Source organism: Trifolium pratense, linkage group LG2 (genome assembly GCF_020283565.1).
Source record: "Trifolium pratense cultivar HEN17-A07 linkage group LG2, ARS_RC_1.1, whole genome shotgun sequence".
Lineage (NCBI taxonomy): Eukaryota > Viridiplantae > Streptophyta > Magnoliopsida > Fabales > Fabaceae > Trifolium > Trifolium pratense.
In genome coordinates, this window is record NC_060060.1 from 49,728,035 (window position 1) to 49,800,123 (window position 72,089).

A 72,089-nucleotide genomic window follows, 5' to 3' on the forward strand; every position below is an offset into this window, starting at 1 on the left:
TAGACAACAAACTATTGTTCTATCATATGAGGCAGAGAAGAATGATCTTTTAAGGCTGCAGAAGGCGTTCATAGGGGATGTCGTACATACAGGAATGACATATAACATTCAAAATGCCTTTCACGCGCAAGGATATTTTGGGGTTAAGGCTACACCTCTAGGATCCAATTTAATTTTGTTAGAAGGTCAGGAGGATGGGGAGATGGAAGCGTTGATGGAAGATGCAAAAGATTGGTTGGATCAATGGTTCAAGGAGATTCGACCATGGAATCCAAAGGATGTAGACGTTGCAAGACTAGTGTGGCTACGTATTTTCGGTGTTCCGGCTCACGCGTGGAATGATCTTTTCTTTGAGCAGGTTACGAAACCATGGGGAACTTTTTTGAATACAGACGACGTCACAAGCAAGAAATTAACAATGGATGTTGCTCGCATTTTGATCCGTACATCTTGTCAAAAACCGGTGGATGAATTCTTTGACGTTAAAGTTAACGGTGAGATTTTTCACATGCGACTCATTGAAGACTCAAATGGACCCATGAGACTGATGCTTCCTCAGCCCCAAGGCAAGGATGGGAGAGATTCTGTTAGAGTCCTAACCGAAGACGAGGAGGATGAGACGGAGGAGGAGGAGGAGGAGGAGGAAGAAGAAGATGTGAGGAGAATGTTATCGGTGGCGGACGGATTGGAGAGAGAATCAGAGGGGGAAGGAGAAAATTTATTGGCGTTAAATTCTTCGGTTAATCCTAATAATACTACACTCATGGAGGTTGATCATGCCATTGTCACTAATTTTTTAAGGGAGACGGGAGAGGAGAATTCAAATCACTCAATTAATTTAGATACTAATCTAAATTCATGCAGAGTCATTTCTGAAAATTTGAATTCTAAAAGGGGTTATGTGGTTTTGGAGGGAGGCGAGGAGTTGGTGGACAGTTTGATTGTGAAGGATGGAAAATTGATGGGCCGGGAGGAAGGTGTAGGTGAGCCTACGTTTTCTGTCCTTCCAAAACAAAATGTCATGCGGGTTACTGGTAGAAGAGGTTCTACATCTGTGGATTTGGGTCAACTCCATAGTTCCAACAATCAGTTGGGCTGTGTTAGTGGCGATGCAGGAGATTTAAGGGGAGGTGTTTATAGCGATGGTCCAAGAGAGGTGTATAATAAATTAAATAGTGGCCCTTCGATGCCCAAAATTCCACAGAAAAAAAAAGAGAATGCAACATCAGAAAGGGAAGTTTGTTAATTCAACTGTTCTTCCTTCAGCTGCTTTAAGAAAACAACAACAACTAGCACGCAGCTTACATTCACGGAACTCCCAATCTTTTTCTTCTAAATCAGCCGCGAACAAGTCTGATTCATCAGAGACTAAACATCGTGCAGAACAGGTGTGTGAGGGGGTTACTCGATCGTTACCGAATGGTAAAGATGCCCGGAAAATTTCGTCGCATTCGGTTTCTTCGGCAGGTGAAATTTTGTGTTGCAGTTCCATTAATTCGTCTGATATTCGTAACTGCAACAAAAAATTCTTAAAGAATTATGATAAGAAAGTGGTGTCTAAAGTTTGGCGTGGAGCTTTAGAATTGGGAGTCGAAGTGACATCGAATATTCGGCAGGACAATCAGGAGGCAGGGGCTATGGGAGAGATGGAAGAGGTATGTCTTCAAGAAATACAGGATAATGAAAAAAGAGATTCGGAAGAAAGAATCAGAAGGGAGCAACAACAACATTTACATAAATGAAAATCGTCTCTTTGAATATGAGAGGGTGGGGAGGGAGTGCAAAAAGGAGAAGGTTGAGTTTGTTTCTACAAAAAGGAGCTTTTGATGTTTGTTTGCTTCAAGAGACAAAGAAAACTTCAATAGATGATTTTCTCATTCATAATTTATGGGGGCATCAGGATGTTGGATGGGTGGCAAAAGATCCAGTGGGTCTCTCAGGTGGATTGTTAGTAATTTGGAACTCTGTCACTTTCAATTTACTTAACAACTTTTCTGGCGAAGGTTTTTTGGGCATTAGTGTTGAGAAAGAAGGTGAGGTGATGCATATTGTTAATGTTTATTCTCCTTGTAGTGCTTCAGGTAAGAAAAAGCTTTGGGAAGATTTGTTGGCACTCAAGCAACAAAACAGTGTAGGGGAGTGGTGTGTGGGAGGAGATTTTAATGCAATTCTACACTCTTCGGAAAGAAAAGGAAGTAGTGCTGTCAATAGACGAGGTGAAAAATTGTTATTTAATCGCTTCGTAGAAGAGATGGAGGTAGTAGATGTCCCGGTGTTAGGCAAAAAATTTTCTTGGTTTAGCGCCGATGGAAAATCTATGAGTCGGATAGATAGATTTTTATTGTCCGGCGGTTTCATTGTCAAGCATGGTATCTCTGGACAGTGGATAGGGGATCGCGATATATCTGACCATTGTCCAGTTTGGCTGATTGTTTCTCCCGTTAATTGGGGTCCTAAGCCTTTCAGAGTGATCAATGGTTGGTTGGAGCATCCGGATTTTTTGTCGTTTGTGGAGACTTCTTGGAAGAGTTTCGCGGTACATGGTAAGAAGGCTTATGTGTTGAAAGAGAAATTTAAGTTATTGAAGGACTGCTTGAAAAAGTGGAATAAGGAAGTATTTGGTTTTCTTGACCTCAACATTGAGAAGACGGTGAAAGATTTAAACGATATCGAAAACATGATGGATGGAGATGTTAGGGATGTAGAGTTAACAAGAAGAGAAGGGTTAAATAAAGATTTTTGGAAACAACTTCATCTAAAAGAGAGTCTTTTAAAACAAAAATCTAGATTACGGTGGGTAAGAGAGGGTGACTCAAATTCTAGATTTTTTCATGAATCTATCAAAAGTAGACGAAGGAAGAACCAATTGGTGGCCTTAAAAGATGGTGATCAATGGGTTGAGGGAGTGGATGAGGTGAAGGGTTGTGTAAAGAATTTTTATGCGGATTATTTTCAAGAGAAATGGCTAAACCGACCGAATCTTAATGGTTTACAGTTTCAAACTCTTTCCGATGAAGACAATCTTCTTCTAATGGCACCTTTTTCAAGCGAAGAAGTTAAAGAGGCGATTTGGAGTAGTGACGGTAACAAATGTCCAGGACCAGACGGTTTCAATTTCACTTTCTTGAAGGCTTGTTGGGATATTATTAAAGGTGATATTATAGACTTTCTTCATGAATTTTATAATAGTGCAATACTTCCTAAAGCCATTACTGCATCTTTTCTGTCTCTCATTCCCAAGAAGGATCATACGCAAACTTTATCGGATTATCGACCTATTTGTTTGGTTTCTAGTTTGTACAAGATTTTGTCAAAGGTCGTAGCGGCAAGATTGAAGAAAGTTTTGGGAAAGGTAATCTCGACCGTCCAATCGGCTTTTCTGCCCAATAGGCAGATATTAGATGGTGTGTTGGTTGTGAATGAATTGATAGATTTGGCAAAAAGAAAGAGCCTATGATACGGTGAACTGGCATTTTTTGGATTATATGATGGTTAGAATGGGTTTTGCAGAAGGTTGGAGGCGATGGATACGTGCTTGCGTTTGTCAGAGTTCTATGTCTGTACTGGTCAATGGCAGTCCTACGGAGGAGTTCAGTGTTGGTAAAGGATTGAGGCAGGGTGACCCAATGTCACCGTTCCTCTTCTTGATTGTTGCTGAAGGTCTTTCGGGACTTATGAATAAAGCGGTTGGAAGCGGCTCTTTTCATGGTTACAAGGTAAACAATAATTTAATGTTTCATACTCTGCAATTCGCGGATGATACCATTATAGTAGGCGAAGGCAATTGGGACAACCTTTGGACTATTAAAACTGTGTTGAGAAGCTTCGAATTAGTTTCTGGATTAAAGGTAAATTTTTTCAAAAGTAAGCTTTATGGTATTAATTTGGATGATAGTTTTTTGCGCGCATCTTCATCTTTTTTGCATTGTGGTGTGGATTCTATCCCTTTTCGCTTTCTTGGCATACCGGTAGGTGCTAATCCGAGAAGAAAGGCTACTTGGCTACCTATTATTGATTCCATGAAAAAGAGACTTGGTGTTTGGAATAGTCGTCTTTTATCTATTGGAGGGAGAGTCACTCTCATAAATTCAGTTCTTTCTAGTTTACCTCTCTATTTCTTCTCTTTTTTTAAAGCACCGGTTTGTGTGTTGAAGGAAATGGTGAGCATTCAAAGGAATTTTTTATGGGGTGGAGGAATGGATAGATCAAAAATATGTTGGGTTAGTTGGGATAATATTTGCCAACCAAAGGATAAAGGAGGGTTAGGCATAAAAAATTTGGAGTCATTTAATGATTCACTCTTATGTAAATGGAAGTGGCGGTGTCTGAATGATTTGTCTGCTTCTTGGTTCAATCTTTTGCATTTTCGTTATGGTTCTTTTGCCGCTAATTTCTTATATGGGGAAGGGAGGGAGAGTCTCAAACATGCTTCAATTTGGTGGCGGGATATGTGGAAAACAGGAGGAGCGGAGGAAGGGGGTTGGTTTGTTAATAATATTAGTAGCATTCTCGGCGACGGTAACAATATAGCTTTTTGGAAGGAAAAATGGTTAGGAATGGAACCGTTAAGTGAACTGTATCCATCTTTGTTCCAAAAATCAACTCATAAAGATGCTTGCATTTCAAATATGGGGATATGGAATAACAACATGTGGTCTTGGAAACTTAATTGGATGGAAGCACTTAATGATGCAGATATTGAATCCCTCAATGAATTGCATCAATTGCTTGAACAAGTTCGGCCTAACAGAGCTTCTAGCGACAGGCGAAGATGGTCATCAAATTCTGATGGTTCTTTTTCGGTTCGATCAACGTACATGGTTTTGCAGGACAAACGTGTAGGTACTACTCTTGATACAAATACAGTGGCAGCATTGAAAAGATTATGGAAGAACAATGTTCCATCAAAAGTTAGCGTTTTCGGTTGGCGGTTGTTACTTGAAAAATTACCAACCCGGGAGGCTTTATTTTGCAAAGGTATTATCACGAATAATCATGAGAGAAGTTGCGTATTTTGCTTCAAAGAGGTAGAGGACATACAACACATCTTTTTCACTTGCTGCATTACTTCACAAATTTGGCAGAAAATATTTGTTTGGTTGGGCACTAATGTGATCTCTTTTGAGGACATCACAAGCCATTTCACTTTGTTTGGTGAATTAGCAAAAGGCAACCATAGCAAGCGAATTCGTCATATAATTTGGCTGGCGACGACATGGAGTATTTGGCGCACGCGTAATAACATTATTTTTAGAGGAGACTGTGTCAACATATCATCTTTAGTGGAGCAAATTGTTTATTTTTCTTGGTTTTGGTTTATAGGCCGAACAGAGAACAATGTTAATTTAGTTTTTTCTGAATGGCGTAATAATCCTTTAGATTGTTTTCAACGCATCTAAAGTGATCTATTCTGAATTGTAAGGGTTGAGTACCCCTTGTACTCCTTATAATTCATTTTTTTGCTTATCAAAAAAAAAAAAAACACACACACACACACATATATATATATATATATATATATATATATATATATATATATATATATATATACTTAAAAAGATAAAGATATATAGTGGCTGACTTAAATCCTTTACCAAAAAAAATTATATTTGGGGGCCTAAAGCTAAGGCTTGGGCCGCTTTACCCTTGGGTCGGCCCGTATCTACAAATAAATAAAAAAGTTGTTTAGAAATGATATTTTTCATTGATTTATATCGTAGTTTTTTTTTATATTTTAATGTAATAGATCTCTTATAATATTTTATAAATTTGAAAAGATGCATTATATTTTATTTTAATAGTGTAATCGTAGCTTTCTTTATATTAGTTGCAATTGTATAGTAAAATGTGGCCTTGCTTTTTATTTTTGATGTAACCCTTATTTATTTCAATAGAGTTGGAGGCAAGCATATATAAATACTTTTATTTACCGCGTGATCTCGTTTTTTGAAAATTACATATCGAATAGCGTAACTGTTTATTTCCTTCTATGCAATTCAAGGTATCAAGTAGCTTTTCTACTTACTTCCCTCTCGTTATTTTGAAGTTTCTTCTCACATATTGACTTGGTGGAATTTTATCCAGACTTTATTATTCCCAATTTTTTTAGTCTATTGTTTTTTTACATTTTTTTTGGTTGGTCATTTTTTTTAGTATGACAGTTTTTTCAACACCCTCCACCTGTTCGATAGTACAAAGATTAAGAAATACTATTCTTCTTTTTTTAGTTTGCATGATATTATAAGAATTTAACATTCAACATGTCATCTTATTCTTAAGACTATCTCACTATGTACTCACTCATAACTATAATATCTTATCTCCTAAATATTATTATGCTTAGAGAGTGTATTGGATTGAGATTTCAAAAGACTATTTTGGCAAAAGAAAATCTTGAAGATTTTAAAAGACTTTGTGAGATTATATTGATTTTGTAAGATTTAAAAGACTTTTTTGAACGACGTTTTACATTCAAGATTCTTAACACAAGACTCTGTGAGATTTTATAACATAGACTTTTGAGATTTCAAAGAACTTTATGGAATTTTAACATTTAAACGACTCAATAAATTCAATACAAATTTCTTCCAAAAATATAATAATCAATCAATCATTCCTTAAAAAACATTAAGGAATTAATATAAACAAATAAAATCAATGAATCAATTTTTTTTTAAAATAATCATAAAAAAGAAAAGAGAACTAAAAACTTTATCAGAAAACACTAATCATAAAAAAAAAGTTGCAGAATTATATATATATTTCTTGGTTACAAAATTATGTTAAAGATCAATTTTATAAGGCAGCAGAAAATCGTTTTCAATAAAAAAAAATAATCAGAAAATCGTTTTGATCAATTGAGTTTCAAAGGAATAGAAATATTATGTACGTCCCTTCCATGACAACCTTCAGGTGGAGAAAAAGAATGGTTGAGTTGCATATGTTAGGAAATTGTGGTGGTGGAGAAAAAGAATGTGGAGTGGGAGAGAACTATCAAGAAACACACAGGAAAAAAAGTCTGGAGTGAGTTTGAAATTTTTTTGATGTTTTACGTGAGATTGTTGAAAGAAAAATGTATGTGTATTTTCAACTAAAAAGTCTCACACAATCCATTAAAATCCATTCAAAGAAAGAATCCATTCAAATCTATATATTTTTGAATACCACAAGACATTTTATAAATCATGAGAAATCTTAATTGAATACCAACAGATTTCGTTGGATTGAAAAAAAAATATTGATTGTCTTAATTGAATACCACGAGATTTGTTTACATTTTATAAAAGTCTTGATTGAATACCTCAAGACATTTTTATTATAAAAAAATCTTTTAAAATCCATTCAAATCTCAATTCAATACACCCCCCTAATTTAAATAATAAAATAGATAAATATAATATAACATTTTATATTACTTATTAAGATTTCTTTGCCTTTTATTTGTCAGGATTATTTAGCTAGTGGTTTCGTTTATCATTTTCACCATATGCTTAATTCTTTTTCTTTTCTATTTTGGTTTAATTTTATTTTTCTTAGTGAGGTTTATGCCACTATCCTCTCTTTAATTTGTTTGCATCTTTAATTTTATGTGTCTTTTTAAGCAATGAAATATCAAAATTAGTAGTTAAAATGTTGGTGTAATAAAAAAGTATAAATTGTAAAGTAGTGACTAAATTGCTACGCCACTTTTCCTTCATCAATCAAACAAAATTTAAGGTAGATAGTGAGATACTTTTAATATTTGTCTTAGAAACTAAATGAAATCTTACAATTTTTCTTAGTGACTTAAATGAGTTTATTCTAAAAGTAATAAAAAATTAAAATACAACTTAGCTCAATTGCAAACATGAAAACCTTCGTACCAGCCCAATCCACTAATTTGAATCCTAACCAAGATGATTAAGCATATGAAAACACCTCTAACCAAGTAGAGATTAAATTCTTCCAAATTTGCTTCATACGACCAACTTGTATTACATTTCCAAATCTTCTCTATTAAAACCAAGTACCACTAAAAAAAAGTTAAGAAATTGCAGTTATATATATTTTTCATTGTCGCAATGTTATTCTTGAATATACATTTCATTGCTATATTCGAAAGAAAAAAAAAACCTATCCCAAAAACAATGAGGAAAATACATTTGAAAATAGAATTACATTTTTCCTTGAAACAATAAGATAGTGTAGTTGATTTACTCAAGAGTAGACATGACTTGATGAAATTACTATAAAGAAGGTTCGAAAACACAAAAAAGAAAAAAATAAGATTACAAAATATGAGACCATGAGCAAGTAGTGATGTGTGAGTATCAATATTTATAAAGACCATTGTGGTAAAACATACAGTTTTTTTTATATATAATTATTGAAAGGAACTCCAACAATCATGAGGGTTAATTGTATAACATAATAATAATAATTTTGCAGTTATAGTTGCATCATATGAATACCTAAGGGTCAATCATAATTGTTTTTTATCCCTTGTAATTAATCGTTTGATTATTGATTTAACCTCTTGCAATGTGTAATAATATATTAATATGATTTATCTTGGTATTTTTAGAAAATTAGATTATATATCATATTTAATAAAAATACTAAAAATTATATATATATATACATATAATTTATATGTACATATTTTAGTGACATATGGATATATTTTTTTTTGTTTTTACGTATGAATGTTTTATTGATCCATATATACGAATTAAGTTTTTTATTTGGGCAAGTATATGGATATTTAGGTTACTCTTAATTATTTAGTCATTTACGTTTTCTATTAATCCATATTTATCATTTTATATATGCCAAAATATAGTCTTTTGGAATTATGGGGGTTTCTTTTTCTATTCATGTATTAATCATTAGACATGAAATTTAATTTGTGGAGGATAAATTTTATTTTAGATATTTTTAATAAGGTGAACACTCCGGTACACATCTTATGTGGACGTGTACCGGTACACTGTTAAGATGTATAATTTTAATTGGTCCACGTGTAATAATAATTTAACATGTCATTTCAAGACTTCTTTAAATAGAAATTTTCTAAATTACTCTTTTAATTTACAAAAAATTTAAAATGGAAATTAAAGAAATTTCCTAAATTGTCTTTTCACAAAATAAAAAGATATGTTTTGTAAAAAAAATAAAATAAAAAGAGATGGGATGTTTTGTTTTAGATGAGATGAGATTTTTAATTTACAAAAATTTCAAAATGGTTTTTTTTTTACAAAAGGTTTTTTTTTTGTGAAATTGACAAAAAGGTTTTAATATGTGTGTTTTTTTTGCTTTTCATCAATTTCTATTATTTTTTATATTTATAGAACCACTCGTTTTGAAGCATTTCTTTCAATTTCACGTAAAGTTCATATTTTTATTTCATATATGCAATTTCGAGGTTTTTCAATTTCCGGCGGTTGGATTTTTTTTGTTTTAGGTTGTGAGTATCATTCTTCTCTTTCTTCATCAAAAAATTCTTACTAAATACCCCTCTGATCCTATATATAAGAAAAAGTTTATTTTTAAATTCAATGTAAAGTTGATGTATCTAGACTATAATGTTATCTAGATACATCAATTTTACAATGAATCTAAAAAATAAACTTTTTCTTATATATAGGATCGGATGGAGTAGCATTTTCCTTTAGGGTATGTTTGGTTCGAAGTAGATGGAGGGAAGGGGGGGTAAGGAAATATTTGTAATAAAGGGTAATTTCGGTAGAAACTCTCAAATATCTCAAATGTTATATATTTTTTAAAAAACTCTCTCAAATATTAAAAAGTAGTGTTTAAATTAGAAAACTTAATAAAGAAATAAAATATGCATTAAATGCTTGTCACCTCAGCAGTGTACCGGTACACGTCCACATAATACGTGTACCGAAGAATTCACCTTTTAGTAATTAAGAGAAGTTGGTAAATTTTCATTAAAAATATGGAGTTTTTTTAGAGGTGCCACATCATCATAATGAAGGTCTGGGAGCAATTCAACATTCCTTTTACCAGTAAAAGATTTGCTACAATATGTAACATGTGAACTACGTTTACTACCTAACGAAAGAGTATTTTGATCAATTTATAAGACATGTGAAAAATAATGTGGACGCAAACTAAAATTCTCAATAAAGGAATATATTATATATGGCTCGTTCTTTATTAGCCAAGTCACTATTAAGATCTTCATAAATTGCAATCATGTTGTAAGTATCTTAACAAATCTAATCCACTGTTCCCAAAATCTAATTATGTTATCATATTTCTTCTGTCTTTAATATAAGAGACACTTTACTTTTTTAGATTCATTATACATTTAATGTATCTAGTCCATAATATCGACTAGATACATTAGATGCTCAATGAATCTTATATTAAGGACTGGAGGGAGTACAAAATAAAATTTATCCAACCTATTAAACATTTGTTCGGTTTTTGTATTGGTTTGAACAAATACTTAACTTTTACGTATATCAAACGGACGCAGACCAAGACACAACAAAGAATATTGAACTTTTTATTAGGGATGACAAGTTGACTACAAAAATACCCACAATGAATAGGGTCAAAATCCGCACTTTAGTACGGACACGAATATGAATAATTACCCACAATAACAAATGAGTATGGGTGCGGGTACAAGTACATTAGTATCCACCCCGCCCTACACCCACATAATATATACTTATTTATTTTATAGTATTATTATTATTATTATTATTATTATTATTATATATATATATATATGAGTCAGGATCCGTTGACACCAACTAGTTTGACACCAAATGTTACACCTCTCAATAACGTTTTAACCGATATAAATTTTATAAAATTCACCGTTGGATTGAAAGTTTACATCATATAGATCATTTGTGTAAAATTTCAAATAAATCCAAAATCATTTGATATGTTATTGAGATACATCAAAATTAACGGTTTTTGTATTTTTTTAAATGCCGTTAATCTTTATGTGTCTCAATAGCATATCAAATGATTTTGGATTTGTCTGAAATTTTACACAAATGATCTATATGTTGTAAACTTTCAATCCAACGGTGGATTTTATAAAATTTATATCGGTTAAAACGTTATTGAGAGGTGTAACATTTGGTGTCAAACTAGTTGGTGTCAACGGATCCTGACTCTATATATATATATATATATATGTATCAATTTTAATAAATAAAACACTATTAGACTATTACATATTTTTAATAAAAATATTTATTTATAACATAATACACACAAAATGTGAATATGTCAACAAAAATATAAATTTTAATACGAGGTTATTAATAATTTTTTTTATAGTTTTCATGAGTCAGCATTAAAATCTTTGATTTTTATTTTATTTTATTAAGATGATATAATATTTTATAAATGATCGACCGATTTTCAGCAAAAGTGCGGATAACAGGTACGCGTACGGATATGGGTACGTAAGTACTCATAGAATATGAGTACTTAAGGACTCATATGATCTAGGTATGAATACAAAGATAATATAGTACCCTTCCCCTACCCATTGTCATCCCTTCTTCTTATACAGATAATATTTTTTACTGCGGGGAATCCATTTTTGACTAGATTTCATGCCGTCGAGAGATGATGCATTCATGCAGCCAGTTCATTATCTACCATTTGATCAAAATTAAATCATCCAGATTTAATACTATAAAATATATTAAAATATGTTGATCAGATCTGAGAGCTGTGATTCACCTGCAGTCACTTTTGACTATAGGGAATCCATATTTTTTGGCTATGACTTAGATTTCATGCGGTCAAGGACCGGTGCATTCATGCAGTCATTTCATTATCTACCGTTTGATCAAAATTAAATCATCCAAATTTAATACTATAAAATATATTAAAATATGATTATCAGATCTGAGAATTGTGATTCACCTAGATATAAATTCCCCACGTGCAGGTGAATCTCATCTCTCATATCATCAGTATAATTTCTGTCCTGAATGAAAAGGCAACATAATTTATTTTAATATTAATTATTTGGCTTAATTAGTTTTTTGGTCTGTAACACCCTAACCCATACTACCCTTAAAACGTAATTTTAAAAACTTTTCAACAAGTGTAAAGGCAGAGTGCCACGCGGTAATTAAAACACAAGCATACACACAGAGCATCATGTAATTTAACATGAAAAGCAACAGCGGATTCAAATCATACCAAGCATGCATATATATATACATATACATATACATAAGCCAAATTCATCCCTAAGGATGCCACTTATACAAGAACTAGCATATCAAAAGGTAACACCGATATACGATGAAATCCAAGCGTAACCCCGACTCGATGTTACATTACCAGAGCATTTACTATTTACAAACTCTAGTCAAAAGCTAGTACTAAGAGGAGTAATCTATTCTAAGTCTCCTCACCAAAAGGTACTTCAACGCCACGCTAAAACCGCAGTCTAAACGTCGGCACCGTCCTCAGCCTGAATATCTGAACCCCCAAAGGTCCAGCAAATAACACAAAGCAGAGAGTTAGAAAACATAATCGCATATCATACGAGTATAAGAAAGGCCTTACACTTTCGAACTACATCATACATATTCTAACTCACGCCAAATCATCGTACCAACAGTTATCAATTAATAAAGTTTAGCACAGTTCAACCAGATAATGTCACATACCATTTATCAAATATATGCGCATTTACCCTAATGTATCTAATGCCAATCATTCTATGTCATGTCATCCCTAGACACGACTAATGCATGTGGTACCAATTGCCTTTTACCCCTCATGGATAAGTTAAACAGTTTTACATCTTGCCGGATTGTTCGGAACTTACCAAACCTTCATATCCCTCATGGATAAGTTAAACAGTTTTATATCCTGCTGGATAGCAGCTCTAGATCTTAGGGATTCATCTAATCCGATCCTCGGCTTCCTTATGGACTCAAAAATCCATTTAAATCTATTGGAACCCAAGTTTCCAATTTCAACATATATATACATGAATGCATGTATGTTTGCACATATCATCAATATGATATTTCTAGCTCGAAGCTACTCATTATGAATGCGGGAACACAATCCTAACACATTCACTTAACATTGCAACTTAATGCCAAAACATCACATTGCTCACTTTAAGCTACAACTTATTGCATACACGTTTATCGATCATATAACGATTAACAATAAGCATTAACAGTATCAACATGTATCAACAATCATGTAAGGATACTCCTAAACCATGTTACAAGTGCCAAATCACACTTACAAACATTAACAAAAGTTGCAGGTTCAGTACTGTTCGCTAAGCGAATCCAAAGCGAACAGGTAGCGAACTCATTCGCTAAGCGAATCTCAATTCGCTGTAGCGAACCACATCAGAGGATTACAGGTGCATGGCGAACAGGTAGCGAACTCGTAGCGAACTTATTCGCTGCAGCGAACTCCTATTCGCTAAGCGAACAACACCAGAAAGAAAATCTGTTCTTGAGTTATCTAAGGCGGTTTAACCTCAAATCAACTCAAAAATTCATCTAAACATGTTATAAATTCATATAAACAGCCATTCCAAACATATATGGTATCAAGGAACATTAATCATCCCTTCCAAACATCCAAATACCTCTAACAATCAAAATCAAGCCAATTACTTGAGTTTTAAGTAACTTTCATAAACTTTCCAAAAATGATCCAAACACATACATATTCATCATGGAATCAAGCTAGTGATTAACACATACAAAGTGATGATGAAGAACATCATACTCACATACAAAAGCTTAATCAAAATCTAAAAGAAATTGAGTGGGAGAGTTCGGGAACGGAGACATAGACAATCTCCCCCCTCCTTGTCACTCAAGAATCATGAATTCTAATCTCTTACCTTAAGCAAAGATGATGATCCAAGCCTTCTCTTGCTCAAGCTTTCTCTCTTGATCCAAACCCTAGCTTAGCTCTTATGGTTTTGCTCTTGCTCTACTCACTCAAAACTCAAAGATATGAAGTTATGAAACTATTCATAAGTTGGACTTGCTACTTATACTCTTTCCCATGGTCATGAACCAAGCCCATTTGGCTTAGGCCCATTGCCTCTCACGCCCCTTAAGCCCAAAACCAAGGTTCTCGCGTCTAATAACTTACGTTCGGCTAAATAATTATTCGCCGCTCACTAAAATAATAAAAGCCAATTAATAAATAAAATACATTTAATAAAATATACGATTACGAAAAACGGGTCGTTACAATCCTACCCCCCTTAAAAGAATTTCGCCCTCGAAATTACCTAGAAACAGATCGGGATAAGAATCTCTCATCTTGCTTTCCAACTCCCACGTTGCATTCTCACCAGCCGGTCCTCCCCACACGACTTTCACGGATGCGATCTCTTTGTTTCTCAACCTCTTCACTTCTCTTCCTTCGATTCTCAAAGGCACAGTCTCGATGGTCAAGTCATCCCTCACTTGAACATCGTCCGATTCAATCACGTGTGTCGGATCAGACACATACTTGCGCAACTGTGATACATGAAAAACATCGTGCAAATTCGCCAATGATGGCGGTAATGCAATCCTATACGCAACTTTCCCAACTCGCTTCAAAATCTCAAACGGCCCAATAAACCTCGATGTCAACTTCCGCGACTTCAACGCACGTCCTACTCCAGTAGTCGATTTAACTCGTAGGAATACATGATCCCCCTCTTGGAATTCAATGTCCTTCCTCCTCTTATCATGATAACTCTTTTGTCGACTCTGAGACGCTTTCATCTTCTCACGAATCATCCGAATCTTCTCTGTTGTTTCTTGTACAATCTCTGGTCCAAGAATTGCACCTTCTCCAGTTTCATACCAACACAGAGGTGTCCTACACCTTCTCCCATACAAAGCCTCAAACGGTGCCATTCCGATACTAGAATGGTAACTGTTGTTGTATGTAAACTCTACCAACGGCAAACAAGAATCCCAATTCACGTTTTGCTCCAAAACACAAGCCCTCAACAAATCCTCTAAGGATTGTATCGTCCTCTCCGACTGACCATCTGTCTGAGGGTGATACGCTGAACTCAACCTCAACTTCGTTCCTAAAGCTTCTTGCAAGCTTTCCCAAAATCTAGAAGTAAATCTCGGATCTCTATCCGAAATAATACTTGTTGGAATACCATGTAGCCTCACAATCTGCTCCACATAAATCTCGGCCAACTTAGGCACCAAAGTACCTTTCCTGATAGCAATGAAGTGAGCACACTTCGTCAGACGATCTACCACTACCCAAATCACCTCGTGACCTTTCTTGGTCTTCGGTAAACCTCCCACAAAATCCATTGCAATGCTATCCCATTTCCATTCGGGTATAAACATTGGTTGCAACAAACCAAACGGCTTCTGATGCTCAATCTTCGATTTCTGACAAGTTAAGCATGAATAAACAAATTCAGAAATTTGCCTCTTCATTCCCGGCCACCAAAATAACTTCCTCAAATCCTGATACATCTTGGTTACTCCAGGATGAATACTCAAACCACTTCTGTGACCTTCTTCCATGATCATTCTCTTCAATTCGGGTACGTCTGGTACACAAACTCTTCCTTGAAATCTCATGACTCCACTCTCGTCAATCTTGATATTGGTCTCCTTACCTTCATTGATGAGTACCATCTTCTCCATCAATCTCTTATCCGATTTCTGACCTTCTTTAATATCTTCAAGAAAAGGATTCGTCAATCTTAACATTCCAAGCTTCACACTTGAAGAAGTAACCTCGCACACAAGACTCAAGTCTCGGAATTCTTCAATCAACTCTAACTCTCTCACCATCAATGATGACATATGCAAAGTTTTCCTACTTAATGCATCGGCCACCACATTGGCTTTTCCGGGGTGATAACTCAATTCAAAATCGTAGTCCTTTAAGAATTCGAGCCATCTTCGTTGCCTCATATTCAACTCCTTCTGGTCGAATAAGTACTTCAGACTCTTGTGATCACTGAAAACTTCAAACCTCGATCCATACAAGTAGTGTCTCCACACTTTCAACGTAAACACCACTGCGGCTAACTCTAAATCATGCGTTGGATAGTTCCTCTCGTGAACCTTCAGTTGCCTTGAAGCATAAGCTACCACATTACCCCCTTGCATAAGCACTCCACCAAGTCCTAACTTCGAAGCATCGCAATACACGATGAACGACTCTTTGGCATCAGGTAAAATCAACACGGGTGCAGTAGTCAATCTTCTCTTGAGCTCTTGGAAACTCTTCTCACAAATACCATCCCAAACAAACGCTTGATCTTTCCTCGTCAACTTGGTTAACGGTAAAGCCAACTTCGAAAAACCTTCGATAAATCTTCTATAATAACCGGCCAAACCAAGGAAACTTCTAATCTCTGAAACAGATTCCGGCGTTCCCCACTGTGACACAGCGTCAACCTTCGCAGGATCTACCGCGATTCCTCCACTTGAAATTATATGCCCTAGGAAACTCACCTCTTTCATCCAAAATTCACACTTCGACAACTTGGCATACAACTTCTTCTCCTTCAAGACTTGCAAAACAATCCTCAAGTGCTCTTCGTGCTCTTCCTCGGATTTTGAGTAAATCAAAATGTCGTCAATGAACACCACCACGAATCTATCCAAAAATGAATGGAAAATTCGGTTCATATACTCCATGAAAACTCCAGGTGCATTGGTCACACCAAACGGCATAACTGAATACTCGTAGTGCCCATACCTCGTCCTAAATGCAGTCTTAGGTATGTCTTCCGTCTTCACTCTAATCTGATGGTATCCAGATCTCAAATCTATCTTACTAAACACGCAAGCTCCAACTAGTTGATCCATCAAATCATCTATCCTCGGAAGTGGATATTTATTCTTAATCGTCACTTTGTTCAACTGACGATAGTCTATACATAATCTCATGCTTCCATCTTTCTTCTTCACAAGCAATACTGGCGCTCCCCATGGCGAAACACTCGGTCGAACAAACCTCTTCTCAAGCAGCTCTTCAAGTTGCTTCTTCAATTCATTCAACTCAGACGCTGACATTCGATACGGCGCCATCGATATCGGACTAGTTCCAGGTACTAGGTCGATAGAAAACTCTACCTCTCGCTTTGGAGGCACGTCAGATATATCATCCGGAAACACATCTGGGAATTCACAAACGATCGGTAACTCTTCTATCTTAACTCCTCCTTCGAGTTTCAATGATGCAAACATCATGAACATCTCGGCATGTTCTTTCAACGCTTCCGATACTTCCTTCCCGCTCATCAAATGCAAGTTCCCCTCCGGCTTCGGAAAAACAACGGCCTTCTCACGACAGTTGATATGAATTCGATTAAAGATTAACCAATTCATACCAAAAATCACATCCATACCACTAAGTGGAATACACACTAAATCCATTCCAAAGTGCCTATCAAAAATGGTTACGGGGCAGTTACGACATACTTGTCGAGTAATTACTGAACCATTAGCAGGAGTTTCTATTTCCATCCTACCCATCATATCCGTTAAAGGAATACTAAGACGCTTCGCACAATCCAAAGAAATAAAAGAATGTGTCGCTCCCGTATCTATAATCGCAATTAAAGGAGTGTCATAGATGAAACACGTACCTCTAATGAGATTGTCCTCAAGGCTAGCATCCTCTCCACTCAAAGCAAACACCTTGCCCATCGCCTTCTTGGGTTTCTTGCAGATTATACTCTTGTGGCCCTCCTCACCACAGTTAAAACAAAACACTCTTGTTCTACACGCTTCAGTTTTGTGGCCTAACTTCCCACAATTCAAACACTTGTCTAATTTCTTCTGGCAATCATACGACATATGACCCCTCTCTCCACATTTGTAACAATTCCCATTATTCGGTTTCCTACTTCCACTTGTATTCCCCTTACCGCGGTTATCATAAGGTTTCCCGCGCTCTTGTCCTTTCCCTTTTCGGTCATTCGCAGCCTTGTAGTAGTTCACCTTAGCTCTACCATCTTCATCACAAATCCTACTCTTGTTCACAAGGGTCGCAAAATCCCTTATCTGCGAAAATCCAATCATATGCTTAATGTCTGGACGTAGACCACTTTCAAACTTCACACACTTGTCGTTCTCCGCTTCCAAAGTGTTGTAATGCGGACTAAACGCACACAAAGTCTCAAACTTGACGGCATAATCAGCTACCGTCATATTTCCCTGTTTCAACTCCATGAATTCCACCACCTTCTTATTCTTCACATCCACAGGAAAATACTTAACCAAAAATTCTCTCTTAAACATTGCCCATGGTATAGCCATACCACCGGGTCCTAACCTCAACTTGGCATTCTTCCACCACACATTCGCTTCCTCACGCAACACATATGTTCCAAGGGTTGTCTTCCCTTCCTCGGAACAATCCATTGCTTCAAAAATTATCTCAAGTTCCTCCAGCCACTTGTGAGCTCCATCCGGGTTGTAACCTCCGGTAAATGTTGGCGGTTTCTGCTTCATGAACCTCTCCAACCTCATCTCTACCTCTCTTCCAGGTTGATGATCTCTAACCACGATGTTGGTGAGTGCGGCCAAAGCTTCCGCAATCTGAGCATTCGTTCTCGCAGCAGCCATGATTCCTGAACGAATCACAACTAGACGTTAGAAAGTACTAACAGTGTTCCCTACACATGCTCATACGGGGAAAAGAAAAGTCCTAATTGGTTCACACGAACCGACCTGCTCTGATACCACTATTGTAACACCCTAACCCATACTACCCTTAAAACGTAATTTTAAAAACTTTTCAACAAGTGTAAAGGCAGAGTGCCACGCGGTAATTAAAACACAAGCATACACACAGAGCATCATGTAATTTAACATGAAAAGCAACAGCGGATTCAAATCATACCAAGCATGCATATATATATACATATACATATACATAAGCCAAATTCATCCCTAAGGATGCCACTTATACAAGAACTAGCATATCAAAAGGTAACACCGATATACGATGAAATCCAAGCGTAACCCCGACTCGATGTTACATTACCAGAGCATTTACTATTTACAAACTCTAGTCAAAAGCTAGTACTAAGAGGAGTAATCTATTCTAAGTCTCCTCACCAAAAGGTACTTCAACGCCACGCTAAAACCGCAGTCTAAACGTCGGCACCGTCCTCAGCCTGAATATCTGAACCCCCAAAGGTCCAGCAAATAACACAAAGCAGAGAGTTAGAAAACATAATCGCATATCATACGAGTATAAGAAAGGCCTTACACTTTCGAACTACATCATACATATTCTAACTCACGCCAAATCATCGTACCAACAGTTATCAATTAATAAAGTTTAGCACAGTTCAACCAGATAATGTCACATACCATTTATCAAATATATGCGCATTTACCCTAATGTATCTAATGCCAATCATTCTATGTCATGTCATCCCTAGACACGACTAATGCATGTGGTACCAATTGCCTTTTACCCCTCATGGATAAGTTAAACAGTTTTACATCTTGCCGGATTGTTCGGAACTTACCAAACCTTCATATCCCTCATGGATAAGTTAAACAGTTTTATATCCTGCTGGATAGCAGCTCTAGATCTTAGGGATTCATCTAATCCGATCCTCGGCTTCCTTATGGACTCAAAAATCCATTTAAATCTATTGGAACCCAAGTTTCCAATTTCAACATATATATACATGAATGCATGTATGTTTGCACATATCATCAATATGATATTTCTAGCTCGAAGCTACTCATTATGAATGCGGGAACACAATCCTAACACATTCACTTAACATTGCAACTTAATGCCAAAACATCACATTGCTCACTTTAAGCTACAACTTATTGCATACACGTTTATCGATCATATAACGATTAACAATAAGCATTAACAGTATCAACATGTATCAACAATCATGTAAGGATACTCCTAAACCATGTTACAAGTGCCAAATCACACTTACAAACATTAACAAAAGTTGCAGGTTCAGTACTGTTCGCTAAGCGAATCCAAAGCGAACAGGTAGCGAACTCATTCGCTAAGCGAATCTCAATTCGCTGTAGCGAACCACATCAGAGGATTACAGGTGCATGGCGAACAGGTAGCGAACTCGTAGCGAACTTATTCGCTGCAGCGAACTCCTATTCGCTAAGCGAACAACACCAGAAAGAAAATCTGTTCTTGAGTTATCTAAGGCGGTTTAACCTCAAATCAACTCAAAAATTCATCTAAACATGTTATAAATTCATATAAACAGCCATTCCAAACATATATGGTATCAAGGAACATTAATCATCCCTTCCAAACATCCAAATACCTCTAACAATCAAAATCAAGCCAATTACTTGAGTTTTAAGTAACTTTCATAAACTTTCCAAAAATGATCCAAACACATACATATTCATCATGGAATCAAGCTAGTGATTAACACATACAAAGTGATGATGAAGAACATCATACTCACATACAAAAGCTTAATCAAAATCTAAAAGAAATTGAGTGGGAGAGTTCGGGAACGGAGACATAGACAATCTCCCCCCTCCTTGTCACTCAAGAATCATGAATTCTAATCTCTTACCTTAAGCAAAGATGATGATCCAAGCCTTCTCTTGCTCAAGCTTTCTCTCTTGATCCAAACCCTAGCTTAGCTCTTATGGTTTTGCTCTTGCTCTACTCACTCAAAACTCAAAGATATGAAGTTATGAAACTATTCATAAGTTGGACTTGCTACTTATACTCTTTCCCATGGTCATGAACCAAGCCCATTTGGCTTAGGCCCATTGCCTCTCACGCCCCTTAAGCCCAAAACCAAGGTTCTCGCGTCTAATAACTTACGTTCGGCTAAATAATTATTCGCCGCTCACTAAAATAATAAAAGCCAATTAATAAATAAAATACATTTAATAAAATATACGATTACGAAAAACGGGTCGTTACATGGTCCCTTAAAGACATTTTAGATTTCACAATGGTCCCTTAAAGAAAAAAAGTCCAGATTGGTCCCTTAAAGACACATCTGGTTATCAATTGGTCCTTTCCGTCGATTTTATACAAAAAACGTTAGTTTTAGTTGACTGGATTGTGGATGCCATTAAGTGTAAGTGGTCCACCAAAAACCTTATTAATTTTTAAAATTTTAACCATTGAAATTTTTTGTTATATTTGGAGTTAAAATTTAACGGAAAGGATCAATATGACAAACATATATGTCTTTAAGGGACCAATCCGGACGTTTTTTTCTTTAAGTGACCAATCCGAGCTTTTTTTTCTTTTAAGAGACCATTGTGAAACCTAAAATGTCTTTAAGGGACCAATAGACTAATTAAGCCTAATTATTTACTCCTTAAAGTGGACGTTTCTCTCTACACATTGAAACTTTGTTGAAAAAAATCAAACCAAAATTTGGTAAAGCAATAAAGCAATGAAACCGTTTGTGTTACGTTTATCACTCATAATTTTCATTCCTCTCACTCTCTCCATCTTGTTTTTGATTCTTATGCCAAAGGAAACTGCAATGTCAAAAACCTATGAAGTATTTGGAGTGACGATACACAAAAATCCATCAAAATCCAAACTCACTCAGCTTGGAGTTTCAACTTGGCCTAAGTAATTTCCTTGTTCTTAAGACTTTGCTTTTCAATTTTTATCATTTATGCTTTTGCTTGCTTTTTTACTGATCCTAGTTCTGTGTTTCTTTTAAAGTTTCAAGCTTTTTTGCATCACAAATTTTGGGTCCTTTTTATAAAAAATATAATAATTGGGATTTTTTTTTTTTTGACGAAATAATTTGGGACTTTATCATGTTTGTGTATGTGTTTTACACTCATTATTTATTGTGGGGGTGGTAATAGCATTTTTTTTCTTCTCTTAAACCCTTACTTTTAGGTTGTTTGGGAGGTTTATGTTGTAATTTAGATGGCTAGTACAGGTCTGTTTGGATTAGCTTATTTTTGAGCTTATGCAAACAGCTTATTCAATATAAATTAAGTTTGATACTATTTTATAAGTTGATACTAGTGAAAATTGTATTTTTATAAGCTATTTTATCGTACACTACCTTGACAAACTTATAATAATACATAAAAATTGCATGAGCTGTTTACATAAGCTCAAAAATAAGCTAATCCAACGGGCCCTAAGTTTTTTCTGTTCAAGCTTAAGGATCCTTGAAAAGGTAGTGTTTGGAGGCTAATTTCTCCACTCCAACATTAGCTCAGGAATATTAATCTGGAAAAACCATTTAACCATAAAAGTCTACCTGTTCATACCAACGTTTTGAAAACCGGACTTACCTGGCTGGTTCAAACGGTTTGGAAGTTGGTTTGATACTGGTTACATTGTAGTTGGTTGCCGAGTTTATTTTTTTATTTTTCCTTTTAATACTTTTTTTTATTTATCTATATGTCATCCGGTTCAACCATGGTTAAACCAATTGACCTGTGACTTTAGAGGTCTTATCGGTTCGATCTCTGGTCTGATTTTTAAAACATTGTCCATACACGTGCTTCCAGATAATTTGTGTTGTCCGGATGCGCACTTCTAGAAACATGGAGTTACATAGTAGCGAATGCGGGGAGAAAAGCTCCCTAGTGCTTATATTATGCCTGGTCCTTAGGTGGTAGTAAAGGGTGCGCTTGAGATCAGTGTGGTTCAATTTCCTACTTTTTGATGCTCAATGATGCATTGTAGAACTGAAACTAATTGAATCCTCTGAAATACACTTTAACGAAATGCAGAATTTCCCTTTGTTTTTCTACTTTTATCAACGACCCGAATTCCCTGCAGTCACGCAGTTATGCAACCAAGAAATCTTGACCAGGGGACGATGATAAGACTGTGTGTTTTCTGACTTTACCAAATCAACTTTAAAATATATCACGGACTGCGAACTGTTTGATCATCATCTAACGATTAAGATTCAGAATCGCGTGATTGCAAAGAATCCAAATCCTTTGTCACCGCTTACGAGTGAAGCCATGACAGTATGCTACCGAGTTAGGGAACTATTGTTCGGTAAACTATCATTGAATGCCATGTTTGATAGTGGATGTGCAGTCCATATCAGGGAATTCCAAAGTATCCTGAAGGACATTTGCATGTACCCTATTGCATCTAGTTTTGCAAACTGGTAGGGGCAAATCGAACCTAGACAAATATGCGCTTGCACATGCCAAATAACCATAAACCGGTTTGAACCTAAGTCACAATCCGTGTATATTTATTAAACTCTTAATTATGTTAGATTTGCATTTGTTTTTGTAGGTTTATACATTACCTTCCGAATGTTTCTTTTCTTTTTTGTGCTTCAATTCTACGCCATCTTTTCATATTTCATTCTATCTTAAATTACTTTGACATAAGAATCTGAACATTTAACAGGTGGGAAGGCGGTCCATTAAAAATTCCATGGTCCTTTAAAGAAGAAGAAACAATGTATCTACTTGAAGGAAAAGTTAAGGTTAGTGTTGAAGTTAAAGGTGCAGTTGGATCTTTTGAAATTGGAGGTGGTGATTTAGTTGTTTTCCCTAAAGGAATGAACATTACATGGGAAGTAACTGAACCTGTGAAGAAACATTATAGCTTGAAAAAAGAATGAGATTAAGCCTTTTTACTCTTGTGGCCTAATTATGCTATGTATGAATATTATTAAGTGATTATCACATACTATGGCTATATAGTTGCTATAGAGATGAACCTAACTATTCACTAATGTGGATTAGATTATATCTTTGATTTGGAAGTAATTTGTAATCAGTATGTTCATGGTGATTGTGTTTATATTATGCTAATAGAATCTGTTAAATTATCAGTTGGAGTTAGAGTTGCTATCTGTCAATATCATTAAATGCCAAAAAAAGCTTAAATATGTTGTTGTGTGTTTCCTTTGGATCCCAGGGAAAGGGTGCCCTGGTAATCCAGAGTTCAACACAGAGGTAAATAAATTCCGACAAAAAAGTGTTCCTCTCAAGTTGAAGAGAATTAAAATCACTATTTTTGTTAAATATAGATTAAAAGCCTATAAATCCTTTCTTCAAAAAAAGCATAACAGAAGTATTTGTTTGTCTATCAGCTTTCAATAAGAATAGGTTGAACATAAGTTATGGTAGAAAATAAAGGTGATAATTTGCTTATGACAATTTCAACTCTAAAAAAGCATTTGAAATTTGACAAACTAATTTTTTCTTATTATAATATCCTTAACAATATACATTTGTTACATTGTTCAAAGAAAGAGTATAACCATAATTGATGAACACAAGTTCAAAATAGGGAAGAAGGAATGAGTATAACCATTGACTTCAAATAAAAAAATGATTACATTCATAATTCCTCAAAAACAATTGAAAATCTGTATAATGTGCTGCCTAAATTAGCAATGCTACACTACACCTTTCTTTTTTATTTTCTTTTGCTTTTTCTTATTTCCTTCCTATTCAGTGAGAACTTAGACCAATAACTATTCTGTTATACAATGGATAATTACATCAAATTTTCTGTTAATGTCATTTTTACAAATAACAATGATAAATTATACACTAAATATGGTAACTATAATGTTACATGCTCATGGCTCTTGATGAAATATCTGAATCCCTTTCTTGTGACTCTGATTCAGCTACTTCAACACTCACCTACAAAAGATTAACCAAAAATGGTCAAAAATCAATATTACCAATTAATAGACAATAGTATATCCTGTCCAACAGTCCTAGTTCAACTGGCAACTGGCAAAAAAAGGCAAAATTGTTAGGCAGCGGACGCCATGATCGGGGTTCGAACCCTGGTTCTTCCACTTATGTGTGTGGGTTTATAATGACTTTGTCATTTCGTCTATCTACCAAAACAAAACAAAAAAGACAATAGTACACCCTCATATTAGCTCAAAACTATTGTAAATAAAGAAAATCGAAATGCTAGCAATACATGGATCCATGTTGCAACTCGTGCATCCATGTAGCAACTCAGATTGCCGGGGGATACTCGCGTATGAATGTGTGGTTGCCCATAAACAAGGGATTTTCAATGGCCTCAGAAAGGAATCGAATTGAACCCTCACCCATGTAAAACGTGAGAGTAAATCCTCGGATCCTTAACCGCTTGTCCTCATTGACGATAGGCTTTATAATAACCAATCCGAAAATATAAAACAAATGCATTAACCTTGAAGAAAGATTATACCTCTGAATCCTTTGCCTTAGCTAGGTACTGCTCCAAAGCACCATCTCCGCGAAGAATTTTCCCTCCACATCCAGGAGCCGTTAGTGATCCTACTGATTCTTCATCAACAACGACGGCATCAATGCGGTCACTTCCTGTCTTAATATCCGGAATCTGGCGCACACATAAGCATTGCACATATTAATATAAAACCACATAGATTGACGACAGTTTGTGAAAAATAGAGATAGATCAATACCTCAAACATGGCATCAGTTAAAATGTTTTCTATTAGGGCTCTTAAACCCCTGGCACCAGTATTTTTGGCCATTGCTTTCTTTGCTATCAGTCTCAGAGCTTTCTCTGTGAAGTGTAGCTTTACCTGAGGTGCACAAGTAAAATTTCAGACTAATTGAAAACATGTGAGAACATACACAAACAAGCGGATTTGCTTACATTATTCATGCTAACTAATTTCTTGTACTGTTTACCAAGAGCATGTTTTGGTTCTGTGAGGACCTGCAAGCCCAACAAATATTTTCATTGTTATATATTTACTCCAAATCAGAATCTAAAATAAGCAAATAGTAACTATTAGTCTTCCTCAGCAAGGACAAAATTAAGTATTCCACATTGATAGAGTTCTATAGATTTGAGAAAAAGAAAACGAGAATTCTAATATTCTTTCTGATGAAAAATGATTTCATTGTGTACAGTTGCAACTAACTAATGCAACCGTTTGTAACTAGCATTACAGCATAATAAGAAAGTGACCGAAAAGAATAATCTTCGGAGGCAGCAAGCAAGCAGAATTAATGCTTGGAACACTAGGTTGTTTAGAGAAATCTAAGAGATATGATAAGATCAAAGGCAGTATAAACAGTGAAGGAATACCTGCATAAGTTGCGCTTCGGTTAAGGCTGACAAGCTAACTAAGATGGGGAATCGTCCGATAAATTCTGGTATGAGGCCATATGCAATAAGATCAGAACTTTCCACCTGAAAATTATTAACGCAGCGTTTTATAAACATCCAGAGTTTCTAAGTTCTCAGCTATAACAATCCCCTACAAGGACACAAAACTGACACTGACACATGAACACAGATAATAAAATGAGATATTAGAGTAATTTAATGTAACCATGTGTGTCGGTTAACGGATACGCCTAGTGCTACATCTATGTTCTTTTTGTGTTAGAGGATTTGATAAAGCACACAGCACCTCAGTAGCTTGAGAATGCTACTTATTAGCTTCAATTGCTTAAACTATTAATATATTTTCCTATCTATTTTGATTTATAATGATTAAAACAAAAAAGTGTGAATAAAATTTCAGCTAATAAGAGACAGTTTCTCACCGATTCAAGTAAAGATGATGCTACTGCAGAATCTATTATTCTACTAGATCTCATGTTGGCACGAACTGGTGCTCCAAAACCAATAGAAGAATCTTGCCGTCTGGTTTATTTGATAGAAAAATGTAGTAAAGAAATATTCCATAGAAACCAATACGCATGTAAAACATCTGTGTAATCTATGAACAATATTTTTCATGATCACAGCATAAAGGATTACCTCTCTGAAATAGTTTTTTCAAGATCAATAAATGCTCCACCACATATAAAAAGAATATTCTTTGTGTCCATCTGCACATAATATTATAGAAATGAATAGAAGATTATTGAAAAAATTAACAACTTATGTTTTATTAGATACCTGCAGTCTCCTCATATTTCATTCTTTGTTCAATCGCGGGAAAAAATGTATAAAACGAAACGGAATGATGATATTATATTTGTTCCGAAACAAAATACCTGAACGTTATCGCCCCGTGGATGTTTCCTGGCTCCTTTCTCCGGAACATTTACTATCTAGACAAAAAGAAATGATTTCGAGTTTAAGATTCTGTAAGAATGGCATTTACCAAATTTAATGCATATCACTTCTAAAACATCCGGAGCATACAATCCGCTAATTTGTACAAGTGTGTGAAAACATACCACGAAACATTAATGCATTTTCTTAATCTCGTTGAAATTACCATTAATGCATCAACACTACTATTAAATACCATTGCTCATATAACGTAATAGAAGCTCAAGATGCAATTGCTATGGAACCTATGTGAACAAATTGCTTCTCGATTCTAGTTGTGGTACAAACGATTTATCTTCGCAATGTCATGATAATATGATATAAGGATGCTAATGGAAAAGAGTAAAGTAAACAACGAGTTCCCTTAACAGATTTCATTAAAAAGAGATTATAAACTAATTAGCAACAACAGACTGGAATCGCTCTACTTACAGTTCCTTCCAGCATTTTTAATAATGCCTGCTGTACACCCTCACCAGAAACATCCCGGCTAATATTTAAGCTCTCAGCCTGTAAAAATATATCATAACATTTAAAATCTATAGTGGCTGAAAAATTGTAAACTAATCCGATTAAAAAAGTTAAACAAAATACCTTCTTAGTTATCTTGTCAACTTCATCGATATAAATTATTCCTTGTTGAGCTGCTGCAACGTTGTAATCTGCCGCCTATACAGCAAAAATAACCATTGTATCAATGAGAAGGAAAGTTCAACTACAAACAATAAGGTAAAAGAACAAACTTCTAGGATACTGCACTATTGTCAAATAGCGGCTATAGTGGTGCTATATCATAGCAAAATTTGAACAAATAGCTATTGTTCTGCGATAGGCTATTAAGTACAAAGTGTTGTCAAATAGTGACACTTTTGTTATGCGATATGCTACTTATTGTTTGTACAACCGCATTTTTTTTCGATCAGCAATTAACAACACTGAGGTACTGAACGTTGAACATTGAAAGAATTGATAATTTATTCAAACACCATAACCATGCAGAACAATACACATACCGCAAGTAGTTTATGTAGTATAGATTCAACATCTTCTCCAACATAACCAGCCTGAAAATGAGAACATTTCCTCTTTTAGGTTAATACAACATAATTTCATCTCAAGACAAATAAGCCAGCTACAAAACCAAATCCGAAACAGGTACTACTATCCTATACCGAGTAAAAAATTGATTGCAATCAACACAACATACCAAATATGAATGTATCACTCAAATAAATAAAAATTTCGAACATTATTTTTTAGCTTGGTTTGTGAATTTCGACCATTATCTCATAAAAAATGCATACTTGCCTGTGTTAAGGTTGTTGCATCAGCAATGACAAATGGAACATTCACAAAACGAGCTAGTGTTTTTGCAAGTAATGTCTTCCCTATACGATGAAAGTTAGATTAGTATAGCCGCAATGTTGTACTTTCGGATACGGATATGAAAGGTACATGCAATGTGAATATTCAAATTAACTAGTTGTAATGAATGTTATACCCGATCCTGTTGGACCCATCAAAAGAACATTACTCTTTTCAAGCTCGACATTTTCGTCATCATCAAATATGTCTGAAATTCCTGATTCTTTACCCGACCTAGTATCGACATACACCAATTCAAACACGTAAGATAATGCAAAAGAACAAACAGTGAGTTTAACATTTGGTAACTTTTCCAAACATTTATCATCACATATGAAAGGGGTATACACAGAAACTGTTCACTAATCGAGCATCAATTGAAATTCAACCAACGGACGTGAATAAAGAAAAAGAAAGGGACGGTAAAAGATCTAACCCTTTCGGTAAAGAGGCATGGTATATTCTTTTGTAGTGGTTATAAACAGCTACAGAAAGCACCTTCAACAGAAACACAAACCATTAATGAGGTACAAACAAAGACAATAATTTAGAAAATGCATTTGCATTGATTTAAACTAAGACTTTGTTTTGAGAGCATAAAAGCAGTGAAAGAATCAAAACTATGAATATATTTGTGGCGGTAAAGAGCAATCACAAAACCAGTGGCGGTGAAACTCGTGTAAAAACACAATACTAAAAAGATATTTTAGGCGCGAAACAAAAAGTCTGTTTACTTTATGTTTCCTGTTTCCATTTTCACTTCAACTAATAAACATAAAAGAATATAAATCCAAAATTTCTCTCGCCGTTTCTTTTACGTGTTTTTGAAAACAGATTCAACATTTTCAAAAAAATTTAAAAAATGTCAACATTGTTTTCAGTGTTTCTAAAACTGCATTCTCCTTAACTAGCCTTCAATCTTTTCTATATGTTTTTAGAAAGTAAACAGACCCTAAATCATAAGTAGATGACACATGTCATATTGATCATTCTTTTATTAGGCTTAATTGCAGTTTTAGTCCTATTTTCACCAATTTACAGAATCTGTATCATCTTTGATAGTTTTGGTCCCTCCATCAATTTCGATGATGTTGATCTGTTCCCATCATCCGTTCATATACCGAGTCATGTAAAACATATCACATCGTCAATTTTTAGTTCAAAAATATGACGGGACTAAAACTGTCAGATTTTGAAATACGGGGACCAAATCCGCAAAATGTTGAAAATAGGGAGACTAAAATTGCAATTAAACCCTTTTATTAGTAGTAAATAGACTTGGAGAGAACATGATACCTTCTTGGCTCTACCTTGGCCAATAACAAACTTGTCAAGACCCTTACAGATCTCCTTTGGTGAGGGCAAATCCTTCCCTAAATTAGACCCTCCCCAAGTGTTCTTCTCACCATTGCCACCACCTTCTCTCGGTCCCATAGCCCGAATAACATTAATCCCAGGTGCAAAAGGAGGACCTGGAGGAGTATGCACAGCCAAACCATTCCCATTACCACCACCACGTACCGGTGGTGGCCATGTCTCCGGTGGCTCCCCATTATTACCACCACCATTTCCACCACCATTGTAAGATCTCACAGTTTCCCACAATGAAACTTCAAGCCAATTACTAGCACTACCTTTAAGACCAAATTCCTCACTTCCATGACCAGTCTTAATACTATTACTAGCACTACCATTATCTTTTCCACCACCATTTTTTACCCTTCTAGATAATTGAGATTTACTAGTACCATTATTATTATTACTTAATCTACTAATTTCCACAAATGTACCTTGTAATGGTGATGTGTTGTAAGGTCTAAAATAATATGCTGTTTTACAATTTGGACATAGATTGACTGCTTGATAACCACTCTCTCCTCCACCACCAACACCATTATGACCCGAATTCAAACCTCGCCCACCATCACCACCACCACCATCAGAATCACTAGTGCTTGGAATATGACTATTGGAGAAAAACAAGTTCATATCTTTAGAACAACGTGGACAATTAGCCTCAGCCCGAATTTTCCGGGTCGGGTTATGGATATTATCATCTGACCCACCACGGTCCCATTTATACCTTTCCTGGCATCCAACAACCGCCTCCCGGCGGCGATGTAAAGTTCCACCTCCAGCAACTATGATATGATTCAAATGAGTTGAAATTGGCTGAACCCGGTTTAAAAAACCAAATCCGGTTCGACGGTTACTTGATTCAACAACCATATGGGTCCCACGAAAAGATGCAATTTCCTTCATTTTTTTGCATCTTGAGATGAATCGAGACATGGGTAGTGAGAATTTCAATCAAAAAACTCAAAGAGATTATAAAAAACGTATCTTTAAGATTAACAAAGCAAAATTGGAAGATAACACAATTGAGAATTTAAGAGGGAATGATGATAAATGATGATAAAGATAGGAAATTTGGATCTATAAGCGTGATTTGAGAAATGGGTTTGCGGTAATTTATGATTGATACGTATCGTGTGTGAGGGAGAAAGTGAAGGAGAGAAAGAGAGGGAGAGATTGGATTGTGAAAGGGAGAGGGAGAGGATTGAGGAAAGAAGATAAAGTTGGAGAGTGTTTATCGGTGATGAAATGGAGTTAGAAAGCAGCCAAACACAAACGTAAAGAGAAAACAAAGACATACACTTGTCATGTTTTTTTATTCTCTTTCTTAAATCTATGATGTATTATGTCAAATGTGAAAGTGTGTGTGTTAGTGTTAGTTGGTGATATGGGTCATGCGTTATTGAGAAGTTAAAATGTGATGCACTTCTTTTTTGAAGTAGTTAATAAGTTTTTTTTTTGACATAATTGAAGTAGTTAATGTACTTAATAAGTTGATGCTCTTCTTTTTTGGATTTTTTTTTTAAAAAGAATTTTTTTTTTGACCTGTTATCTTATAAAGTGTATATTCAATTTATTAAAAATGTACTTTATCAACAAAAAAAATTATTAAAAATGTAAATATTGACTTTTATAATAAATATTTACTAATTTTATGATCCTTAAGGTTGAAGTATCTGTTTGATCGAAATGAGTCGAATATGAAGAAGAGGGAGTGATTAAGATTTTGAGGAGGTGATGATTTTGAAGTCAGTTGTCATCCAAGTGGATCGGATGTTGTACCGGATTCTTGAGTAAGAAGCTTTATGTGAGTCGTGCATATGGTAGTAGGTTGAATTGGTTGAACAAGTCGGAGTTCTAAGTCTAGTATGCGAGGTGATTTCTAGAAGAGGTTTGAGAAGCTTAGAGAAAGAGATGTGAAGATTAGTGAACCGTTGGTGTTAATTAATCGATGAAGGGAAGTAGGTTTTAAAGTAAATGAGAATGGAATTGAGAAATATCATAATAGGTTTGGTATGTTTGTTGAATCGTTGGAAGTGAGGATTGTATGAGTAGTCGAGTTTATTCGAAGATGGAAGTAGGATAACAATTCGAAAGATTTTGTGAGAGGCTTGCCGAAGAAAGGGTAATTGGATTTGGATAATGACAGGGCAATTTGTGTCGAAGTTGAATGAGAACGTAGAGTCTTGGAGGTTGAGATGAAGCTAAGTGAGTAGTAACGTCTTAGAATGATTTGAAATAAGAAAGTTAGCCGTTGGAGAACGTTCAGAGAATAAGTAATATGAGGTCATGTTGGAAGTGACTTGTGTTAGGTGGGAGTTTGCGAAAAAGGATTACCGCACATGTGAGTAGATGTTGTGTTTGAGCACATATAGTAAGGAGTTGAAAGTGATGCCTAAGGTAAGTGTCAGAGAGCATTTGGTAGTGCCCACAAGATAAGAGTGAGTAAGTATTTGCTAAGGAATTTGGATTTGTGGAATGGAAGAGTCGGTAGAGACTAGTTTTGTTAGATGCATCGTGGATGTTGATGTAGTATGATCGTGATCGGTGACAATGAAGTAAAGGATTTTAAATTGTTTCATCATGGATGATGGAACGGTAGTGATTTGGTGCATAACTTAAAATGTATTTTTGGACGAGAATTTTTAGAAATTTTCTAGAAATGTCATGTTGGGAGTAGACAAGGAGTCATTAGTAAGAATACTAAGACAAAGGTTGATTAGAATTTAATGGATGGGATTAGATCGTATGACGAGTATTTGGAGCTTTGTGGATTTAATTCAAGAGTTTGATTTTGGGATCGAATGTACTAAGGAGAAGTGGTGTTGGAAAACGTTTGCGTTAAGGAATGCAAATATTGGTTGAGAGATTACTTGGGAACAAAGTAGTCGTATTGAATTCGACTCAATGTGAGAAAAGGAATTTGACGGTTAGAGACGGTAGTTTTTAGCATGTGTCGAGGAAGTTTGAGAATGTTGGTCATCAAGTGATTGTTGGAATTGAATTATCGAGTGATATGTTGGAATAAGATTCGAATATGAATAAGTGGTGTACCACGGTTAAGTGATCCATGAGGGAATCAGAGACTTATAGGATTTGTGGAGTTATGGAGTATTCCACGGGAGTGTCTTTTCGGAGTGTGTTCGATTAGTTGTACTTGTTGTGGGTAGCATTATGTGTACCGTAGAATGTGAGTCTATGGATGTTTCGTGTGGAATGGACGTTTTAGCGGTTTGATAAGAATGGTTTATGCCGATATCATGATTGTTGACTATCTATCGACAAATTGAGGAACTGGCCGTCCTTGATCTCTTGTTGATAAATAGACAAAAATTGTGTTGAATGGGATAAATTAATTTTGTCAAACTTGGTAAGGTGCAGTGTTTGAACGTTTCATTGGAGGGTCGGATACAGGAGTTATCCGGAGTTGTTTTAGTAGCGTAATTTTCGAGGGCGAAAATCCTTTAAGTAGGGGAGAGTTGTAACGACCCAATTTTCATATTATTATTTTTATGTGTTAAAATATTTTATTTAACGTGGAATTTTAGTTAAGTTAATAACTAGATTTATTTATCGAGTACTTTAGTTATTAAGCGAGTAGAGAGAGAGTTAACGTGTTATTGGGCCAAGCCAATTGGGCTTGAGGCCCAATGGGCCTTGTGTGTGTGAGGGGGCGCCATATGGCCATGAAGGAAGGGAGAAACATTTCATTTCTCATGGTTCTTGTGTTCTTGAGAGGAGAAGAGAGAGCTTGAGGAGCTAGGGCAAAGGGAGAGCTAGGGATTCGAGAGCTTCGTCGTGTTTTCTTCGAATCCAGGTAAGAGAGTAGATTTCATATTCGTGGGTGACTCGAGGAAGGGGAAAATGTCGATTTCTCCTCACCCGAACTTCCTCCACCCCATTTTCGTTTTAGCTTGGAATGGATTTTCTTGATGGAAATCGTTCCTAAGGTTCTTGATATGTTTAACATGCTTGTAACATGGTTAATGAACGGAAATAATGGTTAAAACGAGTTTTCTAATGGATTAAACTCAAGAACTTTGTGTTCTTGAGAGTTTTGATGAAAAAGTGTTCAATCTTTACTTTTTCGATGTTTATGATGTAGATCTGAGAAATGGACTGTCCTTTTGTGTCTATCTATGTTTGTTATGCTTGAATACAAACTCTTTTGGGATTTATAACATGAAAAATGGGATTTTTGGGCGTTTTTGCGTAGAAAACGCATGCTTTTCCGCCTCAGGCGCAATAATTTCCGCCTGAAACGGAAGAGCAGTGAGCAGCCAACCTTTCAGATGTTTCTGCGCCTCAAACGTAAACTTTTGCGCCTCAGGCGAAAACTTCCGCCCCAAACGTAAATATTTCCGCCCCAGGCGGAAATACTGCAGATTTCACCAATTTTTGATCTGCTATCTTCCTTTGCATGTATTTTCAATCAGTGTCTTATTCTTACATGATTGTTGATGCTTGTTGATGATTGTTGATGCTTATAATGCTCATTGCTAATCGTTAATTGATTGTTAATCATGTATGAAGTATAAATGAAGTATATTAAGGTGTTAATCAACTTAATAAAGAAGGATATTAGAATTATGTTATTCTAATAAAGACGGATATTAAGGTATTGATTATCTTAATAAAGACGGACGTTGGATAGTGTTCCACGTTATTGTTGACGGGCTATATGCCAAAATTGTTGATGAATATATTCATGAGTTTTGAGTGCATGCATCATGAATATTTAGGGATATTGGCTTGTCCAATAAAGAAGGATATCGAACTATATTTGTTTGATAAAGACGGATATCGGAGGTGAAATACTCTGATAAAGACGATGGTACCACATGCATTAGAGGTGTCTAGAGGACATAACATGAATGTGAAGCATTAGATTGCATTAGGGATTATGTGAGCATTTTATAATAAATGATGTTTGACACATACTTGGTAAATGTTGATTGTTAATCCGTATGTGAGGAGCAGAGTCCGTCATGACTATAAAATGAACAACGCAGGGTCCGTCATGACCATAATCTGAACAATGTATTTGTCGATGTTTTGGTATTGTCCGAGACGACGTGAAACTATATGTTTGGTGTATTTTGTGGATGATTGATTAGGTGATAAATGAAGTATATGCATGATATATGAATATGCATGAATGATGGTGATGTATATGTATAATGTATGATTATGCATGTTTTTATGAAGAAGTGTTTAAGTACCATTTACTTACACTTGTATATTTTGAGTATGTTATCTAACTCTCTTTTATGTGTTATGTGCTGGACCGTTGGGGGTCCAGATTTACAGGTTTTGTGGTATTCGATGTCGAGTCGTCGGTGAAGCTCTGCTCTGATTGTGACACGAGAAAAGGGGTTTTATATGTATATAGAGTCTCCTTATCTAGGTTGTTTTGTATAGCTAATAAATACATTAGTTGATTTAACATTTGTATAAACAAGTATTTTTACTAATTAACTACATTAGTATTATTTTGGTAGAGGAGTGTAATACTCGAACCGACATTCAATAAATTAAATGTGATTTTCCGTTGCGTATTTTGAAAAAGATTTTTCTAAGGTAGAAATATATAAATAATGGGTTTGGGTGTTACAATTGGTATCAGAGCCCCGTTGTCTTCGGACTGTGTGGGTTATGTGTCGATCAGAGCAGGTCTGTGCAGTCAGACCAAGTGAGTATTGTGTGTCAGTCGCGTTTGTCTAACATTTTTGTTGTGTTTGTTTTGTGAAATCACTTATGTTGTTCATTTAGGAACTATGAGTGGTGTGAATTGGATTAATCGATCCATTCTTTTGTTGAGTAGTGGTGTGAGTGCTATACTTCTATGTTTATAATAGTTGTATATGCTTAGAGTTTAACCTTTGTGTAGTTTAAACTTGATTGATTGATGCTTATTTGCTAATTGTTGACGATCCGACATGATATAAAACTGCATGTGACGATCCGGCATGATATAAAACTGCATGTGGTAATGATTTGAAATAATTTTAAAAACTAATATTATTTCTTGAAGATTTTGGTGAAAATATAGAGTTATTTTCTTTTGGGTAAGTGGAAATTAATTTTCAAAATGGTGAGAAGAGTAGGATATTAATGTGTCCTGGTATGTGTTTGTTATATGTTTGTTTATAACATGTGCTAGATGATTACTAGGCATTTGAATTGCTATGCGTTTTATGAGTAAAAACATGAAGATCTCATAATTCTATGTTGTAATTGTGATGCATGATTCTATTTGTGCTTTCAAGTCTATAATGATGTTATATGCTTGATGTTTTGGATTTTGTGGATTAGTGAGTCGAGAAAACGAGAGTTTAGTGAGCGTAAGTTCAAAACCGTAGCAGAGCACCCAGATTTTTGGATGTGCTCGTTAGGCGAAGAATGAACCTCGCTGAGTCTCGCTAAGTCTTGCTATATCCTGTGAATGTTTTTGACTTGTCTCGCCGGGAACTCGCTAGCTTTTGCTAAGCGAGGGAGCCAGACAAGAATTTTATTTTGTTGATGTCGTGTCCTAAGTTGATTGGATGTGAGTTTCTTGTCTTCTTGTGTTTGTTAGGACTAGAATAAATGTGAATATGGATTATTGCGTTGCAATGTTCATTTTTCTTGTGTTGTTTTAATTTCCTAACTTTGAGAAGTGAGGGGAGTATAGGTTACTTGGATGCTTGCATGATTTTGTGTGAGTGTTTAGGTATCGTGGGTTAGGTTTTGTCCCTTGTATGCGACATGCGTGTAAACGATGTCGATACTAGTTTCTTCTTAGGAAGAATATGTTTAGAGACGATAGAACCGTTAGGTGTGAGCACCAGAAGTTATAGTGGAAGAGTGTAGGTGGGTTTGAGATAAGTGGGGGAGAAGGTTATATCCCTCCGAGATGTTTCGAACGTGAGAAGATGAGATGAGTAGAGATGCTCTTGAAGCGGAATATTCAGGAAGTGGTGACGTTGTTCGAAGTGGAATGAATGGGAGCAGCAAATTGTGAGAAACTACTAGAAGAGAAGTTGTCAGACTAAGTGTTTCGCCGTAGGGAGTTGGTGAGATTGGTTAAGTGAGATGAAGAGTATTCGGAACGGTTGGAGATCGTGTGTTGCACTAAAAGTATGGAGGCGTGTTTTTGTGGACCAAGGTTGAAGTATCTGTTTGATCGAAATGAGTCGAATATGAAGAAGAGGGAGTGATTAAGATTTTGAGGAGGTGATGATTTTGAAGTCAGTTGTCATCCAAGTGGATCGGATGTTGTACCGGATTCTTGAGTAAGAAGCTTTATGTGAGTCGTGCATATGGTAGTAGGTTGAATTGGTTGAACAAGTCGGAGTTCTAAGTCTAGTATGCGAGGTGATTTCTAGAAGAGGTTTGAGAAGCTTAGAGAAAGAGATGTGAAGATTAGTGAACCGTTGGTGTTAATTAATCGATGAAGGGAAGTAGGTTTTAAAGTAAATGAGAATGGAATTGAGAAATATCATAATAGGTTTGGTATGTTTGTTGAATCGTTGGAAGTGAGGATTGTATGAGTAGTCGAGTTTATTCGAAGATGGAAGTAGGATAACAATTCGAAAGATTTTGTGAGAGGCTTGCCGAAGAAAGGGTAATTGGATTTGGATAATGACAGGGCAATTTGTGTCGAAGTTGAATGAGAACGTAGAGTCTTGGAGGTTGAGATGAAGCTAAGTGAGTAGTAACGTCTTAGAATGATTTGAAATAAGAAAGTTAGCCGTTGGAGAACGTTCAGAGAATAAGTAATATGAGGTCATGTTGGAAGTGACTTGTGTTAGGTGGGAGTTTGCGAAAAAGGATTACCGCACATGTGAGTAGATGTTGTGTTTGAGCACATATAGTAAGGAGTTGAAGGTGATGCCTAAGGTAAGTGTCAGAGAGCATTTGGTAGTGCCCACAAGATAAGAGTGAGTAAGTATTTGCTAAGGAATTTGGATTTGTGGAATGGAAGAGTCGGTAGAGACTAGTTTTGTTAGATGCATCGTGGATGTTGATGTAGTATGATCGTGATCGGTGACAATGAAGTAAAGGATTTTAAATTATTTCATCATGGATGATGGAACGGTAGTGATTTGGTGCATAACTTAAAATGTATTTTTGGACGAGAATTTTTAGAAATTTTCTAGAAATGTCATGTTGGGAGTAGACAAGGAGTCATTAGTAAGAATACTAAGACAAAGGTTGATTAGAATTTAATGGATGGGATTAGATCGTATGACGAGTATTTGGAGCTTTGTGGATTTAATTCAAGAGTTTGATTTTGGGATCGAATGTACTAAGGAGAAGTGGTGTTGGAAAACGTTTGCGTTAAGGAATGCAAATATTGGTTGAGAGATTACTTGGGAACAAAGTAGTCGTATTGAATTCGACTCAATGTGAGAAAAGGAATTTGACGGTTAGAGACGGTAGTTTTTAGCATGTGTCGAGGAAGTTTGAGAATGTTGGTCATCAAGTGATTGTTGGAATTGAATTATCGAGTGATATGTTGGAATAAGATTCGAATATGAATAAGTGGTGTACCACGGTTAAGTGATCCATGAGGGAATCAGAGACTTATAGGATTTGTGGAGTTATGGAGTATTCCACGGGAGTGTCTTTTCGGAGTGTGTTCGATTAGTTGTACTTGTTGTGGGTAGCATTATGTGTACCGTAGAATGTGAGTCTATGGATGTTTCGTGTGGAATGGACGTTTTAGCGGTTTGATAAGAATGGTTTATGCCGATATCATGATTGTTGACTATCTATCGACAAATTGAGGAACTGGCCGTCCTTGATCTCTTGTTGATAAATAGACAAAAATTGTGTTGGATGGGATAAATTAATTTTGTCAAACTTGGTAAGGTGCAGTGTTTGAACGTTTCATTGGAGGGTCGGATACAGGAGTTATCCGGAGTTGTTTTAGTAGCGTAATTTTCGAGGGCGAAAATCCTTTAAGTAGGGGAGAGTTGTAACGACCCAATTTTCATATTATTATTTTTATGTGTTAAAATATTTTATTTAACGTGGAATTTTAGTTAAGTTAATAACTAGAGTTATTTATCGAGTACTTTAGTTATTAAGCGAGTAGAGAGAGAGTTAACGTGTTATTGGGTCAAGCCAATTGGGCTTGAGGCCCAATGGGCCTTGTGTGTGTGAGGGGGCGCCATATGGCCATGAAGGAAGGGAGAAACATTTCATTTCTCATGGTTCTTGTGTTCTTGAGAGGAGAAGAGAGAGCTTGAGGAGCTAGGGCAAAGGGAGAGCTAGGGATTCGAGAGCTTCGTCGTGTTTTCTTCGAATCCAGGTAAGAGAGTAGATTTCATATTCGTGGGTGACTCGAGGAAGGGGAGAATGTCGATTTCTCCTCACCCGAACTTCCTCCACCCCATTTTCGTTTTAGCTTGGAATGGATTTTCTTGATGGAAATCGTTCCTAAGGTTCTTGATATGTTTAACATGCTTGTAACATGGTTAATGAACGGAAATAATGGTTAAAACGAGTTTTCTAATGGATTAAACTCAAGAACTTTGTGTTCTTGAGAGTTTTGATGAAAAAGTGTTCAATCTTTACTTTTTCGATGTTTATGATGTAGATCTGAGAAATGGACTGTCCTTTTGTGTCTATCTATGTTTGTTATGCTTGAATACAAACTCTTTTGGGATTTATAACATGAAAAATGGGATTTTTGGGCGTTTTTGCGTAGAAAACGCATGCTTTTCCGCCTCAGGCGCAATAATTTCCGCCTGAAACGGAAGAGCAGTGAGCAGCCAACCTTTCAGATGTTTCTGCGCCTCAAACGTAAACTTTTGCGCCTCAGGCGAAAACTTCCGCCCCAAACGTAAATATTTCCGCCCCAGGCGGAAATACTGCAGATTTCACCAATTTTTGATCTGCTATCTTCCTTTGCATGTATTTTCAATCAGTGTCTTATTCTTACATGATTGTTGATGCTTGTTGATGATTGTTGATGCTTATAATGCTCATTGCTAATCGTTAATTGATTGTTAATCATGTATGAAGTATAAATGAAGTATATTAAGGTGTTAATCAACTTAATAAAGAAGGATATTAGAATTATGTTATTCTAATAAAGACGGATATTAAGGTATTGATTATCTTAATAAAGACGGACGTTGGATAGTGTTCCACGTTATTGTTGACGGGCTATATGCCAAAATTGTTGATGAATATATTCATGAGTTTTGAGTGCATGCATCATGAATATTTAGGGATATTGGCTTGTCCAATAAAGAAGGATATCGAACTATATTTGTTTGATAAAGACGGATATCGGAGGTGAAATACTCTGATAAAGACGATGGTACCACATGCATTAGAGGTGTCTAGAGGACATAACATGAATGTGAAGCATTAGATTGCATTAGGGATTATGTGAGCATTTTATAATAAATGATGTTTGACACATACTTGGTAAATGATGATTGTTAATCCGTATGTGAGGAGCAGAGTCCGTCATGACTATAAAATGAACAACGCAGGGTCCGTCATGACCATAATCTGAACAATGTATTTGTCGATGTTTTGGTATTGTCCGAGACGACGTGAAACTATATGTTTGGTGTATTTTGTGGATGATTGATTAGGTGATAAATGAAGTATATGCATGATATATGAATATGCATGAATGATGGTGATGTATATGTATAATGTATGATTATGCATGTTTTTATGAAGAAGTGTTTAAGTACCATTTACTTACACTTGTATATTTTGAGTATGTTATCTAACTCTCTTTTATGTGTTATGTGCTGGACCGTTGGGGGTCCAGATTTACAGGTTTTGTGGTATTCGATGTCGAGTCGTCGGTGAAGCTCTGCTCTGATTGTGACACGGGAAAAAGGGTTTTATATGTATATAGAGTCTCCTTATCTAGGTTGTTTTGTATAGCTAATAAATACATTAGTTGATTTAACATTTGTATAAACAAGTATTTTTACTAATTAACTACATTAGTATTATTTTGGTAGAGGAGTGTAATACTCGAACCGACATTCAATAAATTAAATGTGATTTTCCGTTGCGTATTTTGAAAAAGATTTTTCTAAGGTAGAAATATATAAATAATGGGTTTGGGTGTTACAGTCTGAATCACGCATTTCCCTTTTAATTTGTGATTTGAATCACATCTTAGAAAACTGGAAATCCTAGCTAGTTTTTTTCCCGTGATTCAATTCATACACTCTTTACTTAAAAAATCAAGTTTTTAACTCAATGAACCTATTCATTCTATCTAATCGTTTGTTAGTGTGATTAGATTCATAAACGGGCTGTGATTTGAATCACGATTCAAATAATGATCTCAGACATTACCCATATTTCTCTCAAAATTTACACAAACTTTTCCATTGAGCACAATATGTAAACTTTTTTCCTCTCATTTTCAACACAATTCTCAATTTTTTCAACTCTCTCAAATCATTCTTCTCTCTTTTCTCTCCTGTCCATTAAAAGTATTTGTAGTATTTCTATTAAATAAATTAAGTTTTTGTTTAAGTTTATTAGAATATTTTAGTTGCTCTTATTATTTTGTTTTTTAGGAATAAATCAAGAGAATATTTGAACTAAAAAGTGTAATACAAACCCAATTCCAACCTTCAACCTTATGCTCTAACATTTTTTTTCCATAAAAAAATCGAGAAACGGCCTCTACCTACTTGAAAACAATAAAACCATTTTTTTTAAAACTAATATGTAAAAATCAAATAACTCACTTTTAAATAACTCACTTTTAAAGACAATCAACAAATCACAATAAATATAAATGATATAGTTAGTTCCTTTTTAATCAACAATAATATAATCTTAAGGCCTTTTAAGTCCTGTCAGTATATGGCGAAATATTCCTTACCATCAGCAATTGTCTCTAGTACAAAAAATCTTAGAATCCTATGATAAAACCTGCAAGAAGAACACTTCACTCACCAAAACCTACAAGAAGATAACTTTCGTTTGAATTGGATGGTGTTTATGAAACCTAGGGATGTCAATTTCATCTGTAAATGGGGATCCTCGTGGAGATTGTCCCGTTTGGGGACCCGAAGTTGGGGAAATTTTCCCCGTTGGGATGAAGGAGAAATTTTCCCCGAAAGAGGTTTGAGGATGGGGACGAAATTTTGTCCCCTGCTCCGTTTTTTATTAAAATAACATTTATAAATGTATATTTAACTACTTTATAAATTATTTTTAATTATATTGTTACACAATATGTGTATACATTTGTTTATATATGATGTTTATTATTGTCATAAGACTCACGATAATATTTTAGTTTTTTATTTGTTTTATAATTAAACTTTACTATTTTTTTTACAACTATTTCGATTGAAAATAATATAAATTTGATACTTTTTTAAGGTTGATGGATCTTTGCGAGAACTGTGGGAATCCACGGGGATGGGGATGAAAAACATTTTAGATGGTGGAAAATAGAGTGGTAAAGTAACATCCGCTCAATCCTCGCCCCATTGACATCCCTAATGAAACTTTTTTCTCATTGTGAGGACATCTACCATCCGACCCAACTTCACACGGATTATGTGAATTGCATTAGTTCCTAATCATTTTGTTCATGTGTGTGTGTGTGTGTATATTGGTATGTTATATCAAACACATTTTCGATTTTTTGGGAGGACCATAAGCACATGGCGGGGGTGAGAAGATCATTTTCCATACTTTTTTTTGCCAAATTCGTTCTAAACATTTGTGGATTAAACAATTAATCTGACCTAATAAACGGTCTAACCTATACTAACCCAACCCATTCACTATCCATCCGTCCGTCCATCTGATCCAATCCAAAACTCACCTTACCCGAACAAAATCCGGCCACATCAAGGAACTCAGTTGGACCGAACTTGCCCGATGTCCAACCCTAATCGCGTCGGCCCAAGTCCATAACCACCTCTAGAGTCACTTGTCTCAAATTCCTAATTACTATAAATTCAACCAAAAAATGCATTTCCTATCAAAAAGGCAGAAGTAAGATTTATTTACACACAAAAAAAAAAAAAGCTTATACCGAGAAGTGCGTTTAGTGTGAGCGTGAACAAGCACGAACAATTTCTATAACAAAGAAGAAGATTTATGAACCAAAATTCCAAACGACACTCTCACCAAAATCGCTTCCTCTTTTCTCTTCAACGATCTTCATTCCTTCAATTGTAAGTCACCATTTTTTCTTCTTCACAATCAATAATAATTAACAATTACAAAAATATAATCCGAAAATTTCATTTGCTTAAACCTTTTAATCATTTACTTCTTATTCTCATTTTTCATTCAGAATTTCTCAACTTCAACTGATTCTAGGGTTCCCTAATTTTCATTTTCACTTTTCACTTTTTTTTCTTTCTTCTTTCTGATATTATTATTAATTTTAGGGTTTTGTTCGTTTTTCTCAGAATTTGAACTTCCAGGACTTGCTGTGATTTCTAGAAGCTTAGAGGTTTTTGGCTGAAGATTCGGGTCTTGAAGTTATTGAGATGTGGGTAAGTTCAGATTCTTGCTGTTAATGTTTTCTTGAAATGAGTAAATTTCATTTTCAATTTTTCAGTTATGTTGATGAGGTTGTGTGTTTTGTGATGGATTAACAAGTTGATTAATAAGTTCAATTTGTAATAAATGTTTTTGGCGCGTCGTTTATGTTATTTAGTTACAAATTGTTACAAGTGTTATTCATTTATATATGTATTTTGCTTTCATTTGAATGTGTCAAATGTCAGAATTTAATGCATTGTTTTGAAAAATCTAAACCCCTACATGCAGATAGTCATAGTTAATTGTATATTTGGTTGATTGTCTGTATTTATGGTTGAGGAGTGATCAGACCGGAGATCTCGCCAATTCAGGGTCTGACCAGTTGAACCGAGTGGTCTGATTAGGGTTTCAAAACATTGATATATTGGAATGGAATGAAATGCCGTTTTGGTATTGTATGACATAATAATAGAATTTAATACAATTGCTTGTATTATTCATTTATAAATGTATTTTGATTTCATTTGAATGTGTCAAATGTAAGAACTTAATGCATAGTTTTGAAAAATCTAAGCCCCTACATGTAGATAGCTATAGTTAATTGTTTATTTGGTATGATTGTCTGTATTTATGGTTGAGGAGGTGATCAGACCGGAGATTCCGCCAATTCAGGGTCTGACCGGTTGAACCGGGTGGTCTGATTGGGGTTTTAAAACATTGATAAATGGAATGCTGTTTTGTTATTGCACGACAAAATAGTATCACGAGAAAAGAAGTTGGGTGGCAACATAGGAACGCATGTGGACCGAGCAAGCAAAAAGTAGAAAACTCGATAGTTACAGTGGTACAAAAAGTAAGTAAAAAATGGCACTTTAAATGTGTCGTGTCGTATCCGAGTGACAACCTTGTCATTAATTGGCAAGACTTATGGAAACTGTATTAGATAAGTATCACTGAAATAAAAGAAAAGAATAATATACAAAATTATGGGCACGTAGGTATCCTTTAACTGTCGGACATAGATAGATTTTCTTTTACAATGGTGGTTGCTTGTGTTCCGTTTACCTGTCACCCGGATACGACGCGGCATTAAAACACCATTTTTGACTTACTTTTTGCATCTTTACTTTATGTTTTCTCTTTTTCAAGGTCTGCACATGTTCCTATTTTGTTGCCCAACTTATTTTCTTGTGATACTCTTTTGTCCATCTGCCAAATTTTTGGTAGCAGACTCTTGGAGTTCTGAGATGCATTTTTGTGTAGCTTGCTCATTATTTGGCCTGTCTCTGTTGTTCTCGCTCTATTCCCTCGGCTGTATTTCATGCATCTGCTTTATTAGTCTGGTTTGCACATTTTCTGAGTTCTTATAGCTCCAATGTTTCGCCCATCTCTGTACATATATTGTGCCTTTCTGTTACATATTAATTTTTATAAATTGCTGTTAATGTATCTAGGCCGCATCATATGTTGATTTTTTTAATTGTCAGATATCGTATCATATTGTGCCTATATTGTATTATGTATCTGGATATCTTGATACTATTGTGCCTATGTTTAACAACACTCCTTGATACCTTATTGGTATTTATCAATTTATAATGTCCTTATTCCAGTACGCATCACTTGAGTGTGTTGGCATTTGCATTATGTGATGTTTGAGTTCTGCGTTGATCATTTCTTAAAACACGTGTAGATCCAATTTTTTTAAACTGTACTGATCTTGAATATTTTGTCAATACTTACAAATCAATAGGTGATGCCTTTGTAAATCTGATTGTGTTTTTCCGAAAAAGATAACGCCCTTGTATTTTCTTTATTAAATCTGATTGAATTCAATTTGCGATGCAAGTCATTACCTTATTAACGAAAATTCACTTTTACTTAATAGGTTTTTGATTGTCATGGATGAGTTACAAGCAGTATGTGAACTCAAACTATGTATAAACATTTAAGGCACCCACAGATGGAGAACTGCTGATGTTATATTACATCAAAGTACTGAGAGTAGAAGAGATTATCAAGAAAGCAGGTGAGAGAAATGGAGTGCAATAAGGACGAGGCTACCAGAGCTAAAGAAATTGCTGAGAGGAAGTTCATTGCAAAGGACATGTCGGGAGCAAAGAAGTTTGCTTTGAAAGCCCAAAATTTATTTCCTTCCCTTGAGGGTATTCCTCAAATGGTAGCGACACTTGATGTGTATATTTCTGCTGAGAATAAAGTAAAAGGAGAAGAAGATTGGTATGGTATACTTGGTGTGAACCCGCGTGCCGACGATGATACGGTTAGGAAACATTATAGGAAGCTAGCTCTCATGCTTCACCCAGACAAGAACAAGTCCATCGGAGCCGATGGGGCTTTTAAATTTATTTCAGAGGCATGGAGTATACTATCCGATAAGGCTAGAAGGGCAGCTTATGATGAAAAGATAAATGCAAAAGCACAGAAAGGTTCCACCATTTTTGGCAGTTCATCAGCAAAAGCGGCGGCAAATGGGGCTAACAATAGTAAAAAGAAACCCCCTTCAAGTGCAAAGACTCAAAAAAATACTGCTAAAGAACAAACTTCATCCTCTGCCAATAAATCAAAATCCACATTTTGGACTACTTGCCATCGCTGTAAAATGCAATACGAGTATCTCAGAATGTATCTTAACCTTAAGCTCGTGTGTCCTAGCTGCCATGAAGCATTTTTGGCTTTAGAAACTAATCCGCCTCCTGCAAGTGGTATCAGACCTGGGGCTACATTGAATTTTAAGCAAAAGCCCAATCACCAAGGACCTCATAAAAGCAAATCTAATGCTGGAAAGAACAACATGGCAGCTCCAAATGTTGGAGCAGGGTCTAACAAGAATAGTTTCCAGTGGGCTCCATTCTCAAATTCTGGCGTTTCTAATGTGGCTCATGCTGCAAATGTGGTTCAGCAGGCATATCATAAGGTGAAGCGAGATCGTGAGGAGGCACAAGCCGCTACCAAAAAGGAAGAGGCTTTAAGAAAGAAACAGAATGTTTCCAAAAAAGGTTACTTTAATCCAGCTAAGAGGAAAAGGGGGGCCATGGAGGGAAATGGAGCATCTAACTTGGGCGGTGGTATCAAGAAGTTTAACTCTACTCGAGATCTCTCCCCGGTTGAACTTCAGAATCTTCTTGTCGAGAAAGCTACAAAAGAAATTAGCAAGAAACTCAAAGAGTTTCAGTCAAATACTGTTGATAAATCAGTGGCGAAAAAGAGTGGAGATTGCTTCCAGAAAGAACGGAAAGGAGAATTTTCAGCAAGAAACTCTGAGATCTGTACTCAAAATACCATTGGCAAGTCAGAAGATGCAAAGAATAGATTGCAGGCTTGCACGTCATTTGCAGCTCCTACCATTGATAGTAATTGCACGGAAATTTTGGATTCAATGCTAGTAGATGTTCCAGATCCTGATTTTCATGATTTTTTCACGGATCGAACTGAAAGGTCTTTTGGTGAAAATCAAGTATGGACTGCATATGACGGTGATGATGGGATGCCTCGACGTTATGCTATGATTCACAAAGTGATCTCTCTGAATCCATTCAAGTTGCAGATCAGTTGGCTCTACCCAAATATCAACAGCAGCGAACCAGGCCACCAAAATTGGATTGCGTTAGGCTTTTCAAAAACTTGTGGGGATTTCAGAATAGGTAAACGCGAAATCTATGACTCGATCAATTATTTTTCTCAAAAGGTTAGGTGGATAAAAGGTAACGATCGAGCCATTTGTATATATCCCAAAAAAGGAGAGGTTTGGGCCATCTATAGGAATTGGTCTCCTAACTGGAATGAGCTAATAGCAGAGGATGTGATACACAAGTTTGATATGGTTGAAGTACTTGAGGATTTTGTTGAAGAACACGGCGTAACTGTCATTCCTTTGGTCAAGGTGGCAGGGTTCATGACAGTATTTCACCACCACTTTGATGACAAAGAGATCAAAATCATTCCGAGGAAGGAGATGCTTCGATTCTCTCATCAGGTACCTTCATACGTACTTACTGGCGAAGAAGCTGCTAATGCTCCAAAAGGTTGCAGGGTGCTGGACCCAGCTGCTACTCCATTTGAACTTCTCGAGGTAATAAAAGTCGCGCAGGAGGAAAACATAGTCGACACCATGGATAGTATCACCAAAGAAGCTCATTGTGAGGAAGTGGTCAGTGATATCGGACAACTTGGGGGAGCAAAGGAGGGATTGAAGGAAGTTACTCATAAAATGGAAACTTCAGAAGAGGACAGAGGGAAGAAGATATGCATAGGCTTGTAGCAAGGAAGGTATGTACTATGCAGCATGATAAAGGAAAACAACTTGATGACTTTGCAGCCCGTGTTAGAAATGAAAGGTGCTCGATAGCCAGAATTAATTTGACAAAATAGGATCCGAAGATCTGATTACTTTGGATGGATGAGAAGATCTGATTACTTTCTATATCCAACAACCACCATCGAATATGGTGAGTTTTGTCAAATTTTTCTAGCTGTGTAGTTTTACTGTCAAAACAAAAAAGGGAAGATTACATTCCCAATCTGACATTACAATTTTACTGTTATCAACTGTTGAAGTTGATTGGTTCAGCCTTCTGTCATACCAAAATCTATTACTGGAATGACAAGGCTATACCTTCTGGGGCAGTGTGTGGATTATCTTAGTCGCTGCTTTCCGTTCGGGCTCCACCCAGAAAACACATAGTAAGGGGTGCTCCCTAAGTATCGGAACAATGAGGCTATACATTCTGCAAATTGTTCCATATTTGAACTTTGAAGTTTGTCAAAAGCAGATCTCTGCAATTTGGACGGGTCTTGCTATGCCATTAAGTCTTTTATTTTAATTTATTCCTTCATAGGTTTCTGTTTCTTACCCAATTTTGTTCTGTAAATCCGATTTAGTGGCATGTTTATCAGCTGCCATATGTTTGTAAGAAATTTAGCTCAGTGATTTATAGGAGGACTTTAACCTTTACAATTGATCCTAGTCTCTTTAATAGTTTTTCTTTCTTGTGATTATGAAACTATCTGTATGTTTTTCTTCCTTTTTCCTTTCTTGTTCCATATGAATGTTAAATTGTAAAAAGGTAAAAAATGTCATTCTTGCTCTAATCTTGACCATTTGATTAAAACTAATGATGGCTTTGTACCAAAAAAAAAAAAACTAATGATGGCTATAAGGTCATGGCCATCCATACACCACTTTTCCGGTGGTCCATATGGGATACTAGCGGTGTACATGGGTTGGACAAATCCGGTTAGAAAAAATTTCCTTCAACCCCTACAATTAACCTTTCACCCCTATATTTTTTATCATATTCCAATTTCACCCTTTATTATATTATTTTTTACAATTTTTTTTTACTTTATTCTATTCAACTTTTTCGGAAGTGGTTACCAAAATGCTTATGCAAAGTGATTAGATACCAAAATACTCGTTCCGCTGCTATGAATATTCATACCTAACCACTTTGTTCCACCGATATGAATATTTATACCAAAACACTTTGCATGAGTGTCTCGGTAAGAATATTCATACCTAACCACTTTGTATGAATGTTCTGGTATGAAGTTCCAGTATGAATATTCATACCTAAACACTTTGCATGATTGTTCTGGTATGGATATTCATGTCTAACCACTTTGTATGAGTGTTTTTGGTATGAAGTTTGAACTCTTCTCTCCCGACCCCCCTCATTTCTTTTCTACCCCCCAAAAATCCTATTTTGCCCCTTGCGGTTTGAAAATTTTTTGCCAACAAACTTCGGTTTTTACGAACTGAAGTTTTTAAACATGGAAAAAAAACTCGTTTTATATAAACCGAAATAACATATACCCCCAAAAAGAAGAAAAAATTATGGAGTAAACAGTCACTTTGGTCCCTGAAAGTGGCACTCGCTGTCATAATAGTCCCTGAATTATCAAAAAATAGTTTAAAATCCCTGAATGTAACTTCCGTTGGTCAAAATAGTCTCTGACGTTAATTTTTAGCAAAGAACCATTTCATAATGCTGATGTGGATGATATGTTGACTTTGTTGACCAATAGGTGTCACTTCTCTTCAGAATTTGATGCCACATAGGCATAGACCATATTGAAAGAGAAAATTACCCCCAAAAATTAATCTTCTTCTTCTTCTTCTTCTTCTTCTTCTTCTTCTCATTGAAATTTTATCAATCATAATCTCCATAACTATTTTGAAATAAATGAAATTAGTTTACAGGGACATATGTTTAATGAAAACATATATATTTTGGCTTTAGAAAGTTAGGATCAGATGCAATAACAGTAACTGTGTTAGCAAGTTGATATTGAGATTGCTTACCCAATTGAGAATTTTCTCCATCTTGAAACATTTGAAGTCCTAAAGTTGTTGTTTGGTTAAGCAAAGTTTGACCAAATATATTGGTAGTGATGAGTTTGCAAAATTTTGAGAGAATAAAAATTTGAACTGGTTTGTGTTCTTATTGTTAGGGAATTGGTTTGAATTAGAGCTGTCAAAGGGGTCGGCCCGGTCCAGCCCGACCCGGCCCGAGGGGGCCCGTTCATATAAAGGGCCTGGCCCGGCCTAGCCCGTTAACTTCGTGGCCCAGCCCGCCTAGCCCGGCCCAATAAGTAAAAGCCTATATGGCACGATGGACCGGCCCACTAATTTTCAGTTTTTTTTTTTGAAAAAAAAAACAGATTCTAGTACTAAATTTATTTTATATCTAAATATCCCTATATTTTCTCACATAATCTCCCAAACAATAATATCATCCTCTTTATCCTCATCAAACAAACAAACAAATCTCTAACAAATAATCTCATCATAATCCAAAAAGTTTTTTGTCATATTATTATTATTATTATTATTATTAGCGGCCAGTGTCAGTTTGTGTGATCCACATTTTCTATTTTGCCTTATGTTTTGGTGAGTTTGTTAATAAAAGATTTTTACAGCTAAAAAAAAGACGCGTCTTATGTTATGGTGAGTTTGTTAATAAAAGTTTTTTGCTGCCCAAAAAAAAAATTAAGGGTATTGTTGTTATTATGAAAAGTTCACACCAAATTTTTTTGTATCCTCTTTATACATAGGTATTAATTTCCACCTCGTATCTCAGTATTTTATATCTACTTCTAATATAATCAAATTAATTACTACCAAAGCTACTAATTTATCCTTAGTAGTTTTAACTATATTCCAAGTTTTATATCCTTCATTGTAATTTCACAACAAAAAAATATAGAAAGAATATAAGATAAATACAATAAAAACATGATATGCTTAGAAATATGAATAAAACAGATTATAGATAGGAACAAAACACAAATAATAATAATAAAACGATAATTTGTTTTAAAAAAAATAATAAAACGACAAAACTAATAAAAAAGATTATATATAATTTATGCGTAAAAATAGGATCAAAATATAACAATAAAAAAATTATAGAATTTTTTAAAATATTTTTTAAATTTTTTAAGGGGCCGGCCCAGAAGCCCGTGGGCCGGCCCATGACGGCCCATGAAAAAGCCTGGCCCGATAAGGTCTGGCCCGATAAGGCCCGACCCGCTAAAGTCTGGCCCGATAAGGTCTGGCCCGATAGGCCTAATAGGCCGGCCCAATAGCCCGACCCATTTTGACAGCTCTAGTTTGAATTTAGTGGTTCTGCTAAATCTAATGTAACAGTTGGAAATGGTGTTGATGTTGCTGAGATAATTGTTATGCTTGATGAATAAAGAAGGATTGCTTGATTTAGGGTTTATATTTGGGGATGATTTTCTCTTTCAGTCAATTTAGACCCTCATCGTTCATCTAAGACAGTCAGTTTAGTCCATAACAAAGTCAACAAACCGTCCACGTCAACATTATCAAACGGTTCTTTGTTAAAAATTAACGTCAAGGACTATTCTGACTGACGAAAGTTACATTCGGGGATTTTAAAATGTTTTTTGATGATTTAGGGACTACAATGACAGCGAGTGCCACTTTCAGTAGTCCCTGAATCATCAAAAAAACATTTAAAAGTCCCACAATTTAACTTCTGTTAGTCATAACAATCCCTGACGTTAACTTTCATCATAAAACCGTTTGTTGTTGCTGACATGGACTAAGTTGACCATAACATGTCATTTTTCTTTCAAAAACTTATGCCACGTAATCGAGGACCAAAGTGAAAGTACAATACAAAAAAAGGAAAGATGAACTATGAGGGACTAAAACAATGAAAAAGCATGACCCATTTGTAACAAAACATCTCTTTTAAAAAAATTTGGAAAATGGTTGCAACGATGATGATCAATAAAAGTTCAATGAGAAGAGGAAGAAGATAAAGATTACTTTAAGGTTTTAATTTGAGGGTGATTTTAATGACAAATTTGAATCTTATTCTCTTTTTCGTCGTTTTAGTCCCTCATAGTTCATCTTAATTTTTTTTTTGTAATGTACTTTCACTTTGGTCCCCGAGTACATGACATAAGTTTTTGAAAGAAAAATGACACATGATGGTCAACTTAGTCAACCAATGGTCCATGTCAGCAACAACGATTTTATGATGAAAGTTAACGTCAGGGATTGCTACGACTAACAGAAGTTAAATTTAGGGACTTTTAAATATTTTTTTATGATTCAAGAACTACTATGATAGCGAGTGACATAAACTAAAATGACTGTTTACTCCTAGCAGAGGCGGTACTAGGGGGACTTTACACTATGTTTGGACGTCGAGAGAAATAGAAAAGAGTGAATCAGGAAAGAGAGAAATATAAAAGAGAGAAATAGCCAAGAAATAGAGTAGAAATTGCATGTTGTTTGGATGAATAGAAATACAAAAGAAAGAAGTACCAACATTAATTTTCACTTTTTTAATAAGTGCAAAAATAAATGAAGAAAAATAGCGAATGACAAATTTATCCTCATATGTTTTTATCTTTAAAAATATTACTAATTAAATCTTATAAATACCATCATTGATTTTATTTATAATTTTTAAAAATATTAAGTTTTTTTTTAATGATTTAAAAAAATATTAATTTGTTTTGATATTAAATAAAATAACAAGAAATAAATTAATCAATAAAAATACTTATCATCCAATTTTTTTTAAATATTTATCCACTTGTTATACTTACTAGTTTTTAGACCCGTGCTCTCGCACGGATGTATTTTTTTTAAAAAAATTTATAACGATTTTTTTTTATGTAAAATAAACAAATAAAATAAGAGAAACTTATAGAACTGAGTAACATTGATGAACCTTAGATCTACATTTACGTGGGACAAAGCTTTAAGCAAGTAAAATAATCCGCCGATCCAAAATACTGAAAATGATTTTTTTTTCATATCGACAACCCTATTCTAACGGAAAGCCAAATGATTTTTTTTGAAGGAAACGGAAAGCCAGACAATATATATAGCAAAAAAATGTAAATCAATGATACCGTAACGAAAGTTTAAATATAATAAAAAGTTAAATCTATACCTATATATATATAAAGATGATACAAAAAAATTTTGTGTGGATTTTTAATAATACCAACAATACCCTTGACTTGTTTTTTAGCGACAAAAATATTTTATTAACAAACTCACCATAACATAAGACATGTTTTTTTGGACATAAATTTACATAATAGACACAAATAGGCGCGGAACGCGCCATGTCTGACCGCTAGTAGAAATATAAAATACATTTCCTTTATTCATATTTTTTATATTTGAATTATTTATAAATGAAATTGATTGGAAAAATAATACTTATTATAAAATAAAATAGCTGATTATCTAAATAAAAAGTGAATATTTGGCCATCTCCCATGTAGAATAGTGTTTTATAATTTTTTTTTGTTTTACAACGTAGTAGAGGATCAAACTCATTACCTCATGCATACTACCCAAACCCCACTAAATTATATCCACAGTTAAAAAAAACTCGTATACATCCCAATACCCGCATGGATAACATTTTTTGCACTCGTGCCCATACTCTATAGGTACCAAAGTACCGAGTTAAAGCATGCACAATATAATTAAATATCAGTTAAAGTCTACATAATTAATGTATTAATTAAATTAAAAAACCACTTATGTCCAATTGGGTGACGTGGCATAGCTTAAACAAAGCTACCGTATGCATTTCTAGTTTCCTTTTTGTGAGGTCAGAGGTGTATAGAATTTATTAATATATATTTTTTTAAGTAATAACTACTATATAGCATCGCAACATCAAGTCAATGTGGGTAAACATAAACCAATTTCTAAGAGGCTCATAAAAAAAATTCAAAAGGAAACATGTTTTTGGTACATTAAGAATAGGAAGCATGTTGATAGGGGTATAATTGGAAAAACCAAAATATACATCTCACAAAACTAAAATCTCTAGAGAAGAGAACTTTTTTTAGTGGATCGCATGCCATAAAATTTCTTTCTCTCCTCATTTCTATGCTCTTCCAAATTATAGAAATAATTTATTTCTATGCTATTTCTCTATTTCCTAAATCTACTCAAACAAACAAAGTGATAAGAGCATCCACAATAGAGATACTCATTTTTGAGTACTTAATTGGACCTCATGTCTAAACATCACTCATTTATAATATTTTAATAATAGTATATAATAAGTACTCAATCCCTCCAACCCAACATCTCTTAAAAAGTTCTAATTAGGTCATACCAATAACACATTTTACCAATAACTATATATCATTATAAATGAGACACACAAAAACAAAATAGGTACTAATGCTTATTGTAGAACTAGTACCTATTAGGTACTCAAATGGATATTGCTCCAATGGTAGTACCTAATAAGTACCATGAATACCTAATAGCTAATAGATACTATACCATTGGAGATGGTCTAATGGGCCACGGCCACGCCCCAATTTTTATTTTTTTGTTTATTTTTTACCCTTGAGAAAATAAGAAAATACCACTGGTGTATTTAAAATATTACAAGTATATATCCTAAAAAAGAAACAAAGGTTATTATAGGAGAAAAAAAAAGTGAAACCCTTCCCTCTTCTTTCTTTCTGCGTACTCTCTCTCTCTCTCTCTCTGTGACCGTTCGCGCTCTCTTCTTCTTCACTTCATCGCCTTCAACATCTCTAAAACACACTAATAATCAGAAATCACTCTCATATCCCCTCTACGAAACGAGACGACACCCTCTCCATTTGAGACCGTTCACTTGCGGCGACGGCGAACTGCGAGTTGCAACCCCTTTTCCCTATCCGTGACACTTTTCTGTTTTTAGGTAAGATAACCTCTCTCTCTATTCAGCACATTGTTGATTGTTGATTTTGAATGAATGATTTTGTTAGTAGAAATTCTGTGAACTGTGTTTCTGTGATGCATATGTATGGTTTGATGTTGAAAATCACATTTGAGGTGGAATTGATTACAACTTCTAAAAAATTGTTGATCAAAAATTGAAGTATTGTTGTTGGTTTGGTTTGTCTTCTTGTTGCCTTGTTTATTGTTGGTTTGGTTTGATCACAAATTTACAACCTCTAAATGTTTCGCCGTAGCTTTGGAACCATTCTTTCTTATTATTCCACAGTTTATTGCCAAAGTAATATTGTTGTTGTTGTTGTTGTTTATGCTGTTTCTTGTTCGGTGATTTTGTGATTGTTCTTTGTTTGTTTCTAAATATAGATTTAGTTGATTGATTGTTGTCGATTTCTTGTAAAGCAGAAAAATAAGAATGAAGAATGGAAAAATTCATCATTTCTTTAAGAGGAAAGCTTGTGAGAATGATTCTACATCTGAACCTTTTAAAGTTTCAAGAATCGAAGAAGTGACAACTACTACTCCACAACAAGTTGAAGTTGCATCAATTGAAGAAGTGACAACTGCTACCTCTCAACATGTTGAAGTTGCATCAATTGAAGAAGTGAGAGATATCCTTTTTCCGGTAAAGAGGATCATCCAAGACGGTTTCAAGAGACTTGGTTTGAAATCTTTTATTCATGGCTAGAATATTCACCTTCAAAGGATGCCGCATATTTCTTACCATGTTATCTTTTTAGCAAAGGACCAAGTGGAAATTCTGGATCAGATGCCTTTATTACTACATGTTTTAGAGGTTGGAAAAAGTGAGAGATGGAAAGAATTGTGCATTTCTTAGGCATATAGGGAAGGATCTTCGATCGTCACACAACAATGCAATGAAATCTTTATCAAGACTTGTTGAATCAAAAGGCAAATATTGAGAATGTTTTCCTTAAACAAAGCTCAAGTCAAATTAAGAAGAATTGACTATGTCTCAAGGCTTCAGTTGACTCTATTCGTTGGTTGACACTTCAAGCTTGTGCTCTTAGAGGCCATGACGAATCTAGCTACTCAAAAAACCAAGGTAATTTTCTTGAGATGGTAAAACTTTTGGCATCTTATAATGATGAAGTAGCAAAAACTGTGTGGGATAATGCTCCACAAAATGGTAAATATACTTCACATAAATGCTCCACAAAATTACAAGAGGTGAATAGCAGATTCAGTGAGCAAGCAATGAATTCATTAACTCTAAGTTGTGCTTTGAATCCTAAGGGTGGTTATAGAGCTTTTAACATTGATACTATTTGCACTCTAGTTGAAACATATTATCCTATGGATTTCTATGAGCAAGATAAGATCACTTTTCCATTTCAGCTTCCACTATTTCTTGTTGATGCCCGTCAATCAACAGATTTGAAGAATTTATCAACTGTTCAAATATTATGTTCGTGTTTGGTTGCAACTAATAGGGATAAAGTTTACTTCTTGATTGATAGACTGCTCCGTCTTATCATGACTCTTCCAGTTTCTACTGCCACAACAGAGAGGTCTTTTTCGGCAATGAAAATCATCAAGACAAAGTTGCAAAACAAGATGAGAGGTCGGTTTCTAGCATATAGCATGTTTACATTGAAAGAGATATTACTGCAAGTATTAGTTCAGATTCTATTATTGACGATTTCAAGTCGCTCAATTTACATAGAGTGGCATTTTAAGGTATGTAGCTTAATTATCTAGTAATCAACTTTTGTGCTTATTATGACTTTTTGTATGCAATATAATTTTTATATTTAAATTAAATATTATAGTTTATTTTAGTGCCCCCCTGCATTTTTTTTCCTAGTTCCGCCACTGGTGACTAGTAGACATTAGAGGGACATCTATTAACACTAATTTTATGCCTCTTTGCTCATATATAATACATAAAAAGTGAGCGTCAAATCTTACCCTGATAAAAAGCAAAAGAAAGAAAAAACAAAATAAAAAAGAACAAAAACAAAAAAGAAAAAAGTACAAAAAACAAATCCAAAATTAGGGAGACTATCATTTATCCCTAAATTAGTCCTCAATAAATACATGAGGCAAAATTTTCCACAAAAGAAAAACTCTGTAAGTACCCAAGAGAAGTCGACTTGCCAACACTTCCCTATTCCACTCTAATACTCCCATAAAGAAATCATTGAGAGTATGGCGGAGGTGACCCCTTAGACCGAGTCTGATAACTCCCAAGGCTGCACGCAATCCGTAGGTTGTGATTATTATTTTTCTTAGAGACGTACGAAGTGAATGATTTTCTGAATAATATTGAGTTGAAAATAAAGTCGTTTATGTTTCTTGAATAAGTTAAGAGCATCTGGATATCAAGTGAAAAATAGACAACCCAACTATATTGGCACACCTAGATTTCATTATCCTATATCTAAAAGAAAAAGAAGAAAAAAAAAAAAAAAAAAAAAGAAGAAAAATACAAGGGGGACTAGACCTTACCCAAAAATAAAAGAAACAAAACATTAATCAAAATGATAACTAGGGAGTCCTAACTTGTCCCTTAAAAATTCACGAAAGGAGGGTTATCGTCCCACCACCTGAAGTATGTCAGTGACTGGCCGAAATTTGCAAGTTTATCCACCCTTGCATTACCTTCTCGGTAAATATGGGAGCAACAAAATTAAGATTGAGCAAGAAGCATACTCCAACGGTTGCGCGAGTCTCAAGGAATGATCGAATGATTTGTAAAAGCACCAACACCTACCTATGAATCACTCTCAAACCAAAGATTAGTCCAACCCCTGGTATGAGCAAGTTCCATAGCAACAATAGCCATAAGTTTGGCATGTAGAACAATGGAGTGCGGCAAAGGGAGAGCAACACTAACCTAAATGGTTGGTGAGGTGTTCACGAAACAACCCTCCACATGCAGATGAGGAATCTGTGATCAAGCCGTCAGTGTAAAAGTGCTATTTTGAAAGTTAGAGAACTAAACATATATTCAATCTCAAGCATTTTTTTATAAACAACTGTACGTTAGTGTTAAATCCAAATCTGGTATAGTATGTTTTAACTTCAAACCAACCCAACCAAACTCTATTTGTTTTTTTGTTTTTTGAAGACACCAAACTCTATTTGTTGTTATTAATTTTCTGGCTAAATTGAACTTTTGACCACTTAATTTTCACAAACTTTCATAATAGTATTTTTGACCCCTTAACTTTAGCCCCTTTTTCAAAAGGCTGCCCCCCACTAATTTTGAACAAGTCAACACACATACGAACAATGACTCACATGCCACGTCAACAAGTCAACTCATACGTGGACAATTATTCATATGCCATGTAGATGTGGCCTGCGAGTCACTGTCCACATGTGCAATGACTTTGTAGAAATTAGTGGGGTGCCAACCTTTTGCCAACCTTTTGCAAAAAAGGTTGAAGTTAGGGGGCCAAAAGTGCTATTATGAATGTTAGGGAACCAAAATTTCAAGTGTACGTCTAAAAGTTAGGAGGCAAAAAGTGCAATTTAGCCTAATATGTTTGATACAAATAAAATGAAAAGAATATGATTGAATTCTCTAGAAAGATAAGGCAAATAAAATTATTAGATTATGAAATATGTTTGTCCCAAAGGATTGGGTTGACCTAACATATAAGGCATAAAATAATTTATATTGTGAGTTCTTTTAAAAAAATTGCATCGGATTTTATGAAAATAAAAAAATAATCTAATTTTTGCCTAGATCAGTTGTATCAATATATTGTCATATTATATATTTAACATCGTATTGAATTTTTTTGATATTTTTTTAACCCAAAATTTTGAGACATAAAATCCTAACTTGGATAGTTGCCTTAGGTCGACGCTCGCAAAGGAAACACATCAATTAGAAGGTTTTTAAGAAATTGGATTTCTTGCTTTCATCATGATCACACATTCTCGCATTCGCAGTATAAGTGACTATTTGATTATGATTAAAAAGTTAAAAAATAGATTTTAATTTTATAATTAAAAATACAGAGATTAAATTTAAACTATTCAATGTTGGTCGTACGATCCTTGAAAATTTAAATGCATGAATGTGTTGAAGGCCGAATGCATGATAACCAAATCTTTGATTTATTGTATATATTTGTAAAGAATTTTTAATGAACCATCGAAATTAATCTCCAATCCCTATAGTTTTCTTTTGTCCTCGGGCTTATCCCCTTTTTACAACTGATGAGGTTTAGCAAGTGTACTAAAATCTTCATGTAATAATAATGATAAATAAGATCATTTCCACAAGGATTGCTTATTCAACAATTCAATTAAAATAGATTTAGGAAAAAGATAGGATTGGTGTGTGTGTGTGTGTGTGGGGGGGGGGGGGGGGGGTAAGGTGAAGTTTCAATATTGATTTGGGTAAATATAAAAGTAATAATAACAATCACAAGAATTAAAAACGATTAGGAATTGTATTGAATCCCTCCTTCTCCCTTATCTGGTACTCTAGATTTGATTCCTCAACAATGAAACGCTAATAGTCACGATGATAACCCATTGGCTCATCCATCCCGTTTATCTAATATAGAACCCTAATCCCTTAGGTGAAACTGATATTATCAAAACCTTCATTGCGTGTTAAATCCTATATCATAGCAACTATATCCCTATAGCAATTACGATTGGCAAACAATTAATTTAGTTCCATATATAAATTCTAGGGCTAGTATCAATTTACTTCTTAAAATCAATTCAATTTATTGGCCAGATAAAGAAAATCATTAAACATGAAATTAAAATCAATAACTATTAGTTTGCATTGAATTGAATAAAATAAGTAGTTACATGGTTCAGATAAGTTCAAAGGGAATCGTCATACAATTCCTAACCTAAGAGAATTAGCTACTCATGATAATAAACATAACACAAGAGTTTTGAAGATTAAACATGAGATAGCATACACAAATGCCCTGTTGATGAAGAATCGCTGGAAATATGCTCCCTTGAATGCTTGGACGTGCTCCTATCTCTAAAAAGTAGTAATCGTGGGGCGATGGCCTCTGTCACGACATGGACCAATCGTGGCACGATTTCCTTTGCTTGCCATCGTGGGGCGATTTCCCCATATTTGAAACACTTGATTTTTTCTCCTTTTGTTTTGTGCAATTTTTTCAATCCTCTTCAAACTCTTGACTTGTCTTGACTTGTGCTAAAACCTTATGTATTTTCCATGCAACCATAACTAAAAACTACTACTAAAACCTAATATGACTGGGTGTCTTTACAACCCCAAACTTAAACTGTTGCTTGTCTTCAAGTAACATATCTGGCAAACAAAATCGTCAGTGAGTTAACAAATAAATTTGAATGATATTTCACAATAGTAGGACAACTATCATAAACTATCATCTCACTACTAGTTTCACATGCCAAGTTTTCTAAAGCATCGACCACAATATTAGCTTCAGGATACATATGAATTATAATCACCTCCCAATCGAAAGCTAAAAGCCTTCTAAATAATCTGAACTATAGTTCTCCCATCTGGAGATTCATCTTCTGAAGCTATCTCAAGCATTGTTACAAGATAATACCGCTTTTGAATCGACATGTCACTCTATTTTTGTTGGTTTACAAATGAGTAGATGATCGAACCAGAACCTTTTAACATTCTACCAAAACTCCTCACACTAGATAAAACCTACTGGCTTCATGCCAACTCTATTTTGTTGTAAAACCATGCCACAAAGTATATTCATATAAAACTCTCAAATGAAACGAAATAAAACCAATCATATAAAACCAGGCCACAAGAATACTCAGAACCAAACCAATAATAATCAATCAAATGAAACGAAACCTAAACGAATTTGTATCAACAATAAACAAAATCAATCACATAAACCAGGCCACATTGGTATTGACTTGAGACCTGGGAGTGTGCTCCTCTTGAGGACTGAGGTTCGATTCTCTCTGGTGCCAATTTGGGTGGGCTAATTTAGCTTATTCAAAAAAAAATTACACTTGTCATTCTCAAACCCATTTCTATGCTTTCAAACTCTTTTGTTTTTGTTCCATTAAACTCTCAAATCTTCAACCACATTCATTCCTCCAATATCTACCTCTTCACTGCCATAATCACTGCTTATTGTTCTCAGCAAAACAATCATTCACTCACTTTTTCTATATTTAAGAACATGCTTAATAGCCCAATTCGTCCTAACCATTTTATTTACCCTCATGTGCTGAAATCATCAAAGGAACGGTTTTTAATAGGTTCTGTTCATGCCCAGATTGTAAAAACCAGTTTTTTACATTACCTAGTTGTCGAAACGTCTCTTGTTGATTCATATTCGAAGATTTTGGGAGGGTTAAGGGATGCACAGAAGGTGTTTGACGAAATGTCTGAGAGAAATGTTGTGTTTTACTGCTTTGGGAGGACTATAAGCACTTGGGTGGGGTCGAGAAGAGCATTTTCTATACTTTTTTTGCCAAATTCGTTCAAAACATTTGTGGGCTAAACGATTAGTCCGGCCTAATAAGTAGAGCTGTAAAAAGGGCCTTAAGGGGCCGGCCCTTTAAGGGGCGGACCTACTTATTCATGATTATTAATTTTATTTAAATTTTAAACACAGTTTTTTTAGGGTGCCGATCGTGGACAGTGCTGATTGAAGAAAAAGAGAATAAGTTCACGACACTAGAAAAATTATTTAAAATTTAAATAAAATTAATAATCAGGAATAAGTGGGTCCGCCCCTTAAAGGGCCGGCCCCTTAAGGCCCTTTTTACAGCTCTACTAATAAGGGGTCCAACATGTGCTAACCCAACCCAACCCAACCCAACCCTTTCACCATCCAATCCATCCATGTAATCCAATCCAAAACTCACCATACCCAAACGAAATTAGGCCACATCAAGGGACTCGGTTGGACCGAACCTGCCCGATGACCAACCCTAATTGTGTTGGCCCGAGTCCATAACCATCTCTAAAGTCACAGAAAAAAAAAGCTTATACCGAGATGTGCGTTTAGTGTGAGCGTGAACAAGCATGAACAATCAATAACAAAGAAGATTTATGAACCAAAATTCCAAAGAACACTCACCAAAATTGCTTCCTCTTTTCTCTTCAACTATCTTCATTCCTTCAATTGTAAGTCACCATTTTTTCTTCTCACAATCAATAATAATTACAAAAAAATTAATCAGTAAATTTCATTTGCTTTGCCCTTTTAATCATTTACTTCTTAATTCTTATTCTCATTTTTCATTCCGAATTTCTCAACTTCAACTGATTCTAGAGTCACCTATTTTTCATTATTTTTTTTCCTTATGATATTATTATTAATTTTAGGGTTTTGTTCGTTTTTCTCAGAATTAGAGGACTTGCTGTGATTTCTAGAAGCTTAGAGATTTTTTCGCAGAAGATTCGGGGTTTTGAAGTTATTAAGATGTGGGTAAGTTCAGATTCTTGTTTTAATGTTTACTTTGAAATGAGTAAATTTGATTTTCAATTTTTCAGTTATGTTGATGAGGTTGTGTGTTTTGTGATGGATTAACAAGTTGATTTATAAATTCAATTTGTAATAAATGTTTTTGGCGCGTCGCTTATTTTTATTTAGTTACAAATTGTTGCAATTGCTTGTGTTTTTCATTTATATATGTATTTTGATCTCATTTGAATGTATGAAATTTAAGAATTTAATGCATTGTTTTGAAAAATCTAAACCCCTACATGAAGATGGCTATAGTTAATTGTTTATTTGGTTTGATTGTCTGTATTTATGGTTGAGGTGTAATCAGATCGGAGATCCCGCCAATTAAGGGTCTGACCGGTTGAACCGGGTGGTCTGATTAGGGTTTAAAACATTGATATATTTGATTGTCTGTAATTATGTTTGAGGAATGATCAGACTGGAGATCCCGCCAATTCAGGGTCTGACCGGTTGAACTGGGTGGTCTGATTAGGGTTTTAAAACATTAATATACTTGACTGTCTGTATTTATGGTTGGGGAGTGATCAGATCGGTGATCCCGCCAATTCAGGGACTGACCAGTTGAACCGGTTGGTCTGATTAGGGTTTTAAAACATTGATATATTGGATTGGAATGAAATGCTGTTTTGTTATTGTACGACAAAATAGTATCGCAAGAAAAGAAGTTGGGCGGCAAAATAGGAACACATGTGAGAACCTTAAAACAGAGCAAACAAAAAGTAGAAAACTCGAGAGTTACAGTGGTACAAAAAGTAAGTCAAAAATGGTACTTCCAATGTGTCGCTTCGTATCTGAGTGACAACCGTGTCATTAATTGGCAAGACTTATTGCAACTGTATTGTATTAGATAAGTATCACTGAAATAAAATAAAAGAATAATATATAAAATTATGGGCGCGTATAGGTATGGTTTACCTGGTGGACAGATAGCTTTTATGTTACAATGCCGGTTGGTTGTGTTTCGTTTACCTGTCTGGTTAGGCTTTCCTTTTTCAACCAATCCATTTCGAGCCCACCAACACTCGATTCTTTGATACTTTATAAAAGGAAAGCTATCTATGTTCGACAGGTAAATAATATCGATACTGCCCATAATTGTGTATTTATCTAATACATTTAAAGCACCATTTTTGACTTACTTTTTGTACCTTTGTAACTCGAGTTTTCTACTTTATTTTTTCTCCTTTTCAAGGTCTGCACGTGTTCCTATTTTGCTCCCCAACTTATTTTCTCGTGATACTCTTGTCCATCTGCGGAATTTCTGGTGGCAGACTCTTGGAGTTCTGAGCTGCATTTTTGTGTAGCTCTTGCTCATTATTTGTTCTGTTTCTGTTGTTGTTCTCGCTCTATTCCCTTGGCTGTTTCGTATCGTATTGTGTCTATATTGTATTATGTATCTGGATTCTTGATACCAGTGTTGTCATTCGCTATTTGCGGAAAACATCAATTTGTTCAAAATAGCGAATCCAAAAAAAGTAGGGTTTGTTCGAATTCTGCTACGCTATAGTGGTATAACAGCTATTTAACAACACTCCTTGATAACTTATTGGTATCCATCAATTTATAATGTCCTTGTTCCAGTACTCACTGCTTGAGTGTGTTGGCATTTGCATTATGTCATGTTTGAGTTCTTGTTTTTTTTTTTAATGGCAATGTGATGTTTGAGTTATGCTTTGATGATTTTTTAAAACGTGTAGATCTGATTTTTTTAAACTGTACTGCTTTTGAATATTTTGTAAATACTGACAAATCAATGCCTTTGTAAATCTGATTGTGTTATTCAGTAAAAAATAATGCCCTGTATTTTCTTTATTAGAATTTGATTGAATTCAATCTGCAATGCAAGTTATTACCTTATTAACTAATATTCACTTTTACTTGATAGGTTTTTGATTGTCATGGACGAATCACAAGCAGTATGTGAATTCAAACTATGTATAAACCTTTAAGGCACCCACAGATGGAGAACTGCTGATGTTATATTACATCGAAGTACTGAGAGTAGAGGAGATTATCAAGAAAGCAGGTGAGAGAAATGGAGTGCAATAAGGACGAGGCTACCAGAGCTAAAGAAATTGCTGAGAGGAAGTTCATTGCAAAGGACATATCGGGAGCAAAGAAGTTTGCTTTGAAAGCCCAAAATTTATATCCTTCCCTTGAGGGTATTCCTCAACTGATAGCAAAAATTGACGTGTATATTTCTGCTGAGAATAAAGTAAAAGGAGAAGCAGATTTGTATGGTATACTTGGTGTGGACCCGCGTGCCGACGATGATACGGTCAGGAAACATTATAGGAAGCTAGCTCTCATGCTTCACCCAGACAAGAACAAGTCTGTCGGAGCCGATTGGGCCTTTAAACATGTTTCAGAGGCGTGGAGTATACTGTCCGATAAGGCAAGAAGGGCAGCTTATGATGAAAAGATAAATGCAAAAGCACAGAAAGGCTCAACCATTTTTGGCGGTTCATCAGCAAACGCGGTGGCAAATGGGGCTAAAGAACAAAGTTCATGTTCTATCCATAAATCCAAATCCACATTTTGGACTACTTGCATTGGATGTAAAATGCAATACGAGTATCCAAGAATGTACATAAACCTGAAACTCGCGTGCCCTAACTGCCATGAAATATTTTTGGCACTAAAAACCAATACGCCTCCTGCTAGTTGTATCAGACCTGGGGCTCCGTTGAATTTTAATCCAAAGCCCGATCACCAAGGACCTCATAAAAGCAAATCTAATGCTGGAAAGAACAACATGGCAGCTCCAAATGTTGGAGCAGGGTCTAACAAGAATAGTTTCCAGTGGGCTCCATTCTCAAACTCTGGCATTTCTAATGTGGCTCAAGCTGCAAATGTGGTTCAGCAGGCATATCATAAGGTGAAGCGAGATCGTGAGGAGGCACAAGCCACTACTGAAAAGGAAGAGGCTTTAAGAAGGAAGCAGAATGTTTCCAAAAAAGGTTACGGTAAAGGTAATCGAGCTAAGAGGAAAAGAAGGGGCATGGAGGGAAATGGAGCATCTAACTCTACTAGAGATCTCTCCGCCATTGAACTTCAGAATCTTCTTATCGAGAAAGCAAGAAAAGAAATTAGGAAGCAACTCAACGAGTTTCAGTCAAATACTGTCGATAAATCAGTGGCGTAAAAGAGTGGAGATTGCTTCCAGAAAGAATGAGGCTATAAATTCCGCAAATTGTTCCATATTTGAACTTTGAAGTTTGTCAAAGCAGATCTCTGCAATTTGGACAAGGGTCTTGCTATCGTTTTAAGTCTTATTTATTTTATTTTATTCCTTCATATGTTTCTGTTTCTTAGCTCTGTGATTTATAGGAGGACTTTTACCTTCAAAATTATGAAACTATCTGCATGATTATAAAACATATGTTATGTAACTACATATGAATGTTAAATAGTTACCTATACAATTATGAAACTATCTGCATGATTAAGAAACATATGTTTCTGTCTCTTTAATAGTATTTCTTGTGATTATTAAACTATCTGCATGATTTACTTCCTTTGTTTCAATTTCAAGCATGTTAGGTAACTACATATGAATGTTAAATTGTGAACAACTTTAAATGCAAAATCTATTTAAATATATTCTCATAAAAAATCAATTAATTAAGTGGTTTATCCTTTTGCTACGACTTTTTTTTAGATAATAAAATTTTAAAAAATGTTTAAAAGTTAGAAATATTTCAATTAGCTTCTCATAAAATTTATTTTCGAGAGATATATTTTTGAAAAATGTGATTTTTGTTGTGATAATTTTTTTTTTCTTTCTTTTCACTAAGTTAAGTGAACAACGGGCATCATATGATATGTAGAAATACCAAAAAAGTTGGCACGCCCAGAGACCCTCATTGACATTATCTACCATATTCTCGTAATAATATATAATATAAAAAAGAAAATTTACAAAAGAAATAAAAATTGGAGGACATACAACCTGACCCCGTAAAATAACAAAAGTGCAGGCCAACCAAGCGGTCAAACATAAGATAAATCAGCATAAGTGAAATCAACCTAATCGAATTGATACGGATAATAAAATGGCACCGGCGCGGTGGAGGCAAACTTAAATCAGTGAATCTGTAGATCTCAATAGACCTAGAAAAATTAGAGAATCAACTACCGAGAGTACCAATGACCAACCGATAACCCGCCGACGACAATGTAGCAAACCACCGCCGTTATTGAACGAGATAGAACATGACAGAATAACCCAGGACAAATTTTAATCTATTGACAGAATTTGGTTTTGTACGGTGTTTGGTTTCAAAAAGTTATTTTGGTATTTTATACAATTTGTCCGGTCCCTTGACCCCCAATTTGTCCGGTCTTAGAAACAGTATTAAAATCATAGTACAACTGAAATTGTCTTATTCAATCTCTTATTTTTTAGCAATGAAACAATCTTACTTTTACTATTCATGTCCAGTATCTATTTTAGGCATATCTTTCTTTTTCTTTTTTAGGCATATTTTTCTTTTTCTTAACTATATATATTTTTTTAATTTACTATTGAACAGATGATCGAACCCATGACCTTATGCATGCTACCCAAATCTCTCATCACTCGTCCAAACCTAGTGGCTTCTAATGCATTATCATCGCATCAAGCAAAAAATGCATTTTTTTTTCTAATGCATTGACAATTTGACATTTTTTATTTTTGTGAATTTACTAATTTTTTCATTCTACATATTTGTTATGGTTTTTAATGAAAAAGTTATTATGCTGTTTTTATAATAAAAATTTATTATGAGTATTTAGTATAAATTTATGTATTTTTACTTTATTAGTTATGATTTTAAATAAATTCTCACATATAAATGTATTATTATAAATTAGAATTGAAATATGATGACATATATAGTCAAAGTCTCTAACATATCATGTTAAATATCAAAAAGACATTGATTTATCATGTGAAATAAGCTTTTAAACAGACTAACAAGCCACATTAGGCTTTCAAAAGGTCAGGATCAGACCTAAAAGATAAGCCTATGATAGGCCACATGCCAGACTCAGACCTTCAAATTTTTGACAGGCCAGACTCAGGCTTGGCAAAGCCTAGCTCGGCCTAGCCTATTCCCACCTCGACTCGTTATTGGATGTTGGACAAGTTTTTTTTTTTTTTATGTTTTATTTATTAAATATTAAATTAAGAACATATAGACATTAAGGCAGGGACATATATCCCAACTTAGTTGGCATTTTTATCCTTCCGCGTCCTCCACCTATAACTCATTGTTGATAAAAAGAATATAAAAATATATACAAAAACTAGAGGACAAAGACCTAATCTAGTGCGTCTACACAAAAGCACGAAGAACAATAAAATATACCCAACTTTTATTTTTGGCAAATAATATACCAACATCTAGTTAATCCTAAAAGATATAATAGAAGTCATAGATAATTGAGGCGAATGGACCGACCGTCAACATGAATATTGTCCATGCACCCACACTACTCCTTGCGGCAAGCAGCAAGAGATGATGTTTTTCAAACAATACAGTCCAAAATCAATGGATGATACGAACATTGAAGCATCAACCTCTGACTAAACAAATCTTGTTGGACATGACGTTTTTCAAGCAATACAGTCTGAAATCAATTGATGATACGAATATTGAAACATCAACCTCTGACTAAACAAATCTTGTTGGACATATATCCAAAGCAACTCATAACTATTCAAAAGTCAGATCGAGCGATGGTCGATCAACGGAGCTGGACACCACGAATGCGAGAGACGCCAAAATAACCATCAAATCCTTTAGTGCGAAGAACGACACTACCGCCAACACGGCGTATCCACACACCTAATCCTTTCGAATATTATCGGGCCGAGACAGGACTTGATGATACCGGAACGTGGATGATTTCCAACATAGCAAATCAGCAGACAGAGATGAACAAGCTAAATAGTTTGAAGATTTATAGCAAGGGTATTCAACAAAATTTCAATCAATCAAAAATGCTCCACCATTCTGCAATCAACAGTTCTGCATGCAACAAGATTCTAATCGTGACCATATGAATGGTCCAGTCGGAATCGTCGGTGTCTGGGCAGGGGGAACCGGAGACGGTGGTGCGGACAAATTTTTAAAACATTGAAAAATAATTAATTTAAACGCATCGATTGAAAAATTATAAAAGAGAAAAATATATAGATAATATAATATATTTTTTAAAAATATTTTTCATATGTTGGTCAAAAAATATAATTTTCATATATACACCGTAGTATTTCTCCAATTCACCTCCTATACTTGTTCTGGACTCTCGTTATTTTCATTGCAAAAACCATATAAAACCATGTCCCAAGAATATGCAGAACCAAACCAATAATCAATCAAATGAAACGAAACCTAAACGAATTAGTATCAACAATACTAAACAAAATCAATCACATAAACCATTTAAAACAACTTCAATCACACTTAACCACACTTGGTCATTCTCAAACCCATTTCTATGCTTTCAAACTCTTTCGTTTTTGTTCCATCAAACTCTCAAATCTTCACTATGCTCAACAAATCTTCAACCACATTCATTCCCCCAATATCTACCTCTTCACTGCCATCATCACTGCTTATTCTTCTCAACAAAACAATCATTCACTCACTTTTTCTATCTTTAAGAACATGCTTAATAGCCCAATTCGTCCTAATAATTTTATTTACCCCCATGTGCTCAAATCATCAAAGGAACGGTTTTTAATAGGTTCTGTTCATGCCCAGATTGTAAAAACTGGGTTTTTGGAATACCCAGTTGTTCAAACGTCTCTTGTTGATTCGTATTCCAAGGTTTTGGGAGGGTTAAGGGATGCACGAAAGGTGTTTGATGAAATGTCTGAGAGAAACGTTGTATGTTTTACTGCTTTGGTTTCTGGGTATTTGAGAGCTGGTGATGTTGAATGTGGGTTGAAGGTGTTTGATGAAATGGTTGAACGGGATGTACCGGCTTGGAATGCGGTTATTAGTGGTTGTACTCAGAATGGGTTTTTTTCTGAGGGGATTAGGTTGTTTAGAGAAATGGTATTTGTTGCTGCTGCTGGTGAGGGCGGGTTTTGTAAGGGTAATAAGCCGAATCAGGTTACGGTTGTTTGTGTGCTTTCGGCTTGTGGTCATGCTAGTATGCTTCAGCTTGGGAAATGGATACATGGTTATGTTTATAGACATGGTTTAGTGGTTGATTCGTTTGTCTCGAATGCGCTTGTGGATATGTATGGGAAGTGTGGGAATTTGGAGTTGGCAAGGAAGGTTTTTGAGATGGACCGATGTAAGGGGTTGACTTTGTGGAATTCAATGATTAATTGTTACGCGTTGCATGGGAATTGTGAGGGTGCAATTGCGATTTTTGAGCAGATGGTGGAGTGTGGTAGTGGTGTGAGGCCTGATGAGGTTACTTTTATTGGCTTGTTGAATGCTTGTACTCATGGTGGTTTGGTTAAACAAGGTTGTGGATATTTTGATATGATGGTTAAGAAGTATGGGATAGTGCCTCAGATTGAGCATTACGGGTGTTTGATTGACCTTCTTGGTCGGGCGGGTCGATTTGATGAGGCGATGGATGTTGTGAAGGGAATGAGCATGGAACCTGATGAAGTGGTTTGGGGTTCTTTGCTTAATGGATGTAAGGTTCATGGTCGTACCGATTTGGCAGAATTTGCAGCCAAAAAATTAGTTGAAATAGATCCACATAATGGTGGTTATGGTATAATGTTGGCTAATATATATGGTGAATTAGGAAAGTGGGATGAAGTGAGAAATGTGTGGTGCAAATTAAAGCAACAAAAGTCTTATAAGATTCCAGGATGCAGCTGGATTGAGGTCGATGATAAAGTTCATCAATTCTATTCACTTGATCAATCTAATCCAAAGACAGAAGAGTTGTACAGTGTTTTGGAAAGTCTGTTTGGTTACCGAAGTGAAGTCATGATTGAAATGTAAACCTTAATAACTTGATCTAATGAATTTCTAAATTCACCTCCATAGATTTGGAAGAGATCTAAACAAAGGAAGAGGTAGAATCAATGTAGTTTGGAGGATACAATCCGAAAATGGATCACGAAATGCATTGCTGCGCTTGCTACTGATCTCTGGCACATACTATCGCTGAACCGTCACATGGCCAAGTATTCTTATGAAGGAACTTAATTGTTTGAAGCATGTTTTTAAATTGTGGCTGCAGTTACGCTGCAAACCTTGATATTGCAGGAAATGTGCTTCTGTTATTGAAATTGTAACTGCGATGTTGTTGCGGAGACCTCAAAGTCCTTGTAAGAGGATGTTTCAAGAAAAGAGAGCGGTCCTTGTAATAATTAAGTTAAATCGGATATAATTATTTTTTGTTCGGCGACCTTCACAGAGAAATGTAGTAGTATTAGAGAGAAAAACAACACTAGTATGAAGGATTCCAACTAGAGCCATTGTTTTTGAATATGTTTTATTCTTTTTGGTTTGACCACTGATTCATTCTATTCTTTTTGTCTTGGAAGATAAAAAACAATAAGGATTGGTAATTATTGAAGATTTTGTAATTGGTCACTTATCATATCAGTTTACTTTCTCAAATTTTGTACCATTTGTATCAGTCTGCTTTCTCAAATTGGTCACTTATCATATCAGTTTGCTAAATATTCAAGGCTTAGATGGTATGATTGTACCATTTGTATCAATTTTAGAAGTGTACCGTTTGACTTTTTTTCTTTCGGAAGTACGTTTGACTTTTGCACCAATTTTTGTTTGTATTTATTTATTAGTATGACTTTTTATTTATTTAATTTTTTTTAGTATGACTTAATTTTATTGTAGAATGTAACATTTGTACTACCAACAATGAAGTGATAAGAGTTTTAGTCCCCTTAAGCATGTGGTCAGGAGTTTAATTTTTGGCTCATGCGTATTGAGAAAATTCGGCTGGGGGGGAGAACTCACCTTGTATGCTCCACAGGTTTTCCGACAGATATTAATCATCGCTAACAACGGTGGAAACTTCATACCAATATCACCGTAACTCAAAATAAAAAGAGTAACATTTGTACCGTCTCAGGAGTTTAGTTCAATTGTCAAGAACATTGTATTATATATGTAAGAGGTCGGGGTTCGAACTTTGATCATTCTACTTATCCACTTTAAGAGTGAAATGTCCAGCACTAGGGTACTTGACAAGAAAAAACATTTGTACAAAAAAAAATTGGATTAAATTCTATAGTTTTGTGTGACTATTTTTTTTTTGGTAATCATGATATATTGATACAAAGTTTATACTCACATTATTGATGATTAACTTATTTCAAAGAACCCGTGAGACATATACGGCGAGTTCTCTTCTTTCAATCGAATTTTTTCTATAGACAAAATTAAAAATCAAACTCTACTTAAAAAGCCCAAAATTTTTATTACTTATACCAGTTAATTATTGATTATGTGTGACTATTTTTAGTATCTATTATCAATAAATAAATAAAATAAATAGAATTCTTTTTAGTCCCTGTCTTATATGGTGTGTTATTTTACTAATATATGCTTTTTAATATTTGTATTTTAACAATACTATATTTTATAGTGCCCTATTATTTCGTTAACATGTTTGAATAATATTGGGGTTACAGGGATGACAATTTTACCCATCCTCAATGGGTACCCGCAAAAAATACTCACGATAGATAGGATAAAAACCCGCATTTTTAAGTACGGACACGAGCATGATTAATTATCCATAAAAATAAGCGTGTGTATGGGTGCGGGTATGGGTACCTTAATACCCACCCCGCTCCATACCCACATAATATTCATTTATTAATTTTATTTATATTATTATATAATAATATATGTATATCAATTTTAAAAAATAAAACTCTATTAAACTCTTATACATTCCAATTATGTTTAAGTTAAGAAAAAGAACCCCTCCACAATCTAAGTCATTCAATATATAAATACTATATCAATGGTAAGATTAGACTTTTCCCACCATGGGAAAATTGTTTGTCATTCCCATCTTAAAGGCCACCACCAATAAGATTATATTTGTTCACCTTTTACTTTTGTTCACAGAGGCTTCTTTATTTTTTCAATTTTAGATTTTAGCTAAGGTGCATTTGTGTTGTTTTTGATCTA

The 72,089-nt window shown here is 35.1% G+C and overlaps 5 protein-coding genes across 9 annotated transcripts; 4 read left to right on the top strand and 1 right to left on the bottom strand.

Moving 5' to 3' along the window:
• The first annotated feature begins 21,317 nt into the window (after positions 1-21,317).
• Positions 21,318-23,791, top strand: LOC123911517. The gene is made up of 2 exons (XM_045962942.1): positions 21,318-21,588; positions 23,362-23,791. Exons 1-2 carry the CDS (start codon positions 21,404-21,406, stop codon positions 23,576-23,578), a joined length of 402 nt encoding a protein of 133 aa, XP_045818898.1. The 5' UTR covers positions 21,318-21,403; the 3' UTR covers positions 23,579-23,791.
• Positions 23,792-24,280: 489 nt separating this feature from the next.
• LOC123911518 (CLP protease regulatory subunit CLPX1, mitochondrial) lies at positions 24,281-31,148 on the bottom strand. Of its 2 annotated transcripts, XM_045962944.1 has the most exons (15): positions 29,677-31,148; positions 28,817-28,878; positions 28,517-28,614; positions 28,324-28,403; positions 28,029-28,079; positions 27,610-27,684; positions 27,448-27,525; positions 26,955-27,011; positions 26,716-26,786; positions 26,499-26,598; positions 26,035-26,139; positions 25,597-25,659; positions 25,400-25,522; positions 25,162-25,314; positions 24,281-24,614 (listed from the first exon to the last, which is right to left on the bottom strand). In XM_045962944.1, exons 1-15 carry the CDS (start codon positions 30,670-30,672, stop codon positions 24,540-24,542), a joined length of 2,187 nt encoding a protein of 728 aa, XP_045818900.1. In that variant the 5' UTR covers positions 30,673-31,148; the 3' UTR covers positions 24,281-24,539. The 2 variants fall into 2 exon arrangements, with proteins under 2 accessions (XP_045818900.1, XP_045818899.1); XM_045962943.1 differs by having other exon boundaries at positions 27,448-27,684; positions 29,677-31,082.
• An 11,566-nt stretch (positions 31,149-42,714) lies between these two features.
• LOC123911519 lies at positions 42,715-48,271 on the top strand. Of its 3 annotated transcripts, none has more exons than XM_045962945.1 (3): positions 42,715-42,911; positions 43,152-43,238; positions 45,116-48,271. In XM_045962945.1, exon 3 carries the CDS (start codon positions 45,266-45,268, stop codon positions 47,504-47,506), a length of 2,241 nt encoding a protein of 746 aa, XP_045818901.1. In that variant the 5' UTR covers positions 42,715-42,911; positions 43,152-43,238; positions 45,116-45,265; the 3' UTR covers positions 47,507-48,271. The 3 variants fall into 3 exon arrangements, with proteins under 3 accessions (XP_045818901.1, XP_045818902.1, XP_045818903.1); XM_045962946.1 differs by having other exon boundaries at positions 43,152-43,234; XM_045962947.1 differs by having other exon boundaries at positions 42,718-42,911; positions 43,167-43,238.
• A 5,915-nt stretch (positions 48,272-54,186) lies between these two features.
• On the top strand, positions 54,187-65,886 carry LOC123911521. 2 transcript variants are annotated; one of them, XM_045962948.1, is made up of 4 exons: positions 54,187-54,461; positions 54,902-56,197; positions 61,830-61,907; positions 63,836-65,419. In XM_045962948.1, the coding sequence occupies exon 4, from the start codon at positions 63,986-63,988 to the stop codon at positions 65,093-65,095; it is 1,110 nt and encodes a 369-aa protein (XP_045818904.1). In that variant the 5' UTR covers positions 54,187-54,461; positions 54,902-56,197; positions 61,830-61,907; positions 63,836-63,985; the 3' UTR covers positions 65,096-65,419. The 2 variants fall into 2 exon arrangements, with proteins under 2 accessions (XP_045818904.1, XP_045818905.1); XM_045962949.1 differs by having other exon boundaries at positions 54,193-54,461; positions 61,830-61,911; positions 63,836-65,886.
• A 2,361-nt stretch (positions 65,887-68,247) lies between these two features.
• On the top strand, positions 68,248-70,829 carry LOC123911522 (pentatricopeptide repeat-containing protein At1g33350). The gene has a single exon (XM_045962950.1). The coding sequence runs from the start codon at positions 68,322-68,324 to the stop codon at positions 69,915-69,917; it is 1,596 nt and encodes a 531-aa protein (XP_045818906.1). The 5' UTR covers positions 68,248-68,321; the 3' UTR covers positions 69,918-70,829.
• The last annotated feature ends 1,260 nt before the right edge of the window (positions 70,830-72,089 follow it).

What these genes read in the sequence shown, in the direction of transcription:
- LOC123911521 (XM_045962948.1), top strand. Translation starts at nt 63,986, where the DNA reads ATGGAGTGCAATAAGGACGAGGCTACCAGAGCTAAAGAAATTGCTGAG.
- LOC123911517 (XM_045962942.1), top strand. Translation starts at nt 21,404, where the DNA reads ATGAAACCGTTTGTGTTACGTTTATCACTCATAATTTTCATTCCTCTC. An exon ending in GGAGTTTCAACTTGGCCTAA is followed by an intron (nt 21,589 to 23,361) that starts GTAATTTCCTTG and finishes AACATTTAACAG; the next exon opens with GTGGGAAGGCGGTCCATTAA.
- LOC123911518 (XM_045962943.1), bottom strand. Translation starts at nt 30,672, where the DNA reads ATGTCTCGATTCATCTCAAGATGCAAAAAAATGAAGGAAATTGCATCT. An exon ending in TAAAAATGCTGGAAGGAACT is followed by an intron (nt 27,012 to 27,447) that starts GTAAGTAGAGCG and finishes CTTTTTGTCTAG; the next exon opens with ATAGTAAATGTTCCGGAGAA. An exon ending in GAAAAAACTATTTCAGAGAG is followed by an intron (nt 26,599 to 26,715) that starts GTAATCCTTTAT and finishes CAAATAAACCAG; the next exon opens with ACGGCAAGATTCTTCTATTG.
- LOC123911519 (XM_045962945.1), top strand. Translation starts at nt 45,266, where the DNA reads ATGGAGTGCAATAAGGACGAGGCTACCAGAGCTAAAGAAATTGCTGAG.
- LOC123911522 (XM_045962950.1), top strand. Translation starts at nt 68,322, where the DNA reads ATGAAACGAAACCTAAACGAATTAGTATCAACAATACTAAACAAAATC.